The sequence below is a fragment of the Ambystoma mexicanum genome, chromosome 11 (assembly GCF_040938575.1).
Source record: "Ambystoma mexicanum isolate Mex_15411 chromosome 11, UKY_AmexF1_1, whole genome shotgun sequence".
In the NCBI taxonomy this organism is placed as follows: domain Eukaryota; kingdom Metazoa; phylum Chordata; class Amphibia; order Caudata; family Ambystomatidae; genus Ambystoma; species Ambystoma mexicanum.
In genome coordinates, this window is record NC_090934.1 from 688,094,797 (window position 1) to 688,166,885 (window position 72,089).

Consider the following 72,089-nt stretch of genomic DNA (forward strand, 5'->3'; position numbering starts at 1 on the left):
ACTGCTCTGATTCCCACCTTGGGTAAATGGCCATTGTTCGGCTCGGCCAGATCACACGAGTAAAGACCCGCAAATTTAGCTTATCTGTCTGCAATTAGTGAGGATTTGCTCTGTTATTTTGCAGAAGGCTCCTTGTCCCTGTGTCATGATTCCTGCCCCTCATGTCCCCAGCCCTCCAAGATGTCAGGCTGGAGCCAGGCCACGATCACCTATATGGTCCTCAAGGGCCTCTCCATCCCTCCAAAGACCCACTTGGAGTCAGACTTGGCGCTTGTGGCACCAGACTCACTCACTCCCATAGGATAACATTGGGGATTGGACTTGTAGTGCATTGATGGGGACAAGATGGATGCCCCCACATATTTCGGTTCCAAGAACTGCATGTGCGGTCTAGTCTTTTGGGTGTGGTTCATCCCAGAGGCACCTGGCATACCCAGAGACTATTTAAGCCACAACCAGGCTGAGAAACATGCTTTGTGTTTTCTGCACCTGCAGCGTGACACTCACCGTGTTCGGATCGGTCTCCAGTAGGCCTGCATCTTTCTTCTGCGCTCAGCTCCTGCAAGACCAAGAACACTGTTAGGAACAGCCTTACCTTGCGGTGCTTCTGCCCATCATTCATCGCTCCTTCTGTTTTGCGGGCATCTTCGGCGGTGTCATTCCCATCCGGGCACGCCGCTTCCGAAGGAAAATGGAAAAGAACAGAAAAAAAGGCATTAGTAAGCATTCTGCAAATCTTCGCTTACTTTTAAATACTGTACGAGCTTCAAGCGCTTACCTGAATCCCAGCCGCTCTGGGGGAACTCTGTCTCCGGAACTTCTCATCCGTCTGCAAGAGGGAAAAGACACTCCAGGTTAGCGTGGAAACATCTAGAGGCGTTGCATACCGCGCTTACCCACTGCATTTGTTCTTCATAACCGGCATCCACGCTGAAAACGTTGCGACACCTAAAAGACACAGAAAAAGAACTCAGTTCAATGCAAATGCAAAAGGGGTGCATTGCGCTTCACGCTCTCACTCACCTTCAGCGCTACTCATCTCAGCAGCACGCCGCCATCCCCGAACGCCGGCCATCATCTAAGGAAGGAAAGGAACGAAGTTAGAGAACTGTTCAAAAGACTCATTATACTTACCTGCCGGACTCTTTCCAGTGAAGTAACTAGGCAGCAACGAGCCCGCATCAATCAACAAGCCCCTGCGCTGAAAGCAGGACGGAGAGCACACTATCGAAGAAAACAAGGTGAGCTGTGGATCAAAGGGAAGGGTTGGACCCCGGGGAAGAAGGGGTTCAAGCACACAGAGACAATAGGGAGTTAAACTCTACCAATCCTGTGTTTCAGGCCCAGTCTCCAGTCGAATAGCCTCCAGGAAAGGGTTCGAGGTCATAAGAGGTCAGAACAGGCTGAGTGACGTCCCCGTGGATACCAGGTGAGTGTTACAGAATGCAAAGCCTCACATCAAAATCCACCTGGGCGCCATGGAAACATCAGAAACCGACCAGTTAGTCCACATGTTGGGACAGCTAAGTTCCGAAGTACATGCAGCCAAGCAGGAGACCAACACCCTGAGGAGAGAGCTGATAGTAGCCAAAGAACGCACTGATGATTTAAGCTGGCAACTTCTCCAGTCACAAGCAGGGCATGCACCATTGCCGGGAAGCGTGCCCTCGATGTCAGCGCCATTAGCCAATCCCGTTCAGATAATCATTCCTGGGGCAGTTCCCTTGTCCCCGCCCAAACGAGTTACGGGGGATCGCAAGAGGTTTGCAATGATCATGAATCAGTGCCTCCTGCACTTCCTTTGTAGGCCAGGGGCCTTTCCGAATGACCAATCACGGGTCGCTTTTGTGCTATCCTACCTGAGTGGTAGCGCCGCGGACTGGTCTGTACCTTTGTGGCCCAAGACGATCCTTTGCTGCATGACTTCAGGGGCTTTCAGAAGGAGATGGAAAAGCTGTTTGCCTGTCGTACTCATGGACAGGCATTAGAAAATGAACGTCTGTCCCTACGCCAATGGAATCAAGACCTATTAACATACATAGCCACGTTCAATAGCTCGTAGTTGAAGCAGAATGGCCAGTGGAGAAGAGAACCACGTTATTTCATCAGGGGTTGCGGGGGGATCTCAAGGATGTAATGGCACAAGTAGTGAACCCCCCCGAAAGACTGCTCAGAATGTATTGACCTTGTTGTTCAACTGGATCATAGGTTGCAGGACCGAAGAGCAGATTGAACCAGACCGGACCCTCGCCCTATGAATGTGCGTTCAAAGGACAATACTGCCCGAACAACGGAAGGTTCAGGAGAACCAATGCAAATCGGGGGGGTCAGATCTCCCTTGACTAAAGCGGAAATCGATAAAAGGAGACAGCAGCAGTTATGTCTGTACTGTGGAAGGTCAGGCCATTTCCTTAAAGAGTGCCCTGCGAAGCCACCGAGGAGGACGGTAGGGGCCACGAACAAGGACGATACCATTAAGGAACCGGAAAACTCCCCAGCCCGGCAAGTGTAGGAGTGTCACGATGCCTGCCCCCAGACATCCTGAACAGGCCCATCTGTCCAGGGAACAGGCACCCAAGAAGACACAGGAATTCCCAAAACCCCGCCTAGGGGCAATATGGGTTCAGTCCTGGCGCCGTAGGCGCCAGGCTCATATTGCCAACTTTAAACTATGCAGGTCATCCTGCAAAGAACTCATGTACAGGCCATCATGTGGCCATGAAGGAACTACTTTCCTTTAGGAACTATTTTGCTGCTTGGGTGTGGTACTGGAACTTCTTACCTGGGAACTACTTTTTTGATGCTATTTAAACCACGCCCGAAGAGCAGCACACGCTTCGTGTTATTCTGCATCTTAGCAGCGTAACGCTCACTGTGTCTGCAGTCCAGCATCCAGTCTACAGCCACACCCGTCTTGTGTCCGGAGCCAATCCTAGAGAAAAGGAAAGAAGATAAGGTTAGAACAAGGAGATTTCCATTTGGTCATCATCTTTTCCTGGAGCAGCCGCACCTGTGGATAAAGGAAAAAGACATTAAAATAAACCGCGTTGCATTGCCAGCTGCAGCGCCGCGCCATACTCACCTGTCTTCGGAGCATCTCCACGACCCGACGCAGCACCCGTTGAATCGCCGCCCGAAACATCAGCGTTTGAAAAGAGAAGAACAAACAAAGGGTTAGCGGGGATCTGCCGAAGACATTCTTTTACTTACCACAAGATACTTACTCAGAATTTTACCGCTCGAGGCAGCGCTGGTTACCATCCTATATTAGACATTTTCGGCAAGGCGCCGCACCTGCAAAGAAGATAGAGAACTATTGGTTAATTACATTTGGAACAATATTACTTGCTAGACAGTGCTTGGTACAAACTGACTCTTACCTAAGCGCTACCTTCATCCATCGAGGCGAACTCACTCCTTGGATCATGCTGCAAGTGAAAAGGTATGAAAGGAGCAAGAGTGAATTAATGGACATTTGAACTCTAAAAGAACTATACATTCGGTTTACACACTCCTTACCTCGGTGTCATTGTTGTCTGGAACTCTGCCAAATACCTTCGGATCAGTGAAGTAACTGAACTTCTACGCCCCCCTGCACTCCACGCGGGATGGAGAGTTCATCCTTCCAAACAATAAGGTGAGACTTTATGAAGGGGAATACTGGAAGTTTTCAGGGAAAATAGTGTTAGTGTAACCTCTCTACCACGGGTGGCTAATCCCCTTTACTGCTTTTAGGAAAATATTCTTGCGGGCCAGGCAGACGAAACTGAGTGGGCAAGTGCAGTCGATCATCACTTCGCTCCGAGTCACACTGGTGGAGACCGCAGCAGTCCAGCTTCGTTCGACTGTGGAATCCAGGTGAGTGTAATAGAGGGTCCACTTGTCGAGCGAAGAAAGTGAGCTACAGACCTCCCATTTTGCCCTATCTGTGGTCTTGACCAATCACCAACAACCATCTTGGATGCACGCAGTAAGAGCGTACATAGACAGTGGAGCTGTTGGGAATTTCATCGACCAGGATCTTGTGGCAAAGATGGGGCTTCTGTTACGCCCTAAATCAACCACCGACACTGTTACCACTGTCGACGGCACGGAAATAGCTTCTGGTCCAGTATCCCAATGCACTGCAGCTTTAACCCTTCTGTGCGAGGATGGACACCAAGAATCTATCGTTTTCGACCTCATTAAAGCACCACAGTTCCGGTTGATTTTGGGAATGCCATGGTTGGTAGCTCACAATCCTCGAATCGATTGACGAGCAAAAGAATTGGCCTTTTCCGAGACTTGCGCCCACACATGTTATCACCAAGAGAAACAACCAATAGACATCAGAACCTCCACGCTTGCGACTGTGGCAATCGGCACCCTACCAAGTGAATACCAGGACTTTCGAGATGTCTTTCAGAAAGAACAGGCTAATACCCTGCCACTGCATAGACCATACGATTGCCAAATCGACCTGATACCTGGCACACAATTCCCTTATGGGGGAATTTACGCACTCACAGAACCAGAAAACCAGCACCTGAAGGCCTATCTTGACCAATACCTGGCCAACGGGTTCATCCGTCCCTCAAAGTCTCCAGCAGCCAGTCCTCTATTCTTCGTGCCGAAAAAGGAGGGGGACTTGAGAACGTGCGACTATCGCGCACTGAACCAGTTTACTGTAAAAAATCGCTACCGCCTGCCACTGATCCCTGAATTGCTTGATCAAGTCAAAGATGCCCAAATCTACACAAAACTAGACCTGAGGGGGGCATATCACCTTGTTCGCGTAAAACAGGGGGACAAATGGAAAACCGCTTTTCGCACCAAATACGGCTTGTACGAATATCAAGTAATGCCCTTTGGCCTTTGCAATGCGCCTGCTGCATTTCAATACTTCATGAAGGATGTCCTACGGGAATTGATTGATATCTGTGCTCTAGTGTACATCAACGATATCATAGTATACTCCGCATCAAAGCAGGACCACGTTAAACACGTCCGATCTGTATTGGAGAAACTCCGTCAACACCAGCTCTACGCCAAGCTCGAAAAGTGCTCATTCCATGTCTCCGAGGTGGATTTCCTGGGCTTTATTCTCAGCCCGAATGGAATCCGAATCGATGTACACAAGGTAGATGCTATCCTGAACTGGCCATCCCCAAATTCATTCAAGGGGGTTCAAAGTATGCTGGGTTTTGCAAACTTCTACCACCGGTTCATCCCAGGATTTTCGCAAATCGTGCATCCCATCACGTCATTACTAAGGAAAAGCAACAGTGGACAACAGAAGCCGAGGAGGCTTACCAGAAACTCAAAGCAAGATTCACAACTGCCCCAATCTTACGCCACCCTCTCCCTGATCTCCCATACCTGGTGGAAACGGATGCCTCAAGCATGGCTATGGGAGCCGTCCTCTCACAAACGGACCCCGAACGGGCCATATACTCCCTGTTGCCCTCTGGTTGTGTAAATTCACACCCCCTGAACTCAAAGGACCCCGAACGGGCCATATACACCCTGTTGCCTTCTGGTCGTGTAAATTCACACCCCCTGAACTCAATTACGCTATCACAGACAAAGAACTCCTGGCCGTTAAGTCAGCCTTTAAGGCTTTGCAGCACTACCTCTTGGGCGCCAGACACACAATCACCGTGATAACTGACCACCGGAACCTCCAGTACCTAAAAACGGCAAAGGCCCAAGCCTCACGACAACTACGTTGTGCTCTTTGTTTTGTTGAATATGACTATGTGATTACATTTCGACCAGGTGTGAAAAATGGGAAGGTCGCTGCCCTTTCCCGTATGGAGGTGGAAGAGCAAGGGTATCAGACCCCTGACCCAATAGCAATCATCCTGAGTGACAAGCTCCTAGGAATCACAGCAACCCTAACTCAGAAAGAATTACATGAATAAATCCAAAACCTGATGAGTCCAGAGCAATTACAAGCGTGGAGTGCACAAGGAGAACATTACATGATAAAAGATCAGTTGCCCTACTTCAGGAATCGTTTATTCTTACCAAACCAAGAACTACGAGAACAAGTCATGTCCGGTTATCATGATTCCTTGATCGAGGGCCACCCCGGAATCGCTAAAACCCTAGCCAAGGTAAAACGAACTTATTGGTGGCCCACGTGGCGTAAAGACATTATCCAATTCATCCTATCTTGTGGAGTGTGTGCTCAAAACAAGTCATCCAAGCAGAAACCGGCTGGGCTATTACAACCATTGGAAATCCCACCCGCACCCTGGCACACGTTGTCCCTCGATTTTATTACTGACTTACCACCCAGTCAAGGGTTTAACACTATTCTTGTGGTCGTGGACCTATTTTCAAAAATGGCACATTTCATTCCTCTTAAGGGGCTCCCAAATGCTTCCACCCTGGCAAAGGTATTTCTTGAAGGCATCGTACGGCTCCATGGCTTTCTTTCAGTTTTGGTCTCAGACCGAGGTACTCAATTTGTATCTAACTTATGGAGAAAATGCTGATCTATGGCCCAGATCGACATCCGGCTATCCACCAGTCACCATCCCTAAACGGACGGTCAAACTGAGAGGACAAATCAGACGCTTGAGCAGTATCTGCGTTGCATGTTACACCAAGCTGAAGGAAGCTGGTTCGACCTATTATGGATAGCTGAATATGCTTATAATAATTCCCTACACACCAGCACTGGGCAGACACGATTTTATACCATGTATGGCAGGCACCAACGTACTTCTGAGTTGGACGTTCCTACAACCCTGGAAATGCCAGCAGTCAAAACCTTGCACACGACTATTTCTCAAACCTTTAAAAGGGCAGCTGAACACCTACAAAGTCTGGCTGGCGTCTAAGCACGTGTCCATTAAAGGAGCCCGAACTTTCCATCCAAGATACCTGGGTCCATTCACTGTCATCTCTGTGATAAATCCTGTGGCGGTCAGACTTGCTTTGCCGTCAAACATGCAGATTCATCCTGTGTTCCACGTGTTTCTCCTTAAACCTGTTCAACCTGGGACCCGGGTAGCAACGCCACCGCAGCCAGTAGTAGTCGCCGGGGAGCCAGAATTCGAAGTCAAGGACATCCTAGATTCAAAGTACGTCAGATCCAAATTATACTACTTAGTAGACTGGAAGGGGTATGGTCCACAAGACAGGGCATGGGAGCCTTGTGAGTACATCCATGCACCTCGTTTGCTTAGACGATTTCATCAAAACCATCCAACCAAACCAGGACCAGACAGAAGAGCCACCTTGAGAGGAGCCTTGGGGGGGAGTGCTGTCATGATTCCTGCCCCTCATGTCCCTCTCCATCCCTCCAAAGACCCACTTGGAGTCAGACTTGGGGCACCTTTGGCACCAGACTCACTCACTCCCATAGGATAACATTGGGTATTGGACTTGTAGTGCATTGATGGGGACAAGATGGATGCCCCTACATATTTCGGTTCCCATAACTGCATGTGCGGTCTAGACTTTTGGGTGTGGTTCAGCCCAGACATACCTGGCATACCCAGAGACTATTTAAGCCACACCCAGGCTGAGAAACATGCTTTGTGTTTTCTGCACTTGCAGCGTGGCACTCACCGTGTTCGGATCTGTCTCCAGTAGGCCTGCATCTTTCTTCTGTGCTCAGCTCCTGCAAGAACACTGTTAGAACAGCCTTACCTTGCGGTGCTTCTGCACATCATTCATCGCTCCTTCTGTTCTGTGGGCATCTACGGCGGTGTCATTCCCACCCTGGCACGCCGCTTCCTAAGGAAAAGGGAAAAGAACAGAAAAAGGCATTAGTAAACAGTCTGCAAATCTTTGCTTATTTTTAAATACTGTACGAGCTTCAAACGCTTATCTGAATCCCAGCCACTCTGGGGGAACTCTGTCTCCGGAACTTCTCATCCATCTGCAAGAGGGAAAAGACACTCCAGGTTATCGTGGAAACATCTAGAGGCGCCGCATACTGCGCTTACCCACCGCATTTGTTCTTCATAACCGGCATCCACGCTGAAAACATCGCGGCACCTAAAAGACACAGAAAAAGAACTCAGTTCAATGCAAATGTGAAAGGGGTGCATTGCGCATCGCGCTCCCACTCACCTTCAGCGCTACTCATCTCAGCAGCACGCCGCCATCCCCGAACGCCGGCCATCATCTAAGGAAGGAAAGGAACGAAGTTAGAGAACTGTTCAAAAGACTCATTATACTTACCTGTCGGATTCTTCACAGTGAAGTAACTAGGCAGCAACGTGCCCGCATCAATCAACGCGCCCCTGCGCTGAAAGCAGGACGTAGAGCACACTATCCAAAAAAACAAGGTGAGCTGTGGATCAAAGGGAAAGGTTGGACCCCGGGGAAGAAGGGGTTCAAGCACACAGAGACAATAGGGAGTTAAACTCTACCAATCCTGTGTTTCAGGCCCAGTCTCCAGTCGAATAGCCTCCAGGGAAGGGTTCGAGGTCATAAGAGGTCAGAACAGGCTGAGTGACGCCCCCGTGGATACCAGGTGAGCGTTACACCCTGGGGCTAGGAATGTTCTGCTCATCTCTGACCTTGGCTGCAAGCACGAGCCCTGGACAGTGCTCTCCAAACTCTCTTTACCATTGCCCCATGTTCTGATGCCTGTGGCTTCATGTAATTCTCCTATAGTTATGCTCTGAATTCTATATGTCTCTATTGTATTACTTTCCTTATGGGTTACTGGTACTTGGTCCTTCCAGATTCCTTATATGACTGTGTAGTTCCATATGGTTAGTTGCAATAAGCGACTGCAAGCTTGCTCTGCATCTCTTGCTTTTCTTGTGTTTCAGCGTTTCTACGTTTGGCTAATAGAAAGCAAAGATTTCTGACAGCATGTATATGTCTCTGTCTTTTATCTACAGAACTGTGTAAGCATGTTCTTCATGTGTACAAGTGTGTGTCTGTGTACCTTTGTTAAGGGATGTGAGTTTGCTTCATGGCTAATGTTACTATGCCGTGGTGTCTCTAATGACGTCAACACAGCTGGATATTTATCATTGGTCTATCAGGTCCATTGAGGCACCTGCATCCATAACCAGTGTTAAGGCACCTGTATCTGTTCGCATATGTAGGTGTCACTGGCTCTCCTGGGGGCTCGCGAAACAGTGAATGGCATCTTGCATTTCTGACTCTTCTGGCTGTCATGCTTAAGGGGGTCAAGAGGGGCATTCTAAGGACAGTCTCTTTAACTTCTTCGCAAAAAACTATTGGACCTTGGTGTATGTAAATGGATTATAGAAAAGACAATATAGGTTCAACATGTATGTAAGCTAGATTCCCTTCAGTGATGTTTCTATTTACTTACCATGTAAAAAGTACCTCTATCACTTTCAATGGATGCCTAAACAGTGAGAGAATGGGTAGCGAATAATCCCCCTCTTCCTTTCGTCTGGAACAACTTAGCTTTAACAACAACATTCTGCTTGATGGTATACCCAGGAATTACTTCAAATAAATTGTTTTTCTAGGTAGGCACACAGTGAGATGTTCATTTAACTCCCAGGTACTTCTTCTGTGCCAGACCCTATTACATAGGGAAAGAGTGAGGGGATCTCACTGTAGACATACCATGGACCTAGTCCATAAAATATATTTTTTCAGAAGCACATACACTTCTGAAATGTTCCCTAACATCTAATTTTATATGTTCCCAACTCTAAATACAGACAAATTACAGGGCCAGGATTTAATATAATTCCCTTTATAGTATCACTCCTCTCATAATGATTTCCTTTTTAGATCATACTCACATATCCATTTACTTTGGCTTTATCACAGACAGGTGGGCACACTTTAAGGACTGGTTCAATTCGCCACCTCTAAGGACAGGTGGACATCAGTTAGCAAGATGGGATGAGTTTTCTTTCACAGCCTGTCTGCTTTTTCCTCCACTGAAGAAGGCCTGAGACTTTAACTTCTACTAGACCTCACTTTCAGAGTGCTGGTAATAATCCAAAATTCATCCAAATGGATAGCAATCCATTCCTTCTCCTTCTTGTTATCAATTCTTCCTCTTCCTCTCCATCAGTCACTGAGTTTGCGAGTGAGTCTCTTAGTGTGTGTCCTGAGTGTGTGTTTAATCTTTTATACAACAGTTACCCCACCTTTTTTGAGGTATGCATATTTTCCCCAATTTGGTCAATGAATGTGATTGGACAGCAATACAAAAGTGACACCACAGTAGACATATACCCCTCCACAGTCATTGGGCATATTAATGAAGGGTCTGTCTGATGGGAGTAATGTCTGCACCCAGTTTCTGTTGCATAAATACTGTAATTTTCTGAAAAAGTAAATTCTACATATGTGACCACTTTACTAATCTGCTCACCAGACTTCTCTCTCTGGCACATAGCAACACAATTTTCATGAATAGATCATAAATGATTATTGAGTTACAGATTTGTCCATTTAACTCACTTCTCTCTCTCTCTCTCTCTCTCGCTCTCTCGATTATTATTATGTAGGTATGGTTAAGTTGCTGTTTCCATAGGAAGAGCACTTTTTGGGCGGCTTATAACTTCGCTCCCCCTGGACAAATCCTCACCAAACTTTGCAGAAAAAGTATATGGCCCACTCTGAATGTTTTTGCAAAGTTTGGTGAGGATTCGTCCGGGGGGGGGAGTTACAGGGGGGGGTCCCAAAACTTTTTTTTCCCATAGACTGAATGGGAAAACATTTTTGCTCGTGCCTACAGCCCAAACCGCTGGACGGATTTTCACCAAATTTGGACCGGGAGCAGGCGCTTGGTCCCGAAAACGTGCTTTTGCAAATTTGGTGAAAATCCGTCCAGTAGTTTTTTTTAAAAAATGACCAAAAAGTAGGTAAAAAAAATGAGTGATATCTGGGTTCGCTTCGCGGACACACTTCCCTGTTCGCTCCGCGGACAGTGTCCTGATTGGCCAATCGGCTTGCGTGATGTCCGCGGCCATGCAACGTGTTCACTGATTGGACGGTGTTAAGCGTGAAGCGCGTCAGATTTTCGGTAGCGCCCGCCATCTTGGATTCGGAGACGTCCGCGGACAGCGCAGTGAAAATTTGTTCTAAATGTGTATTTAGTAGAGTGTGTTGGTGTGTAGGAGTGTTTGGGGAGGATGGAAGGGTATGAGATAGGTTAAATGTTGTGCTTTTTTATGTAGTAGATGTTCTTTTTGTGTTCGATTTGTCTGCAGACATCACAGGTGTTCTGAAATGTTCTGAATAAACTGAATGGGGGGTGTTCTGAGGACTCAATATGTGTCCGTTTTGTTCGCAAGTAAGCTGAAACTGTTCTAAGAACACTTGCGGTGTCCTGAAATGTTCGCAAAGAAACAAAATGGGGGCGTTCTGGGGACGCTGTCCGTATTGTTCTGTGGCAAGTTGAATGTGTTCTAAAAACACTCGGGGTGTCCTGAAATGTTCGCAAATAAACAAAATGGGGGTGTTCTGGGGACGCTCTCCGTATTGTTCTGTGGCAAGTTGAATGTGTTCTAAGAACACTCGGGGAGTCCTGAAATGTTCGCAAATAAACAAAATGGTGGTGTCCTGAAGACGCTGTCCGTATTGTTCGATGGCAAGTTGAAAGTGTTCTAAGAACAGCCAGGGTGTCCTGAAATGTTTGCAAATAAACAAAATGGGGGTGTTCTGAGGACGCTGTACGTATTGTTCGTTGTTAAGTTGAAAGTGTTCTAGGAACTCTCGCGTTGTCCTGAAATGTTCGTACATTAACAAAATGGGGGTGTGTTCCAAGAACACACGCGTTTCCTGAAGTGTTCTAAGAACCCTCGCGGTGTCTTTAAATGTTCGTAGGGGTTGTCCTAAAGAGGCTCTAAGAACACTCAGGGTGTTCTGAAATGTTCGCAAATAAACAAAATGGGGGTGTTCTGGGGACGCTGTTCGTATTGTTCTGTGGCAAGTTGAATGTGTTCTAAGAACACTCGGGGTGTCCTGAAATGTTCGCAAATAAACAAAATGGGGGTGTTCTGATGACGCTGTCCGTATTGTTCGTTGTCAAGTTGAAAGTGTTCTAAGAACTCTTGCGTTGTCCTGATATGTTCGTAGGGGGTGTCCTGAAGACGCTGTCCGTATTGTTCGATGGCAAGTTGAAAGTGTTCTAAGAACTGTCTCGGTGTCCTGAAATGTTCGCAGGGGGTGTCCTGAAGACACTGTCCGTATTGTTCGATGGCAAGTTGAAAGGGTTCTAAGAACACTCGAGGTGTCCTGAAATGTTCGCAAATAAACAAAATGGGGGTGTTCTGAGAACGCTGTCCGTATTGTTCATTGTCAAGTTGAAAGTGTTCTAAGAACTCTTGCGTTGTCCTGAAATGTTCGTAGGGGGTGTCCTGAAGACGCTGTCCGTATTGTTCGATGGCAAAATGGTGGTGTGTTCTAAGAACACACGCGTTGTCCTGAATTGTTCTAAGAACTCTTGCAGTGTCCTGAAATGTTCGTAGGGGGTGTCCTGAAGACGCTCTAAGAACACTCGCAGTGTTCTGAAATGTTTGCAAATAAACAAAATGGAGGTGTTCTGAGGACGCTGTACGTATTGTTCGTTGTGAAGTTGAAAGTGTTCTAAGAACTCTTGCGTTGTCCTGAAATGTTCTCACATAAAGAAAATGGGGGTGTGTTCTAAGAACACACACGTTGTCCTGAAGTGTTCTACGAACTCTCGCAGTGTCCTGAAATGTTCGTAGGGGGTCTCCTGAGGACGCGGTCCGTATTGTTCAATGGCAAGTTGAAAGTGTTCTAAGAACTGTCTTGGTGTCCTGAAATGTTCGCAAATAAACAAAATGGGGGTGTGTTCTAAGAACACACGCGTTGTCCTGAAATGTTCGTAGGGGGTGTCCAGAGGACGCTGTCCGTATTGTTCGTTGTCGAGTTGAAAGTGTTCCAAGAACTCCCGTGGTGTCCTGAAATGTTTGCAGTGGGTGTACTGAAGATGCTGTCCGTATTTTTCGATGGCAAGTTGAAAGTGTTCTAAGAACACTCGGGGTGTCCTGAAATGTTTGCAAATAAACATAATGGAGGTGTTCTGAGGACGCTGTCCGTATTGTTCGTTGTCAACTTGAAAGTGTTCTAAGAACTTTCCCGTTGTCCTGAAATGTTTGGACATAAACAAAATGGGGGTGTGTTCTAAGAACACACGCGTTGTCCTGAAATGTTCGTAGGGGGTGTCCTGAGGACGCTGTCCGTATTGTTCGTTGTCGAGTTGAAAGTGTTCTAAGAACTTTCGTGCTGTCCTGAAATGTTTGTAGGGGGTGTTCTGAAGACGCTGTCCATATTGTTCGCTGGCAAATTGAAAGTGTTCTAAGAACACTGGTAATGTCCACGGACATTAAAAGTTTCCATAGCCCATAGTTGAAATGTTTTACTCTATGGGTGTGATATGCTGCGGTGGTTGTGGCCAGGGCATAGAGTGTTGGGTGAATGGCCATTTGGCCATGCACCCAACACTCTATGCCCTGGCCACAACCACCGCAGCATATCACATTTATAGTTGCTTATAACTTTGGGTCAAAAACAAATTTATAAGGAACAAAGTTATAAGATACTATGGGTGTGATATGTTGTGATGGTTGTGGCCAGGGCATAGAGTGTATGATATACTTACTGTTTGGTTTAGTAACTGGAGTACATGTATTTCTTGTTAATTTCTGTGATAAAAGAAAATAGCATGTTAGTATTAGTATTTTGTAATGACTTTATACATTGTATAATCAACATTTTTTTTTTGGACCCTCATATTTAGTAGATTACAAACCAGAGTACTGTGCAATTTGCTCAGTTTCTGTGTTCGTTGCTAAAATCATTGGGTCTGTGGGAGAAAAAAAATCCATGTTGGATTAAAAAAAAACTTTTTCTGTTATGCTACAGTTTATTTGTTTGTTTGGTTTCAGTGTTCATTTGTTGTTTTTGGTTAATGCTTAAACATTGGGTTGTTGCATTTTTTTTGGAGCAGTAACATATTATTTATTTGTTTGGATATTATGAAATTTTGGAGCAGTTAGATACCAGTAGGCGTATTCTAACTGTCTATTTTTTGATATATTTTAGTGGTATTGATTTATCTGTTTGGATATTGTTAAATTTTGTGACAGTTAGATACCAATTGGCGTATTCTAATTGTCTATTTTTTGCTCTAATTTAGTGGTATTCATTCATGTGATTAATTGTTGTAGAATCTTTGGGCAGTTAGTTAGCTTTTGGAATATTCTAACAGTTTATATTTTTCACTACAAGTTTACTTGAGGTTTAAGTACAGTTTAGTTACCAAATTTTGGTTTTAATAACATTAAATAAGCGTTTGTAAGATTTGCTGGTAATCTCTGCTTTAGAGTAATGGTACTATCATTACATTGAAACCATCCACATTTCTTTTTTATATATGCAGTGTAGTGCCCTGAATTGGTTGTGGGTCCTGCGTGGTAGATTATATCTATTGTTGTGAAGGTTTTCTTACCAAGTGATATTTGACCATGTGTGAATCCAGTCAGCTTGCAGTTGTTTTTGGTACCATCTGCATTGTAACGTAGACGCATTAGTATTACGTATTTACTATGTGTTTGTATTACTAACGTGGAGCGATTATCTGAATTGCAGGTAGAACATAATCTACCATGGTTTGCATTTTGTACAAGTTGCTGAAATGGAATGGATTCACAATTAGGTATTGATATATATACGAAGCGTTCATTGGGGATTTCTTCTTGTGTCACATTGTTGCAGAGAGTGCATGTATGTTTCCACATGCATTAAAACTGGAAGATTTCATTTATAGGTATGTTTTTGTTTTCCAGTACTTGTAGTAAGTACATTAGAAATTCTTGTGGATCTTTCTGTGAGTTTATAGTGAATTTCACCATTCCAGCACAGTAGTCCAATTGTTGTCTTATTCCATAAACACTATACTTTTTGTCAGGATTGTTTGCTGCATTTCCGTGAAGTACTAACATTTGCAAACACAATGGGTCTGTACTGTGTAAGTAAATGTTCTCAACAATTGGTGGTAATTGAAATAGAATATTCATTGCTACATTTGCATAGCAACTTACATCAACTATATTTGAGAGTTTAAATGGACCAGGTAGTTTTTTTTTTTATTTGTTTATTTATTTGTTTTGGTAGCAAAAATTAATTTACACCTTTACAAATAATACATATCACATAAAATTCATGTAAAATCATAAAAACTTGATCAAGGTTGATCAATACTTGAACAACTGAAGCATGATAAAACACTTGAGCATATTTCCACTACATTATCAAAAATCGCAAATGGGAATCTACAATATCAGGTAGCATACCTAACATAACATGACAGTAATAATAATATGGCATCACAGCCCTCCACCAATTTAAATACTCCCACAGACAATTGGCTAGTGCAATCAATCATAAGGAAGACAAAATCTCAGATACCCAAAATTACCCACTCCAGAAGGTCCTATTGAGTGACAACAATTGCTCCTCAATTTTTGCAACAAGTCTGACAGTTGCTAGTATGATGGAATTTGAGTTTCCTTGCATACATCTCAGCCATACTAGGTGACATTCAAACAGAGAATAGGAGGTAAGATATGCGTCTAAGCAACATTGCCTATGCTTGAAGAAGAAATTGCAGTACATGAAGAGATGTTCCAGAGTTTCGGGCTCAGATGTATTAAGGCAAAATCTGCATCCCTCCCATTTTGCCGAAGCCCTATAACAGGCCCAGTTCCTAATACGAGCACCCGTCTGGATGAGGTCTAGGCGGAAGCACATGTAAGACCTTCTTTCTGCTTTGTCTGGGAAACATAAGATATATGGGAGCCGAGGTGTAACTGCATGCCTAAAAGTGGCATAGTTGGAAAAGGAAGAGTAGCCTCCAATCTGATCGGAAATTTGAGCCCAGGAATTTTTGAAGAAGCGCCTTTTAACTTTAGCAGGGGTATTAATCAAATCCTCCTTCGTCATATTCAATGAAGTTAAGATCGCATGTGTCATCTCTTTTACTTTGGAGATCGAAATAGGACACTTTCCAGCAAGCATTGCCTGGAAGTCCTCGTAGAGTGAGTTTGGGGGTGGAGAAATCATTTTAGAGAATGCAATTACAGTCCGCCAAAGATATTTGTCTTCTAATGGATATAAGCCCAATTCATGTACAATGATAACGTTGGGTAGATATCCAGGAAGCCCCAAAATCTTCTTCCAAAGTTTACCTTGTAGGAGATTTAGGAGGGGCCCCAAATTCAGGAGGCACATGTCAACTGCATACAGGAGGATGGGCTCTATTTTCATGGTATAGTATTGTATAAGAGGCAGGAGGGAATAACGACAGTATTTGATGAAAATAATTCTCATTTGGGCCAATAGTGGGTTAAGCTTGGCATTCAACACTGTGTGCCACTTGCTAATAGACGTCCCATTCGATAGGTGATAGCCCAGATACGTAATCTCTTCTTTTCTCAAGATCGGCTGGGCATTTATTGTAAATTTAAATCTCGGAAGCTTTTTTTTGGCAGTGAAGACCAATATGTGTGATTTGGCTGAATTAATGGTCATATTATTCAGTGTACAATATTCACAAAACAGGTTTAATTTATTTTGGAGTCCAAACGGCACTCTATCGAATATTATGACGTCATCAGCAAATGCTAGCCAATTGAGCCGCATGGAACCCAGTATTGCCGGGAAAGAATTGGAACCGTGCCAAATTTTATCAATATCGGCAAGGTAAAGATTGAATAGGACCGCAGCCAAATTGCAGCCCTGTTTGACACCTATGTACGTAGGTATGTTGTCAGTTAATAGCCCTTCCGCGTTGATACGGACCCGGTAGGATGTATTCTGGTGTTATGCTGCAATTAGCGCTACTAGTGGAGATGGTATACCATATGCCAGCATCTTTTGCCAAAGCCGAGTGCGAAGTACATTGTCAAATGCAGCCGAAAGATCCAGTGCTGCCATGTATATGGTGCCATTTGACTTGGAGTGTGCATTCCGAAGGAGATGGGCTAAAATTAAAGCATTTAGTTGAGTGCCCATTGCTCTCCGAAAACCGACCTGGGCTTTTGAGAGAATTTTTAGGTCGTGTATATGGACTTCCAATTCTGACAGGATCAATCGTGCAAAGATTTTCCCAGCTGTGTCTATAAGGGCAATAGGCCTAAAATTTAAAGGATTGCTTAAAGCACCCTTTTTGTGTATTGGAATAATTATGGCCGTCAGCCATGATTTTGGAATATTGCCAGTTTTGTAGATCAGCTGATAGCAAGGAAGGAGGTACCTGGCCCAGAAATAAGGATCATCTTTTAGAACGCAAGGGGGCGCCCATCTGGACCGGCGGCTTTAGAAAACTTCAATTGGGAGATTGCCCATATAATATCTTTTATGTCCCAGGGACAGACCCGAGGAAAGGACAATTGCATATTACTACTTTCTATTTTGGAATGCATAGTTGGCAGAGCATATTTTTGAGAAAAAAACTTCTCCCATGCCGGTCCCGAGATGGTCGCCACAGAGCGGATATCTGCCTTACCTGACGGGTTTCTTAAACTGGCCCATATCTCTCGCTTTTTTTTTTACAAAGCAGGTTAATCATACGTTGGTTGTCGAAGGTGTAGGCAGCCTGGCGAAGAAGCTTTATTTGGTGCTTAAATCGCCTAGTGATGTAATTTTTTTCACGATGATAGATAAGAGGGCTGAATAACTTTTTTCTTAGGTTAACCAATTCGCGATTTTTTTGCTTTCTTAAGATTGAAATCTGATTAAAGGATAGATGGGCATCCAGGGGGATACCTTTACACAAGGCGTCCTTCACTAAGGATAAGAGGTGTGTCTGAAACATATTGGTATTTATTTCATTAATTTTTTCGATATTTCCCAGCGATATGGAGTCATCGTGACATAGTATGAGATCTCTATTCACCAGGAACACCAGTTTCCTACACACGGCAGGATTCCACTTGACAGAGATGGTATTTCTGTCGGGAGCCGCCAAACAGGCAGGAGCTGAAGGCATATAGGCATCACACCCCATATGGAGTCGCGAGCACAGCATGTGATGGTCGCTCAGACCCAGGTCTAATATTGAGACTGGTTCAAGCAACCCAGAACACACTTTGGATGCAAGGACATAGTCGATGAGGGATGAAGCATTGCCCCGAGACCATGAAGTATGTAGAGAATGAGGTGCCAAGTGAATTGGGTAAATGCCCCATTTTTCAAAGAACCTTATCAGTTGTTGCCCTCTTTGAGAAGCTTGTTGTGCATAAAACGAGGAAGAAGTAGAAGAGCATTGTGTATTAGAAAACTGGAGATATGAGTTTAGGTCACCTCCGATCACAATTTCATGATTGGGGCACGAGACAGAGGCATGGCCCAAAATCCTGTCCAGATCCTCCAGAAGAAGAGTAAGAGAAACTGACTTAGGATTCCAATACAGCGACATTAGAAGCAAGGGCCAGACCTTAGAGTGTTCAAACGACAACTCCACTAAGATGCATGATATCGAGGTATCCAGTATAGAGGTCACTGCTTTTAGACCATTTTTAATAAGAACAGCAATACCCCCGGAAGGTCGGCCTGCAAGTATACGGCTTGCTGGAACAGAAAAGCTAGAGTAACCATCGAGAATAATCTCCTTTAGGGTCATAGTTTCCTGAAGAAATAAGATGTCTGGTTTCTTATCAGGGACAACCCGCTTATGCCATCCTACCAGGTTACCCAGGCCACAACAATTCCAGGATGAAATAGTCAAACTGGCCGATTATGAGCCCGGAGTGGGCCCTTTGATGGCTGCAGCTGTTTTTATCAGGGGTTACAGCCAAGCTAGCCCACACAGTGCTTGGGTTAGCGATGCTAGTTGGAGTGAGAGTTGAGTAACCTGGGAGTCGGACGAATCTAAGCCTGGACCCACTGGACATACTGGCAAAGTGGGAGGCACCCAGTCAAGAAAAGCCCATGCACTATCCATATCTGGAAATAGGCATGGTGTGAGACCAATAGAGTGAAAGTCCTCAGCAAACTCCAATAGCATTTTAGTTATAATCTGCGATTGGACTCTGCAGAGGGCTCTATGGTTGTTATGCGTTGCCAATTTGACCCAGTCGAGGTCCTTAGAAGAAAGATTCCTAAGAGCTGGAATCTGGAAAAACAAATTCATCAGAAATGACCTATTTATGCGAGCAGGGCCATTTATCTCTGGATTACTAGTCCAACCAAGGATTAGTTTCATGTCCTTTGGTGTGTGCCTGAAGGACAAGGCGTCAGGAATGGGTTTTCCAACAAGTGTTTGCGGGAAGTGCACAACCTCCACATTAGGAGGCCGTACCGGAGACGCCAAAATCTCAAGCACTTCTGGTTGGAGAGTAGGACAAGCGCGATCTTCGACTACCGCAACGGGAGGAGCTGAAGGAATAACAGCTGTTACCGTACCATCCAAAAACCCTTCCAACTGTAAGGAGGCGCTACTTGGGCTCACAACAGGTGTCACTATAGCATCAGCTGGAATCGTAGTGCTCGCCTTTCTAGGTTGGATGTTGGGAAAGAAGGAATGAAGCTGAGATTGCAGCTTGACCGTGGGAATTCCTTGAGGGCCACGAGTGGCGATCTGAGTGTTGCCATTTTTCAAAGCTGCTATCTGTAGATGTTTCCTGCTTTCTTCATCAAGATCGCATAAAACCAAACCAAGGTCATCATGGCTAGTCCCAATACCCGAGTTTGCTTTAGCTTCAAGAAGGAACTGGGCACAAATGGGAGTTGGTGTTTTAAAGATAGATTTCTTCTGGATAGTCTTGGTAAGGTTTAAGCGTTTTTGAGCTCTTAGTAAGGACTTCCTTGCTTTACGCGAGACAAAGTGTCTTCCTTCGTGCACCACAGGTCCTTCCTCCAAGTCCGGGAATAAATCCGCCACCGTCGATGCAGGACTAGGCGGGGCCTCGATAATGTCAGTCAGGAGAGAGGGGCTGTCCGGAGGAGCAACAACACCTTGAGTAACTTCGGATCCTTCTCTTGGGGAATCTATGGGATCCAAGTGATTCTGGGTTACGGCCAGCTTGTAAAGAAGCTGCTCTACCTGTAATAGACGTTCGTGCTGGAGTTTGAGAACCTCCACCATGTCTATAGCCTCCGAGTTTGCATGCTCCAACATGACCGGCTTATCCCCTTTCACAACTTGGAAATGAAAACTCTGTGGAGAAACTATAGAACAAAGTCCCGGATCAGTTTGGGAGCCTTGAGTGGAAGTCAAAATAGTAATAGGGAGGTGGATTGCTCTAGCTAGGACATTCTCTAGCATTTTTTCAAAGTGGGCCAGATAAAAGGATCTGGAGTGTTCTTCTGCTAGGATAAAGCCTTCCAGTCTGGCCATCTTGTCTTTCATAAGAGATAATGAAGACTGCATCTCCCTTATGGAGCAATGTGTAAGCTCATGGCCCTTGTCCAGCAAGTTGAGAATGCGTGAAATTACGGGAAAGTTGAAAGGTTCATTGAGCTGAGTGTGTGAACAGAAATCCTCTGGGGTAGAAGCCGATCCAACTTCTCCCTTTAGAGCTGCAAGGTCTGCCTCTTCGTTCGCCAAAGAAAAAGGGTCCACACCTCTTGAAAGAAAGGGCCCTATCGGCAACTCTTCAACAGCCTGAATATTGTCATAGGGAGAGGGGGCTCCTCCTTCCAAACCCCTAGTATGGGAGGTCAACGGGACAATCCCGTGGCCGCCATCTTTTTCATTGTTGGATTCTGAGGGGAGGTGAAAGTGAACTTGTTCACGAAAGGGAAAAGCAGACGACGCAGGAGACGAGGGGCCCAAAGATAGCCGCACTCTTTTGCTTAATTCGCTGACAGTGGTAGGTGCCAAAATAGAAGTGTCGGCGATACACGGAAGGCCTCGAAGGCCTTGCATAGGAGAACAATCTGATTCATGACCATGACTAATCACATCACCCTCATCCCCGACATACTCATTGGCTTCTTGGACTGAGAAGGTTGACACTGCCAAAGATGGGGGCAGACCATGTAGAGATAAGGGGGTGACCAATGGTGGTATAGCCGTTATGACAGTCTCATTACACCCCTCTTGGTCCAGCCCAAACCCCCTCTCTATTAGTAAACTAGACATAGGTAATGAAGGTACATATGCTGCCGAAGACTGAGGGAGGGGAGTGTGTTGGGTGTTAGTGACAGACTCTTGGGCGGGTTTCTGTGGAGGAGAGCCGGTTTTACAGCCACTTCTTAGAATCGGGCTCATGCTCAGCAGCTGTACACACCCCAAAACCAAACAGTGAAAACCACCCCTTTTTATCCAAGGACCAGGGTGGTACCAAACAACAAAGGGCCAGGTAATGCAATAACACAGGCCCACACACCGAGAAATACCCTCCGTTAATTCACTAAGAGATTTATCAAAGGGTATGCATAAACTCTAGACACATAAGAAAAATATATTAGAATTATGCCAAAGAAGGTACACATATATCTAGCCTTGGACGCAATGAAGAAGGCGCCCCACTCAAGGAGACTCCCAAGGACCTGACCCCCCGGTTCACAGACTGGTGGGCCGCCGGCTCCCAATGCAGGAATTGGCAACAAAAATATCGGATGGATCGCACCTTAACTGTGGGAAAGGGAAATACCTGGGCACTCGCCACCCTAAACCATGCAAGACGCAACTGGAAGCCCAAAAGCCGCCTCCGCGCGCCACGCGAACCGCGACCAGCCAACAGTACTTAGATGGTACTTGGCAGGTGCGCGGCGCGGGTGCGCGAGGAGGCTGGATTTTAAGGAGGCTTCCTGGGCGTCACACGGCACAAGGGGGCGGGGCCTCCTCTGAAAGGGAAACCTCCTTTCCTCGTGCAAGGGCCAGGCAAACTGTGTGTCGCACAGTAAGACGTCCTCCCGGCTTTCAGGGAGTCCAAGCCGTACACACGGCAACAAGAAAAAGAAGCGCGGTGCAGCGCAGGACAAAGGCAGCGCTGCAGGAATAATCCAAAAGACAGGGCAGTCCAATCCACAGCCAACAGTACTTAGATGGTACTTGGCAGGTGGTTCTGTATCTGACTGATTTTTTTGGAGTTTGTCTTCCTTCTTTGACGAAGTACCTGGTTTACTTTCCCTAATTGATTCTTTTTTGCTTGTGGCACTTGATGAAGTATTGCTTTCTTATACTCTCTTTGGAGGATTTGCAGTGACATCCTGTTGCTTTTCTGTTTGATTTATTTTTCTTTTATAATGTTTTACTTTTTGTGGAACAGAATATGTGTTTAGATGGGGAGTGTATAGTGAGCGAAGTCTATTGTATTCTAAAATGCAAGGAATATCAGCGTCAAAGTTGATTAGAAATAGACCGTCAAGTGTACGTAAGCGTGATAGTGCTACGTAGCTCATGCCTTCTTTAAAGACTGTGTTACCAATATCTATCATTGCTTTGTCTAGGGTAAGACCTTGTGATTTATGAATCGTGACTGCGTATGCAAGAGTTAGAGAAAATTGTTCTCTGCGTACATACATGTCTTTGAAGAGAAGGAATCGAGCTGTTGAGCGTCCTATTCTTTTAACTGAAAGTTTGTCAAAGAGTATATTGACAAACTGAATTTTGTTGTCACGTGGGTATGTTTGAAAGCCAACAACTGTACCCAGCACTCCATTAACTAGTCCTTGGTCCACGTCAAGGCTACGTTTAAGCATTACTCTGCAATTTAAGGATAATTTTAATATCTTTTCTAAGCCTGCTGTGTTTGAGATTGATTTTTCTAAACTATTTAGTCTTGTTGTGGCTTGGTCACACATAGGTAGTGTCATACCATGTCAGACATCTAGTTTGTCTGTGGCGCTAATTTCCATTATTGGTTGCATTTCTTTACTTAACATTATTTCATTGAATTTGAAACAGCTTGCAAGAGTTGGCATTAAGGCCATACAATTGACATTTTTGTGGGCTAATTGTTCCATAACATCTGTAGCACATGTATTATCGCCATAAAGTGCATTAATTTGCCGGGTTTTCAATATTGTTTCTGCTTCTTTAGAGAGTATACCAACTCTGATACTTTTTAAGATGTTGGCATAAGTGAGATCTGCAGATTGCTGCATGTTTTCTGTTAATTCTCTGTATTGGAAATGTTGCCAAAGGTTGACATTTCCAATGCTGCCAACAGTTTTACGGCAGAGTTTGTGTCCTAATGTTTTAAAAATAGGCTCACCTTTTACTGGTGTCAATTGAAGAAGATCTCCGAAAACAATAATGTGTTTTCCTGCAAAGAGCTTTCATAGTTTGTTTTCAGTACTTCTTGTAATCGGAGGTGAATCAAAGCCAACATTAGGTTGGAGACCATGCTCCCTTCATCTATTAGTAGCATTTTCATTTGTTTCAATACTCTGCGTAGTTCCATTGCAGCTTCTGCAGAAAGTTTGTAATAGTCTAATTTGTTCTGGTGTTCTACTGGCAATAGTAGTAATCGGTGTAAAGTGACACCACCTATGTTGTAGGCAGCTAAACCTGTGGGGGCAGTGACAACAGCTGAAAGTTTGTTGTTTGTCAATTGTTGAAGGAAGTTACTGATGATTTTGATTAGGAATGTTTTGCCAGAACCAGCTTCACCACTGACGTACAGTAGTATAGGTTTATAATTATGGCAGGAACATTCTTTATTTTCATGTTGTACACCATGTGCAATTTGTTTTGTTACTTCTTCAAAAATGCTACATTGTTTGTTGTTTAGTTTTGATTGTAGTATAGTTAAGTCTTCTTTATCTTCATACTGACACATGGTGTTTTTTACTTCTATCATAGCTAATTCTGCCTCATTTGTTATTAGTAGTTCTCCAAGTGGTTCTTGGCTTCCTGTTACAGAAGGTTGACTACTGTCAGGAGTGTCTTTATCTAGTTGGGCCTGGAGTTCTTCTTCGTGTTGCTGTTCATTGTGCAACATTGTTTTGTATTGTGTAAAGTTTACATCAGTTATAGTGCTTTCATTTGCTTTGAAAGCATCTTCATATGAGTCATAATTTTCTAGTATTTCTTCTTCTTTTCTCCATGGTTTAAAGAGTTGTAGCAGGGACATGTAATGTATTTCTTTATGTTGAGGAGTCTTCAATGACAATTTTATATGATTAATTAAATTTGGTTTAGTGAGTTTAACTAAGCTGCCTTCACAGTTTGTCACTCTGTATTTACCTTTTTTTTCATCGGGTTTTATATTATTTTTGTATGTGTAGTTTTGGGCTGTGTGGTATAGACACATGGTTTCCAAAGTATTACTTCTGTTTGGGTAGTATGTGTCCAATAAATTGTTTTTTAAAATGTCTTGGCTGTTGGGATCATGTTTGGCCATTGCTTCTATATCTTCGTATGTTTTTAGAACTCTTTTTCTAGATTTAGCTGGACCAAGACTTAGCCATACTATATTTTCAGATTTACCATACAATGCAGCACCAGTTAAACGATCAGCTGCTTCATATGATCCACATTCTCTATGGGAGAACATTTTTATGCCCAAGCTGTATAATTTCTGAGACACTGTTTTATCTGATGACAGGTCATTCCAGAGGTCTTGGAGCTCTGTCTTTTCTGCTTTGGTTAAGTCTGCTGTGACATATCGTGCAACTGCAGTAGAATTGTCTGCAATGTACTGCACATCTATGTTTGCATTCCATAAGTGGGCAATGATTGCATTATAATCATTGATATATTTTTCTTCTTCTTTTCTTTTTATGTAGTATGTATTTTTAGGTGATTTACCTTTAACACTATGTCTAACTGAAGACATGAGGTTGTTCACTTGACCTGTAATTGTAACTGGTCTAGGGAAACCAAATCGGCATTTGGTGTAGTATTTCCCTTTGTTTTTGTATTTGCAACGACAATATTTGCCACATTTATGTCTTTGAAATTGTAAAATATCTGCATGAAGATCACTATTTGTGGATTCTGATGGAATTTCACAAGTGACATATTTTTCAATAAACTATAAAACAGTGGCATTACTGTCTTGACCAAATTTAGGAGCATCTTTAATCCATAAAAGCATGTGGCTATGTGGTGCTCCTCTGGCTTGGTATTCTTTTCTCCAAAAGAAGTGTTGCACTTCTCCAAGGGGAGGAACAGTTTTATTACAAATAAAATGTAGCATAGCAATGAAGTGATGGTGAAAATATCTTGAAACATTAACAGGATCCAAAGAACAAAGTTCTCCTGGTGTTAGTATATCTATGTTTGTTTTGTTTTTATTTGATATGCGTAGGAAATCATGTAAATCTTCCCATGCATATTCTGCACAACTTAATGTAACAAACCAAGTGGGTGGGCCAAGGTTTCTGATCATACAACGTACATCTCCGTGACGTCAAAACCAGTACTCTTTAGTACCACGCATATTTGCTAATAGATTTGTAATATTCGATTGTAAAACCTTATCCTTTTGTTGCACTTTTTGTAATAATTGTGTAGCTGTCATATTTTGAAAGTGGGATCCTGATTTTAATATGTGTGCAACTCCGTAACATAAAGTTGCTAGTTCACTTTCAAAGAGTAGGTGGAATATGTATTCCACATTTTGTCTAAATCTGGGATCTTCAGAATACATCCGTAATGAGCGGTATTCTGAAGCTGATATTTGAATAGGTCTATCATCATACCTTCCTCCTTTGCCAGTAGGAAAGAGTAGAGGAAAAGCACATGCTTCTATACTTTTTTCCCATATGCTGATTGGTGATCCTTTTGTTTGACGCATTTGGCATGTTTCCAGTGCATCTTCTATGGTGTCATTAGAGTGCAAAGGATGAATTGTACAATGGTCTAAAGTATTTGATATTGTAGCAGGATCTAGTAGCTCAAATTGACCAGCTTCTTGTGTTTCTTGAATTATTTCAGTTGTATCTTTCAAGTTTTCTTCAATATTAATTTCTTTGTAATATTCATTATTCTCTTTAAGATATTGTAAGGCTTGTCTAACTTTATGTAAATCTACCAGCTGTTGCCATATTTTTTTGTCTTTTGTAGGTACTCCATTTACTAAGATAATTAAAGATTGCTGCATTGGACGTTGCACTCCTAGAGTATGCACATTTTCCTTTAGATCTAATGGTAAATAAAGTACTTTTCCACAAATGCCTTTTACCAATTCAGAGGGAGGTAATTTTACTGTTTTTGGTTGAAGGCGTATTATTGCTTGAAATGGGTGTACTGTTTGAATTATGATGCTCTCATATAAATTAAGTTGTTGTAGGGGTTTTGGTAGTTGGTATAATTCCAAATTATTTGTGATAGCACGTGAAGGAGTTTGATTGTTGTCAAGTTTTGTAGTGCAGTAACTGCAAAGTATTAAGGGGTCACTTATTTCGTATTTGTTTTCTGCTACAAGGTAGAGAGCTAATTCAAACCATTTAGAATGTTCATTGTCTTCTATTTTATATGATAGGTCTACAGTTTTCGTGTTACGTTTATAAAAAGTTCTGCAGCAACATACACATACATTGTCTGGTACTTCAGCTGATGTACTTTTAAATTTTAGTATTTCTTTTTTGTATGTGTTTAGCAAAAGGTTGCCAGGTGTAGAATTGTTGCTAATTTGGTTTAAAGCTATTTCATTCTGTAAATGGCTTTCACTTCCAAAATATTTTTTCTGCATATAATCATTTTCCTGAAGTAGGTCTTTTGCTGTACCATGTAGAAGAATGTTATTTAAATTTGCTAGTGCTAAAGCAGGACTTTTAGCATAGTACAGTTTATAGACTAGATTTCTTATAGTTGAATGTGTTGACATTGTTTTGATATCATGGAAGGTGGTTTTACAAGTAGGTCCTGTAATGCAGGCCAATGAATGTCCTTGTAGTCCTGTGTATTTGCGCATTGGACAGGTATCCATATTTTGCAGTAGTTTAATTTTGATTTTGTCTTTGCTTTTTACATATTGATTGAGGAATTGGCATAAAGACTTGAAAAATTGTTTAGGAATGTTACATATTGACGTGCATGGCCATTTGTACACTAGACGTTCTGATTCAGTTGAATGGAGGGGTAATTCTAAGTTTTCAGGGCATATTTTTGTAAGGAGTACTTCTTGTTCCATTATGGTATTATTAACATTTTCATAACCTCGACCGGTGCTATGTATGGCAATTGTATTTGTTTGTTTTTGTTTGTACGCTTCTTCATTAAAGTATGGTTCTGTGCTCGTAGTGTGACTCCATTCACCTCCGCAGATACTTAAGAAGTTCTTTCTGTTGACATTTCGTTTACTGAGAAGTCTTTTTTGTAATTTAGTTATTAGTTTTGTTAGTGGTTTCATTTTGTTTAACACTAAAATAAATAACTTTCTTTTGAGAAGAATTGCACTATCTATCAACGTTTCTAAAATTAATTTCCTACGATAGGTTTTAAGCATTGAACCTGATTTATCTCCTGTTTTTGTAAGATTTTGATGGACTTTGTGACGGAACATTTTGGCTAAAATACTTTTCTTGGTATGCTTACTTTTGCACTATATTAAAATTTAAAGAAGTAGTTTTATCTGTAGTGATAGCTGATTATCTGTTAATTGCTTTTTGGTTTGTTTTACATTTTGATAGAGAAGGCAACGTTTTTGTACTTGAAACTTCTTGTGTTTCACTAAATGACTGTATTAGCTGTTTTGTTAGAACTTTATTTACAAATTCTGCTAGAGATGGATGCTTATGTTGGACACTTTTATTTTCATTTGCTCTACTTCTGCGTTGCTTTCTACGGACTTGACTTTTGGTAGGCATTCTTTAGGGTCTGTTGAAAAAATAAAGAAGGTATGGGCTGGGGTGTTCTGCAATGTATGTGTGCTGTGTGCATGAGTGTTTGAGTAAGATGATGTATCTAATGGTGTCTGATTGTGCATTGGGAACTACAACTAGTAGGGATGTGTATTCTTCAATTAATATGTTACTAAACTCAGGTTCAGATGACAGAAAAAAATAAGCTAGTGGTGTGGAGAAGTACAAATAGTAAATCTAATGTATACAATAAAAACAGTTGTTTGTTCTATAATATGAAAATTCAAGCGGTTGAGTTGGGTAATTTGTGTGTCCAAAAGTAGGAATTTGTGCGCCATTCTGGCTGCAAATCGATGTTTAAGACATGGGGACTTTTGGACAGAATGGTGCACAATCTCTATTTTTAGACGCAGAAATAGCATGAATTAACTTTACAGTATGTTTGAGTAATAGTACAAATATTATGGTGATAGTCTACTTACTTTTTTTCTAAAATGAGCAGTTTAATTCTTAGTTCTTCTTTGCTCTTGAAATTCGGCTGCTTCTTTTCAGGAGAATGGTCTTCATTGCAATTGTAAAAGAAACAAATGAGTAATTTTGTTTGTATATAGCATTGTTTTTAATTTAGATATTGATTTTTTTAATTGAAATCCTCAGCGCCTTCCTTAAAACCATTAAAACTATCTTAATCACATAAGATACGTCGCACCAGTTCAATACATATGATATGTTCTTAATGAACACATTGTATTGCAATGAATAACTGTAACAAACAACATATCTTTAGTATGTCTTGTGAAATTCATAATGTACCACTGAATACCACCATTTCTGTAACTAAGCTGTTTTAGGTAATAGTGCCTTAATGTCATGCTTAAATTAAAGTAATCAAATAAATAAATAAATGTATGTAATTGTATAAGTATTATTTTTTGAGATTGGAACATAGAGTGTGCATGCATGCAATTTTGTTTCAATATATGTAGTCTATAAATTTCATTTAAAAAATGTTAGTTTAACATGATTTAGTGTGTGTATTAAGAAAGTAAATAGTATAAAGGTTTATAAGTGATAGTTGATTTTAGGAAATTGGAAAAAAGACAGTAGATTCATTTTACAGATTACACAAGCTAAAAGTCAGTTTGAAAATGTGTTCATGTACTGTACAGAAAACATGCATACCTGTAGTTTGTGTTCTTGCATATGGATATGCATGGAGCTGCAAGTAGACATCTTGGAGACTTGTACAGTATTTCTTGTAGATGGTGCTTGCCAATGATATGACACTTGTACTCAGAGAGATTCCCAGTACATTTGCAGAGCTGATCTATGATGATGCAGTTAGATGTAGAGGTCTTGAATGTGATTGGTGCATGGTCATGTGATTTCTTAGCTACATCCAATGAGGGAATGGCACAGAGAGTGAAGTGGAAATGGTAGAAGGGCTGTTCATGTTACGATATGTTCGCGGACATGGCGGTAGTTCGCGGACATCGGGAGTTACTTCCGGGGATTTTTGGGTTCAGAAGTCATGCAAATGAGAATGAGCAGTGGAAGGAAATGGTCAGGAAAGTTTAGTGGGTGTGTTGTGCCAGGAGAGAGTTTCTCAGATACTCTTTTTGCTGAAAGAACAACAGATAGCTATGGCTGTGTGTTTCAGAAAACAGATTGTTTGGATTTTGGGAGAATCATGGATACATTGGTTGAAGGTGCATGCACAAAGCTGTGGAGTAGATGTAGATCTTGGATTTCCACATGTGGAAGTACACTGGCATGGAGTACGTGGAATGAAGTGGTTGGACTTGCTACCTCTCTGTGCTACTTTGGAAACAAAGCAACATCCAGAGATATTTGTAATTCATTGTGGAGGGAACAGTTTAGGACATGTGTCTGGAATTTCTTTGCAATTTGCTATGAAAGAAGGACTTGGGAAAGTCATGGACATGTTTCCTAATTCTGAAGTAATATTTTCACGGATTGCGCAGAGGCACATGTGGCTTTGTTCTTCTTCATTTGGTCCACAAATGGAAAAAGCAAGGCGTAATGTCAATAAGACTGTTTGTGCATTTCTAAGAGATTTTGGCATGTCCTCTTTTCACAATGAAAATATTATGCTTCGTAGTACATACATTTTTGGCAGAGATGGAGTCCATATTACTTATGCTGGCAATCAGATTTTTCTGAGAAATGTACAAAATGCACTGCGACCTTTTTTAGAAATACAGCATCCATTTTGAAGTAGGTGTCAAGTATTTATAATTTTTGACATACAAACACCTCCCAAAGGCTCTTTTCAGAGTCACCACCTCCTCCCAGAGAAAAATGCAATGGTAACAATAGGGTAGCACCCCAATTTTTTTAATGTTCGCGAACTGTCCGCGGACATTTAAGAAATACAAAGGGCCCTGATTCATTTATCTTCACTTCTATTTTTTAACTGTGAAAGGCGGCTCTGAAAAGAGCCTTATTTTTTTGATTTTTGTAATTTTATATTTTTTGTGGGGGCACACCAACCACAGGGATAGGAAAGGGCTAGCTGAGAGAGGAGGATGTAGAGTGGGTTTTATTTGGGTAGTGAGCAGGTCTTCTCGTGCTCTGGACGATAGTCTCAAAAGCACTCCGAAGTCACTCCCCCCTGCAGAGTGCAGTGTCACAGTACATACATACAACTGTCATCCTCGAAAGGTAAGGGTCATCAGAATTCTGCATGGCCTGTGAGGCAGCTTGAGGAAGACACTGTCCCACAGAGGTGGTCCTTAAACAGAGGATAAAGTAGAGGAAATCAACCTACTACGTTCTTCGGAAGGTACAACCTTGCGAATAGCCCCAGAGTGAAATGACCTCAGGTGTTGCTTCATGGTCGTGGTTCCAAAGCTGTACGAACCATGCTTCCCTATCATTTTGCACTCATTGCAGATAACACGGTTCGCACAAGCCTTAGGATCATTCCCATAAATGGAAAATAACTGCCACACCCAAGACTCACGTCTAGTGCGGGTAGTAGGGATTTCCTCTACCTCATTCTGATCATCCTCTTCTTCCTCCTCTGCATCCTCACTCCTGTTCCTCTCTTCAGGCCCTTGGGAAGGTGGTGGTGGTGGAGGGAGTGAGGGGGTGCTGAAGCAGGTGCAGCACCAGGTGGCAGTTCTGCAAGCAGGGATGCCATCTCGATGGGGGAATCAACAAGTTGCTGGAGAAATAGCTGTGCTCTGAAGAATAGCCAGAAACACAATGAGAATAAACTCTAGGGCGTGGTCTTTTATAGGGGTGTTTGTACGCAGTTCGCAGACATGCGTGCTGTCCGCGGACAGATCGAACACGAAAAAGGGTTAAAAAAGTTTCAAAGATATGTAGAAACTCAGGCTTACTATATGGGACTTGTGCCATGATGATTTTTTATGGAAAAATATTGTGTATTACTCGAAAATGTACTTTTAAATTGTTCGGGGACACGAACAATGTCTGCATTCAGAACACACGATCAGCATGGGCGCGGTCACATGATCCCTTCGCGAACAGGTCCGCGAAGGAAGCTCCTGCCCGCAGGACACCAAATGCACGGACATTGGTTTGCGCATGCGCGTTGATGTTCTACGGACAGTGTTCGGGTCCTGAATTAATTAAAAGTGTGTCACACATCAAACGAACATTTCTGGACATCACGTATGTTCTAGAACAGTTTAAACTTGCTAGCGAACACTACGGACAGATATAGTGTTCTTTAGGACACTTCCATTTTCGTTTGATTACAAACTTTTCAGGACATCAGTTGTGTTCTTAGAACGTTTAACTTGCTAGCGAACATTACGGGCAGGTATAGTGTTCTTTATGACACCTCAATTTTCGTTTAATCACGAACATTTCAGAACACCAATTGGGTTCTTAGAACAGTTTGAACTTGCTAGCAAACAGTACGGACAGGTATAGTGTTCTTTAGGACACCTCCATTTTCGTTTAATTACGAACATTTCAGGACACCGCTTGTGCTCTTAGAACAGTTTCAACTTGCTAGCGAACAGTACGGACAGGTATAGTGTTCTTTAGGACACCTCCATTTTCGTTTAATTACGAACATTTCAGGACACTGCTTGTGTTCTTTGAACAGTTTTAACTTGGTAGCGAACAGTACGGACAGTTATAGTGTTCTTTATTAGGACACCTCCATTTTCGTTTAATTACGAACATTTCAGGATACCAATTGGGTTCTTAGAACAGTTTCAACTTGGTAGCGAACAGTACGGACAGGTATAGTGTTCTTCATTAGGACACCTCCATTTTCATTTAATTACGAACATTTCAGGACACCAATTGGGTGCTTAGAACAGTTTCAACTTGCTAGCGAACAATACGGACAGGTATAGTGTTCTTCAGGACACCTCCATTTTCATTTATTTAGGAACATTTCAGAACACCCGCGCTGTCCGCTGACATCTACATTGTTTATAAAAAATAAAAAATGGGAAGTAATTACAACACAATATAAAAAATTAACTTTATTTCACATATATTAATAATTTATGACAGAGAAGGTGAGGCAGAAACGGAAACAAAACAGGAGAATTAGGGGTTTCAACATGATTGATATCAGGTGAAGAAGGGATGGAAGTCTCATCAAAACGTTTTGGATTATGGAGATGGTTTGGGGATAATTGACTGGGATATGATGAGGGGGACAAGTACATGTGGGACCATGGTATGAGGTTTTTGTTTTAAAATGATCCTCAACAAAAGTTTTCGAATTATTAAAATTGGTCAATAATAAATCCATTTTTTCTTTTAAGCTGTCAAGCGTGTTTTCCATAACAATTTCTTCAGACATATTTTCTATTTTGGTATGCTCTGTACAAAAAGAAATATATATGTTAAATATATATAAAATAATAACACTTAAATGGTTTATATTGTAAAGTGTGTACCATTAGCTTCACTATTTTCTGACATTTCATCATGTGGGAAGTGCTCCTCTAGCTATTCCAGATTATTAGACATTTCTTTGAAAAACAAAATATATATACAATATTTTTTTTTAACCTAATACAGAAAGTTTATAAAGATATGAGTAAAATGATGTACGCTTACTATTTCAGGTAAGATATGTTCTGAGTAGTCTGTAGGTCTGGTCTTGGTCTTAGTTGTGGAGTGTCTGTCAGGTAATTATGTTGGAAGCCTATTTATCTTCTCTTGGTATATTCCATTTTAGAATATATTGGGCCTCATTACGACCCTGACGTTAACCATGGCGCTATTAGCGGCATGGTTGACGCCGGTAAATTACCAACTCCCCCATGGTGAATGGCAGAATTACCGCCCCATTCCAAGGTTGGTGGGGCGGTAATTCCCCATTCACCATTGGCCCTTCCCCATTCCCATTTTTGCCCCCATAGGGCACAATGGGAATGGGGAAGGCGGTAATTACGGTACCTCAAAAATCCCTTTGCGGCTTCCTTTCTTAATGGCTGGTAAAACCAGCCGTTAAGGTTGGGACCCACAAAGGGACCTCGTAATTAGGCGGTAAGGGTTTAACGGCGCCGACACCTTTTACGGCGCCGTTAATCCCTTACCGCTTGGGTCGTAATGAGGCCCATTGTATTTAAATGAATGGTTAGTGTGGTACATATATGGGTTACATTTCTTATGTATTACTACATATAATATTTATGTGTACTACTTTGTGAATTTTTTAAATGTTATCATGTTGTAATATATCATGTTGTAATATAACAATGAAACATGCCCCCCCCGACTTTAGGTAGTGGTACTATTGTCCGAATAGCCGAATGTTTGCGGACATTACATTCAGTAGAAGTGGTTCAGTATGTTCCATATTACATGTACATAAAGTCAAAGTTACTATTGTTAAGCTTTGCTACTAAAAACCTATGAAATTCAGTTAAAAAACTTTGTTAAAGGGACATTATGGTTAAGTTGCGCCACTAAAAACCTATGAAATTCAGTGAAAAAACTTTGTTAAAGGTACGTTATGGTTAAGTTGCGCTACTAAAAACCTATGAAATTCAGTGAAAAAACTTTGTTAAAGGGACGTTATGGTTAAGTTGCGCTACTAAAAACCTATGAAATTCAGTGAAAAAACGTTGTTAAAGGGACGTTATGGTTCCAAGTAAAACCGAAAACCCCTTGAAATTCGCCAGTTATGGTAAGCTAAGCAACCATAACTCGCGCCACCACCGTGCACTGCTAACACTAACACCCAGGACATCAAAGATGACATCACAAATGTCATTGATGACATCACTGATGACATCACATGTCTGGCTCATTCTTTTTTCTTTTGCTGACATATCTAGGCCTCATGGTTTTCTTCAGTAACAGTCAGAAACTAAACATTTTATTTTATTTGTAGACGTATCCTTCAAGTAGGTTCTTACAGTAATTCCCTTAGAGTCCAGTCACATCATATGAAACATATACATACGGGAAGACACAAGCTTGAAAGACAGCAATCCTTTTTGTGCATAAAGATAACCAATAGACTTATGAGCACTTTCTGATAGTTCTGTTTTTTTTTATGGCTGTACTTTACATGTATATGGTCATATTTGTATACATTGAACTCACAGTACTTTCCTTAGGGTCCAATCACATCAAGTGATACATATACATAGGGTAAATAACAGCTTTGAAACAGAGCAATCATTTGTTTGCATGAAAATAATCAGTTAAGTTATGAATTGTTTCTGCTACTACTTGTGCTGCTTTTTTGCTAACTTCACTTTCCCTGTATATACCCATATTGGTATGTGTTCTTGTGTCTTTGTGTTTTGTCTATAGTAATGCAATTATGTAATACATGTGTTTTATTAGCTACTTATTACATATTTCAGAGTACACAAAAATATATTAAGAAAACAATTATCATTTCATTATTCAACATATTAACATTACGAATATTATACCTTCATCTTGTACGCTGCACACGTTATGTTTCTGTATGAGTAGCTTAGTATACTAGATAGAACCGCATAATAGAATGCTATTTATATCAATGCATCGTTCAATGCACTAATTAGGGTATGATATTTATTGCAATGATCCTTGACACTTGTTTCGCAACATTATAATAAGAATCCCTTGTACACATATTTCATGAAAAGTACATACACATGTGATGTCATCAGTGATATCATCAATGACATTTGTGATGTCATCTTTGATGTCCTGGGTGTTAGTCTTAGCAGTGCACGGTGGTGGCGCGAGTTATGGTTGCTTAGCTTACCATAACTGGCGAATTTCAAGGGTTTTTCGGTTTTACATATATATATATATATATATATAAATATATATATATATATATATATATATATATATATATATATATATATATATATATTTTCCCATCTCAAAGTGACGGCTGAACCCTACGGCCACTATGACATATAATTAACCTGCGTGCACCATTTCTGCACCTCAAAATACAAATGTGTCTAATTTGCATCATTAAAAGTCACATTAGAATAAAAATGTACATCACCAAAGAGAGCATCTCAAGCTGAACACTTTACAGAAAGAATTATTTTGCTTCAACATTTGACCTCGGAGATATCACCAGAAATATGAATCCGATGCAGCAATTTATTTTACACAAAAGATTACTTAGCATCTTTGGGTTTTCATCTGCCTGATATCTGGTGTCCCTACTGTTAATGCATAGCATCAAATTATTTGTGATGGGGCCTGGTTTCATAATTTCTTTGAAGTTTCATGTCCTCTGGGTTTATGACTTTTGCCCCCCTTTGACCAGTTCAGAGAATGGTCCTCATTACGAGTATGCCGGTCTGGTAACAATGGGGCCGGTAAGCTACCAGCACTGTCGTTACAGGATCGGTATACTCCGAGTTCTGCAGGCTTTTGCCGTCCCTCCCGCCAGGTGAGACCTGGCGGGTGGAACGGCACCTGCACGCAGACTTTGACAGAACCACCGGCACTGTTATCAACCGTGCCGGTGCTTCTGTCCTCCCCATTCCCATTCAGTCCTATTGGACTTGAATGGGAATGAGGAGTAATTTTTTCTGGCGCCTGGCTATGGGGAATTACCGGGACCGCCGGGGCTGTAATGCCCCGGTAATTCCCCATTGCCAGACGCCGGAAAAAAATGACTCCAGTGGCAGCCGTGACGTTTTTACCGGCACGACTACCTCCAGGGTCGTAATGAGGCCCAATGTTTTGTTTTTTCCAGGTATCAAGGGTCCTTTCCAGAGGAGAGCCGAGGGGGATGTAAATCCCAGGTTAAGTAACGCAGATCTGCTGGTCAAGCTGAACTCCCATTAGTTGTTCATTATCTTAAGTCCACATACACAGAAGCAGCCCATAAGAATGATGCCATAGGATTAATTGCAATTTCAGCCTCTTAGTGATGTAGTTGCAGGCCAGTCATTGGGCCTCATTACGACCCTGGCGCTAATGGGTTAACGGCGCCATAAAAGGCTGCGGCGCCGTTAACCCATTAGCGCCTGATTACGAGGTCCCTTTGCGGGACCTGACCTTAACGGCTGGTCTACACCAGCCGTTAAAGTAGGGACCCGCAAAGGGACCATGGTGCTAAGTACGGTACCGCAATTTGCGGTACCGTACTTAGCACCTTCCCCATTCTCATTGAGCCCTATGGGACAAAAATGGGAATGGGGAAGGGCCATGGAGGAAGGGGGAATTACCGCCCGCCAACCTTGTAATGGGGTGGTAATTCCCCCTTTCTCCATGGCGGAGTCGGTAAATTACCGGCATGGACCATGGTGCTATTAGCACCATGGTTTCCCGCCTGGGTCGTAATGGGGCCCATTATCTCCATTGCTGAACTTCAAGTGAATTCCAACTCCTTCATAGTGCAAGGCAGACCAGTTCTGTTGTTTATTTACTGAGGGTGGTGAATTGTACAGAATGTCAAATGTCAGAGTTCAAACCTATACCTGATGCTTGATTCAGGTTGTTTTCTCCCAATTGCCACTTTTAAAATGGCATTTGTCTGGGGCTCTAGCTTTTACATTTCAACAAAAACAAAAAATGTTTATCCATTGCAGTGACCTATCAAAACTCCCAATCAACGGTGCACATTTTCAACTTCTGTAGGTTTCATAACCATGACCCCTGATTTCTGTAAAGGAAATAAACACACACAGCAGCATGAAATGCAAGCACAAATCTGTTTTTTTTCCATCATAAGCAGTTCTCCATTTTGATAATAGTTGCAGGATATTTTCTTGTACTTGAGATGTTTATCTTGGGCCTTGTCACTATATTTTGATGTGAGGGGACTTGAAAATATTGGACATGTGTTTTTTTCACATGCTGTATGCAGACCGCAGCTTACATGTTTATTTTCAAAATAGCATGTTACTCTGCATCGTTCCTTTGAATTACATTTCCCTACAACTCTGATGGTCAAGTATGGCTCAGGGGCATTTATTTCAATTTGTGTCCCATGGGATTTCCCTAACAGAGCACTCAGTAACAATAAACAACCTGTGAGTATCATATAAACTCAAATTCATTCAAATAAGAGAGAATAAAAGGAGTTTGTGTTACTTTATGTAGTGGAAGTCAGCCCAATAAGATAAATAAACCTTGATCATTTGTTTACACAATTAGAATTGGCATGCCTGTGACAATCTCACTGTGAGGTGGGACACCTTTTCAGTTACACCATATACCAATGAAATTATATACATATATTTTCCTAAATAATAGAATGTCACTGCTAAGCACCAATCTCAATTCCATGACAACCTTGCTGCTTATTGGTCAGCATATTCAAACTCTCTTCAGTTAACATTAATTGCAGTGAATCCCTGAAGGTGCCAGTGGAATACATAACTGTGTGAAATAAGGTTGATAAGATTGGGAATTAGGTTTAACTGATAGTCAGAAACACCTTGATCATTAAGAAAAAGGAAAAAAGAACATCACTAAACAGTAAAAGGAATAAAACTGGTGAAATTAATGAGGATAATAAAAAAAGGTAGCGATGAACAGTACATTTGGGAACATGAATGAAACTTGTGGGCTGAAGCGCCTTGGATGGTGGAGGCAAGGGGCGCCACTTAAAAACATTGGCGGGGGGGCACTATGGTATGGTGTATGTGGAAATGGACTGGCGCTAGACTGGAAATGTGGTATAAATATTATACATCAATGAAGATGCACAACTGAGTTTGCTTGAGTGTACACATGTTGTTGGTACACTTCAGACGGTAAGTAATTGAGTGCATATGAGATCACAGGTGACAGCTGAGATCCCAGTCCACATACATCCCTCTAGGTGACTTGGAGTCCAACTGATCTATCCAAAAAAGTTCTTGCAGTGACAATTTGGTGAGATTGACGCTTCTTCTTGGAGGATGTACATGCTCAAGTATAATAAATTTAATTTGTGCTATTGAATGTAATTTTTTGGTGAAGTGTTGGACCACAGGAGATCTTTCAGAAGTCAGCCTGATGTTTGATTTATGTTCGGACCAACAGGTTTTGGCCTTTCCTGTTGTCATGCCAACATAATACAGCCCACAGAGGTATATAATTCCATAGATAATGTTTTTAGTGTCACAGGTGGAAGTGTGACGAGGGGCAGTTTTATAACCCATATGTAGATGGGCAATGGAATTTCCTTTAATTAGATTATTGCAGTTATTGCAGTTGTTAAAAGGTAATGTACCCTTGTGATTTTGATCTTTCACCCTCTTAGTTGAAAAGACTGCCTTAATCGGATGGTCTCTTATTGATCTGCTTTTGCTGTAAGCGAATAAGAGAGCATTTGGAAAGAGTTTTGCCAGTGTTGGGTGCAATAACAGCATATTCCAGTTTTTCTTAATAATTTTCTTAATCTTTGTGCTTTGTTGTGAATAGGTGGTTAAGTATACCAGATTCTTTGCAGTCTGATGTTGTTTTGGTGTGAGGCTATCAGTTTTAGTTACATTTTTTACTTTTTCGGCCCAATGTTTACAGAATCAGGGTCAAATCCTTTTTGGAGGAATTTTTCAGTCAAAAGTTCTGCCTTAAGTGTGAAATCTTGATTGTCAGAGATGATTCATCTGTATCTTAGAAATTGGCTGAGCAGAATGCTCTCAAAGGTCTTCTTAAGATGAAAGCGTGATGCATGTAACAAGTTATTTCTGTCTGTAGTTTTAGTGAAAATCGTGGTGTGTAAGTCTCCTGCTTTGAAGTAAATTTTTACATCAAGCAATTCAATTGAGGTCCTGCTGGTTTTGGAAGCAAATTTAATTCTGGGCGCCATTGAGTGCATGAATTTAAAGAAATCAACTAGATCTTCCTGGAAGGCTTTCCAAATGCCGAACTTGTCATCTATCTATCTGACTAGAAATTGTAAGTGACTTTTCCATTTCTGATTATGTAAGATATGATTTTCTTCTAGGTATGACATATATTAATTGGCATAGCTGGGCACCATGGCAGAACCCAAAGAGGTTGCAGAGATTTGAACAAAGTATCTGTTTTTGAACATGAAGAAATTATTGTTTAGAAAAATGTTAAGTAGTTTCAGAATTAGTTGCCGATCAGCCTTGCAGATTTCTTTGGTAGTCAGAAGCAGCCATTGAATGGCCTCAATGCCGCCGGGATGTGTGATGTTGGTGTAAAGACTTTAACAGGAAATCATTGGTGTCTTTGATATATTTTTTAAACCCACGTGTGAGGGGTTGGATAGCTCGGTCAACGTATCATGCCAGTGGTTCCAGAAGGCTATTGTTAGCCGTAATTATCGGTCTCCCGGGTGGGTTTTGTGGTTCTTGTGAGCCTTGGGGAGGGTATAAATTGCAGGCATAGAGGGGTGTACATTTGTAAGGAAATGTTTGGTCTGATGGGTGATAAACTCTTCGGCTACAGCTTCCTCTAGGACAGCTTTGATGATGTTGCGTTCTTGTTCAGTTGGATCATTGAAAAAGTAGGTGTCTTGGTCTGATAGTTGGTGTTCAATTTCAGTTTTGTACTTAATCATATTCATTAGTACAAGGGCTCTGGCTTTATCTGCTGGTTTAATGGTGAGTTCAGGATTTTTCCAAAGGTGATCAAGCCCCTGTTGTTCTCTGTGAGTGAAGTTAGATCATGACCGTTTTTTTAAAGTGATTTTCCGAAAGTCATTCAATACTTGTTTTTAAAAAGCGCCCAAAATTGAGTTGTGAACAGAAGGAATAAATGTACTTTTTGGTCTCATTTCGTGGAATTCTGGTTCTGCTCTGGTCGTATCCGAAAAACCGCTCGAGTCAAAAAGTAACTTGAGTTTAATTTTCCAAGTAAGTTTAACGAAACTGATTTTCTCTTAAAGTAAATAACTGCTATAGTGGGGTACAAATGAAATGCATTTCTGTAAAGTTGATCGTTCGATTTCCGTGCGTGTGTGACTGGAGATGTTAATAAATGTCACTTTGAAAGTGGGATTTTTTCTTTTTGCTTCTTCTTGTCTGATGTGGTCTAAAAAAGAAGCAGTGGAAGAAGAGTTAGTGTTTTTCAATGTGGTTACCACCTGAGTGTCCGATATGGTGGTGGATTCCTGTTCAGGAGCAGGTGCTTCTATTTCACCACTGGATGGTCTGAAGATGAAATCTCAGGATTAGGTATTCCCTTGTTTTTAGAAAACTGAATTCTTCCACTTCTAGTTTTATCTTTTTGGTGGTAATGTTCCTTCCAAGTGTAGACAATGGGCCTCATTACGAGGTGGGCGTAAGGGATTACCGGCACCAGTAAGGGCACCAGTGCCGGTAATCCCTTACCACCCTACTACGAGTTCCCTGGTTTCTCCAGGCGTTAAGGACGGGACCCGCAAAGGGACTCTGGAGCTAATAACGGTACTGCAATTTGCGGTACCGTTATTAGCACCTTCCCCATTCCCATTGAGCCCTATAGGGGCTCAATGGGAATGGGGAAGGGCCCTGGTGAATGGGGAATTACCGGTCCCGCAAACCTTGCAATGGACCGGTAAATGCTCCATTCACCAGGGCGGAGTCGGAAGGGTTTTGGAGGCAGCCATGGTGCTAATAGCGCCATGGCTACATCCAACCTCGTAATGAGGCCCAATGTCTAATTTTTAAAGTGTCTCGTCTGAACTTTCTAATCTTTTTAGATTCAATCTCCTTATATCCGTCAAGTTCGGAGTTAATGGGCCTCATTACAAGTATGCCGGAAAGAATTTGCAATTACGGCATGCCGCTGCTACCGTGTCCATGTGGCACTGCTGTCAGAATCAATGGTTGATTCTGTGTCAGCGTGAACGTGCATTCCGGCATGCCGGAAACGGTTGCACTGGCATGCTCTTAATACCACCAAACTCCCCCAAAAAAAACCACAGTGGCACACTCGGTGCCAGTGACTCCGATTCTGGCTGTAAGTTACTGGACTCACTGGCACGGTTGTTATCGGTGCCGTTATTACCGTGACCGGAAATAACGTGATTGCCAGAATAGGAAATGGACCGGCGGCCATTAACAAAACACAATCCATTGCAATCCTCTGTGCACAGGAGTGACAGGCACATGATGAGGATAAGGATTTCAGCAGTGACCTACGGCACCAGGCACAAATGCGCAAGAAGGCAATCTGGGATGAGGTGGCCCGGAAGGTCACAGCAGTCGGGACAACACCAAGACCAGTCCAGGACTGCCACAAAAGGTGGGACGATCTACGTCTCAGGGTGAGAAACCTGCTGTCAGCACGGCGCACCTAGGGCATGGGCACAGGCGGCCACCCTGCGTCTCCCATCCACCTGCAGCCATGGGAGGAGACATGCAGAAGCATCTTGTACCTCGAGGCCATTGAAGGAGTAGGTGCAGTGGAGGATGGAGGTATGACATCTGATGAGGCTGGTGAGTACCCGTAAGCCCAATGCCAGTTAATACATCTTGTACCTTGTATACAATAGAGTAGGCAAACATGTCAAGTATGTAGTGCCCATCGCCAGTACAGCCCTGCTGGCTGCCACCACCCCTTCAACCTGGTAGCGCACATCCAATAGACCTTGTTGCCAGACCACATTCACACACCAGTCACACATCACACAGGCCCCCTGTATCGCCCTCACAAGATGACCTACTGGCACTCAGACACACATACCCTTGACACAGCCCAACTTCTATTGTCACCACCATGCTAGCACATGGCCAAAGTTACGTCAGTGACAAGCACCTCCACCAACAGCAAATGGCCAGCCACACACATCAATGATGCATGTGGGCCACTTGTCCCATCGACCACGGCCCATCCCGCAAATCTCACACCAACGCAGTAAGTGCCATAGGCAGCAGTCCCATGTGTAACACAACCAGCCACAACACCATATCATATAGCTTGTGTGGCACACCCATAACACCCAAACCGGGAATCACCAGTACACCACACAACAGACACTGCACACACCATGTTGCCACACCACACATGAACCCGCAGCACATCCCTGACATAGGCATGTGTGCACCATGCTATGTCCACCATCATGTCCATGACACAACATGTCACCTGAAAGTACTTGCACTTATGTCTGTCTCATGAATCCACACTCATCACTGGTGCCCTGCCTTTCTGACCCAAACAGGCACATCACCTGCAAATGAGGCAGAACAGCCGAGCACATCCCAGGTCACCAGGCCATGTCGGCGATGGTCCACCAACACGTCCACACAGGACTCGACTGCATCCTCCGGCAGCCGTGAGAGGCAAACAAATCATGCATCCCACCAGCCACCCACCATCCCAGAGGCACCTGTACCCCAGCCACCACCCATCCAGGAGGCACCTGCACCCTAGTCACCACCCATCCAGGAGGCACCTGCTCCCCAGCCACATCCCAACCAGGAGGCACCTGCACCCCAGCAACCTCCCAGCCAGGAGGCACCTGCACCCCTTCCGAAAGGGGGTCCACAAAGGGATACAGATGACAACATTGGGCATGACGGTGGAGTAGGAAGCCTGGAAACAGGCCACAGCTATGAGGAGGCTGGGGGCTTCAGTCCTGTGGGCCTAATGAGTCCCCAACCCTCACAACCCCCACCCCTATGCAATGTCAAGGATGTTGCGGGGTGCCTGTCCAGAATGGAGGGACGTCAGGATTCCCTGGCTTCAATGGTCCAACAACACCTGCATGAAGCCGAGCTCAAGCGGCAGGGTCCTCAGCCCATCTCCAGGAGGTCCGTGCAGTCACAGTGCAGAGCCACAGGTGCCATTTTGCATTTGGCATGTGAGGGAGGGGAACAGTGTGATGTCCTCCCTGGTTGAGACAATTTCCATGTTAGTGCAGGCCCTCATGGACCAAAGGCACATGCCCATGCCACTGGTTCCCTCCACAAGCTGCACTATAGGGAGTTCCCTTCAGAGTAGCCCTAAGGTGTCGCTCTTAGCAGCTGTCTCGGCCAGCAGAAGGCCACACCCTTGAACCTAAAAGGAGACAGAAATAGGACACTGATTGGGTGGGTGTGGGGAGGGACAGATGGGGAGTGGGTGTGGGGATAGTTGGGGAGGGGATGTTGGGATAGTTGGGGAGGGGGTGTGGGGATAGTTGGCCTGGGGGTGTGGGGAGGGATAGTTGGGTGGGATGGTAGAGGAAGTTATGTCTTTTCACTCATGTAAATAATAGTTTCTGTCACAATATATTTGGTGTTGAAAAAGAAATCATGACTGGACATTGATCTTTCAGTGTGAGTGCATTTATTCATGTACAGTGCCCAATGCCCAGTGTGATGGATGGCCTGTGCCATGTGTGTTATAGGTGCTCAGAAGTAGTGGTGTATGAGGTCGTCATGTGTGACACGTCCATCCATGCCATCGTGGCAAGGTGCAATAGCCAGCTCATCATCACTGTCGTCCTCAGCCTCTGGTGGATGCATGTCCATATCAGGGGGCAGTGGGACGTTGTGCATGATGCACATGTTGTACAACATCCTTTCCCCAACCTTTTCAGGGTTGTACATGAGTGCTCCCCCCGATCTGCTGAAACAGCGGAACCGGGCCTTCAACAAGTCAAAAGTCTGTTCAATGGTGCAGCGAGTAGGTACATGGCCACGGTTGTATGCCTGCTCGTGGATGTTGTGGGTTGCCTGATGGGGGTCATCATCCATGGCATCAGGGGATACCCAGCATCACCTGCACAGGAGCAACAGTAAGTGTACGTGGCAATTTCTCCAGCATTGGATCTTTCATAGATTCAGATGCTTGAATATTCCCTGTCGTCAGACTGGGAATCCTCTGTGATAAAAATTATGATTACATTTTTTTTTAATATACATTCATTATTCCATAGAGAATGCATGTAAATACCCCATTCGAAGGGATTGTGTCCTCCGACGTATTCCTCATCTTAGATATCTCCTTCCAGCTCTGATGGCCTCGGAAAAAAAATTTTCTCTCTAGAGGGCGCTGCGCGTCGACGTCCTCCGAGTCGATGTCCCTCGACAGTCGCCGTATCGATGTCAACGTCATCCTGCCTATAAAGGTCGCGCGCAGCGTCCGTTGCTCAGTTCCGTTTTTTCCGCGCTTACTCAGTGCCTCGGAATACCGTTGCTCAGTTCTTGTCAGATTAAACCTATTTACCTCGAGTTATTCGATCCGTACTCGATGGCTTCCTCGTCGGAACCGACAACTCCTCGATCCGGCTTCAAAAAATGCCGAGATTGTGGAAAAAAGATGTCACTGACTGACCCTCACAGAGTTTGTCTGTGGTGTTTGGGAGCTGAACACCATTGTTCGGAGTGCGAGGACTGTATGTCCATGACAGCTAAGGCCCTGAAGGAGCGTAGGGGGAAGCTGGAGAAAGGTAAGACTTTTAAAGTTTCTTCTTCGTCGACGAAGTCGAGACACTCGTCTCCTCGTCACCATTCGCGCTCCAGGTCTCGGAGTGGGTCCCATCACTCCTCGAGATCGAAGCACTCGAAGAGGAGACGTCGAAGATCCCCTTCTCCGTCTTCCTCTTCCTCTGTTTCGCCAAAAAGAATCCCTTGCCCCACGAAACATAGTTCCCGGGCTGAATGGGAGGAATTCCGCAAAAATATGATGAGCTTCTTCGAGAAAGCGGCCTCGACCCCCTCGAAGACTGCCGAGAGCGATGCTCTGGTCGAAAGACCCGAAGGTCAAAAACGCCGCGAGTCGAAGTACCCGGCGAAGGAAACCTCTCAAGCGCGTCTCGAACCCTCGAGTAGGACTATGACCTCCAAACCTTCCTCGAAGGTTCTGTCGACGCCGTCGACGAGGGTTCCGTCGACGCCGAGGTCGGTGTCTTCGAAGCCGTTGTCGAAGGGACCTTCGACACACGGGTCTGTCGACTTGACGCCAGCTTCGACACCGGCGTCGACGCCAAGAGAAGTCACGGTCACAACACACCCAGTGACTATCCCCAGGTCCTCGATGACGATGGCTTCGAGATTGCCGAGTAGAATCCCAATTCTGTCGAGGTCATCGAGGCCTCCGCCTTTGTTTTCGACGCCACGCTCGAAGCCTTCGACGTCGGCGTCAACGACATCAACGTTTTCGAGGCCGATAATGACAAGTTCGGCACCCTCTGCCTTGGAAATGGGATTTACTCCCTTTATGAGTTCAGAACAATTGAGAACTATGTCCTCAATTTTGGAAGAGGGTGAATTGGCTGAACAGGAAGACACATTTGAGTTGCAGGGACCTGTAACCCCAATTAGAGAGGAATTTTCCTCTGAAGAACGCAGGTTAAAGGATCTTCATGATTCCTTACATGAGGCAAGTGGGTTAGACACTTCCCCTGAGGTGGAGTTTGCTAGGCCAGACCCGGGGGAGCATGCTGAAACCCCCTATAGAGCCTTAATGGCCAGGATCACAGAGTTTATGGGGTGGTCTGCAACTTCGCAATCTTTCCAACAAGATGACCTCACGGATATTCTTGATAAAGGCCCACAGGAGGATCCTGTGGTGCCTTTCCATAAAGCTCTTCAGAGGAAGATTATGACGAACTCGGAAACCCCAGATGTCGTCCCGGCAGTAAATAAAAAACTGTCTACAAAATACAGGGTATCCTCTACAGACCCGGAGTATTTGTCAAAACACCCATCCCCAGAAAGTCTGGTGGTACAGGCAGCATCTTCTACCGATGTCAAGACGGCTTATCCTACCGTCCCACAGGACAGGGACGATAAAAAATATGATGCTATGGCAAAGAAAGTTTTTTCGGCATGTAGCATGGCGTTAAAATCTGTGAATGCTACTTGCACCCTTGCTAGATTCAGCCATACACTTTGGGAGTGTGCTTCTACAGCGGCTGACTGCATCCCGGAGGGAGAAGAAAGGGAGGCGTTCCTGAATATCATACAGGACGGTAAAGACGCTATGTGCGAATCCCTCCAGATGGGCATTGATTCGGCTGACAGTATCAGCAGAGCAATGGCGGCAAGTACAACCAGGAGATTTGCTTGGTTGAGAAAGTCTGGTTTTGCCCCAGATGTGCAAGCCAGGCTCTTGAACATGCCATTCGATGGCTCTTCTTTGTCTGGGAAAAAGGCAGATGGCAGTTTAGAAAAACTGCAAACCTCAAAAGAAGCAGCAAAATCCCTAGGCGCTGCAATCCGTCAGACACCTTTTCGTCCCACAGGAACCTCTGCGAGAGGCAAGTCCTTTTGCTTCTACTCCGCATTCGGAAGAGGTAGAGGACGACCGGCTCAAAGGGGACAAAGAAGAACTACCCGAGGTGGACGGGGTAGATATTCAAAGGCCGCAGCAACAGCAGGTGCCTCTTTACCATCGGCATCTGCATCAGCCGCCCCAAAACCACTCTGAGGACTTCCCTCACAGGACACCTGTAGGAGGCAGGTTGACTCAACATCTGGCGGAATGGCAGGCTATCACGTCAGATGCTTGGGCATTGGAAACAGTTGCCCAAGGTTACTGCCTGCCTCTCCTACGCATACCTCAGAGTCATCCACCGGGGATCAGCTCTCAGAAAGCTCCAGATCCGCTCCTCTTGCAGGAAATTTTGGACCTGCTAGAGAAAGGTGCCATTGAACCGGTACCTGTAGCGGAGAGGAACAAGGGCTGGAACTCCCCTTACTTTCTCATTCCAAAGAAAGACGGAGGACTGAGACCCATCTTGGACTTGCGAGAATTGAACAAATTCCTCAGAAAAGACAAATTCAAGATGGTCACTCTTTCTCAGATCCTCCAGGCCCTTCAGTTCCAGGACTGGTTGGTATCTCTGGACCTTCAGGACGCTTATTTCCATGTGCCTATCCATCTCAAACACAGGAAATACCTGAGGTTCGCAATTGGCAACTCTCACTATCAATTTCGAGTGCTGCCATTTGGGCTGACCTCCGCCCCGAGGGTCTTCACCAAGTTAATGTCGGTAGTGGCGGCAAGTCTAAGGAGGGAAGGGATTCATGTCTACCCCTACCTGGACGATTGGTTGATCAGGGCTGTCTCTTCGGAACAAGCTCAGATCCAACTAAATCACGTGTGCCACTCCCTTCACAGACTGGGCTTCTCCCTCAATTTAAAGAAGTCACAAATGATACCATCGCAGAGACTCCAGTTCAAAGGAGCGATCCTGGACACTTCCCTGGGAAAAGCCTTGCCACCAGAGGTGAGGGCTCAAGATATTCTACAGATGGTTACCAAGTTTCAAAATGCCCAACGTCTCCCAGCCTTCGACTTTTTGAGGTTGCTAGGCCTCATGGCATCCTGCATTTTCCTATTGCCAGAGGCTCGCCTGAGAATGAGATCCCTCCAGTGGGCACTGAGGACTCAGTGGTCACAATTCTCAGGGAGAATGACAGATCTTCTTCAGGTTCCCGACAGGGTGGCTCGAGACCTTCAGTGGTGGGCCTGTCAGGAGAACATTCTGACAGGAGAACATTTTTGGCAACCCTGGCCAGAGATAACAGTAGTCACGGATGCCTCACTCACGGGGTGGGGAGCCCACGCCAACGACTTGACCATCAGCAGTCGTTGGTCTCCATCGGAGTGCAGACTACATATCAACCTGAGAGCCATCAGACTTGCGCTGAAGGCGTTCCTGCCAGCTGTACAAGGGAAAAATGTCCTGATAATGACAGACAACACAGTGGCCATGCATTACCTCAACAAAAGAGGAGGCATAGGATCACTACCCCTGTGCAGAGAGGCGATGCAGTTCTGGTTTTGGGCAATCCAAGAAGGAATCTCTCTATTGGCAGTTCATCTAGCCGGAGAGAAGAACTTGACAGCGGACGCTCTGAGCAGGCAGAGCACAGTCTCCCATGAGTGGGAGCTAGCTCAGGAAGTCCTTCAAGAGATCTTCGCCCTTTGGGGAACCCCTCAGGTAGATCTGTTCGCCACCAGCCTCAACAGGAAATGCGACCTGTTCTGCTCAAGGGAATTTCCCCCGAGAGGAGCTCTGGGAGACGCGTTCATAGTGGACTGGGAGTTTCCGCTTCTGTACGCGTTCCCAGCGGTCCCTGTCATTCCTCAAATGATCAGGAGGTTGAGAAGATTCCGGAGAACCATGATCCTAATTGCCCCGGATTGGGCCAGGAGAACGTGGTACCCGGACCTTCTAGACTTGTCCATCTGCCCTCCAATTCGACTTCCACTCAGAGAGAACCTACACTCACAGAAGGGAGGTCAGGTTCTCCATCCAGACATCAAAACCCTCAACCTTCAAGCTTGGCTTCTGAAAGGCTGAGGTACAAGGATTGGGACCTCCCTGATGATGATATGGAGGTGTTGCTTTCGGCAAGGAGGCCAGCAACAAAGTCTTTATACCGCTGCCGTTGGAACAGATTTTGCAGCTGATGTAGAGAACAGAATATCGATCCTTTTTCATGTGGTACACCAATGGTTTTGTCCTTCCTTCTATATTTGGCGAATTCAGGCCTTCAAGTTGGCACCATTAAGGGCTATCTCGCAGCGCTATCCATCTTTAAGCGCACTGCGGAAGAACCATCCTATTTCAAATTGCCCTTGGTAATACAGTTTCTAAAGGGGTTAACCAATGTTTATCCCCCAAGACCATTCCAAGTTCCCCTATGGGATTTAAACTTAGTACTAACTTTCCTGATGGGCTCACCTTTCGAACCACTCCATTCTTGTTCGTTAAGATTCCTTACCCTTAAAACTGTTTTATTAATAGCACTTACATCTGCTAGAAGGGTGAGCGAATTTCAAGCTCTTTCTTGTAAACCCCCTCACACAATATTTCACAAAGACAAAGTGGTCATGCAAGTGAAGCCTAATTTCCTCCCAAAGGTGGTTTCCGAATTCCATATCACTCAGAAGATTACCCTACCGGGGAAAGAGGAAGAGAGGTTACACAGGCTAGACCCTAGAAGGGCTTTAAGTTTTTACATCAGTAGACTAGCCAGGATAAGACAGGCAGATCAGCTGTTTGTAGGTTACGCAGTCACAAGCTTGGGTTACCAATAACTAAGCAGACCATTTCCAGATGGATCATTCTAGCCATTCTGGAATATTATAAACTGGCAGGGAAAGAGCCCCCTCAAAACCTTAGGGCTCATTCGACCAGAGGTATTGCAGCTTCATCAGCCCTCAAAAGAGGCGTGCCGGTTAAAGACATCTGTGCGGCCGCTACATGGTCGTCTGTCCATACCTTTACACGTTTTTACAATTTGGATTCCTCCTCCAGTCAAGAGACTAGGTTTGGAAGGGCTGTACTGCATTCTATTCATCAATAGAAGACAGCGTGAAGTCAGTACTCCCTCTTCCAATAATAGAATACTGCTGTGGGAGCCTATCTAAGATGAGGAATACGTTGGAGGACACAATCCCTTGGAAGAACAAGTTACTTCTTACCTTGTAACGTTCTTTCGACGGGATGTTCCTCCGACGTATTCCTCATCGGCCCTCCCATCCATCCCTGCAGTTCTACTTCCTGTGTTGTTGCAGCTTACGCTCCTTCAGGGTGATTAGTCTAGTCCAGAAAGTATTATTGTGGGCTACAAAACGGAACTGAGCAACGGACGCTGTGCGCGGCCTTTATAGGCAGGATGACGCCGACGTCGATACGGCGACTGTCGAGGGACATCGACTCGGAGGACGTCGACACGCAGCGTCCTCTAGAGAGAAAAAATGTTCCGAGGCCAGCATAGCTGGAAGGAGATATCTAAGATGAGGAATACGTCGGAGGAACATCCCGTCGAAAGAACGTTACAAGGTAAGAAGTAACTTGTTCTTGTGTCCTATAAGCCATTCTATTGTGTAGTCTCTCCACCTCACTTTGGTCCTTTATGGCCCCAATCAGTGAGGTGACAGTGCTTAAGCTCCGCCCCAGTCAGCCATCTTCAGATTTTTCACCGCATTCTAACAGACAGAGGGAATCCTCCAGCTCTCTGAGCTTTTGAATATTTTTCTCCTTTTCTGTGTAGTGTAGGGGCTATCTATTCTGAACTTTTGGGCTCCGAAAATCTTTTTTGAAATTTGAATTTCTCCTCAGCATGGCTGAGCTTCAGGCTGCCAAGAAGCCTTCCCTGTTCAGGGACTGCATGAGGTGCAGGAAAAAACAAGTCTATATGAAGAATCCACATAACTACTGCATCTACTGCCTATGTCCACATGACATCAATAAATGTGACATTTGCAGGTCTTTTTCCACCAAAACTGCAAGACAGACACAGGAGACTTCTGTTACACCTAGAAGCCAAAGGTCTGTTCTCTGACGAGGAGTCTGCCAAAACAGCTCCTGTACTGCCTACTAAGTCATCTGAGAGACAAACTTCTAAGGAAGGGCCTCTTCAGTGGAAAGGAGTTCCTCTCCGACTCTAAAGAGTAAGAGGAAGCTGCAAACCACTTCTTCCATGCCTCTCTTGGGTTCTGGATGCCACAAGATATGGCATCATGAAGAAAAAAACACCTCCAAAGCTAAGGAGGCATTTTAAAAAAACCGGGGCGGGGGGGTAGTTGTCCACAGAGAAGCCATCTACAAACGGCAGTAAGGATAGGGACCCACCGACGACCAGACCGTCGACGAAACCCCCATTGACGACGACGACACTCTAAGCGTCATCGTCCACAACCAAATCCTCGCCGTCGATGTCAACTTCTACAAAGCAGTTGTCGACGAAGGAAGCTCATCACTCGTCGACAAAGTTCTCGTCCACAAACCTCCCGTCGACAGACAAGGGTCACCATACACCTTCAAAGCCCTCGTCCACGGAACCACCATCGACGAAGCTGTCGTCCACAAAGCCACCGTCGGCGACACCACAAACTCCTTGTTAGGCAGAAACCTGTGCAGTTCCCTCTGGGACCACTGAAAAGATTTAGGACTATAGGTGTTTGGCAGTAAACCCACTTGGTAGCAGTCTGTACCACACAGATTCACTTGGTAGCTGTGGCTGAGCAGTCAGACTTCCCTCAAGAAGAGTTAGGCAGTATACAGAGTATTCACAATAGGTCAAGAGCACACAATAGAACAAGTAATCACTGACCAGGGCTTGGTGTAAAAGAGATATAATTATTTATTTAAATCCACATCTAGAAAAACACACAGGCACTAATAGTAAGCAATTAAAAAACATGATCACTAAAAGATATACACTCCCTTAAAAGAATATTAGACAAGTCTTAAGTAAAGCCCCACTTATTTTCAGACAGCGGTGAGCGCTTAACGTAGATGGCACTCTAATAGTTTGTTTTGAAAAGGGAGAGAAAAGCAGAGAACAAATTGGCACTAAAAGATATACACTCCCTTAAAAGAATTTTAGACAAGTCTTAAGTAAAGCCCCACTTATTTTCAGACAGCGGTGAGCGCTTAACGTAGATGGCACTCTAATAGTTCGTTTTAAAAAGGGAGAGAAAAGCAGAGAACAAATTGGAACAGATCCCAACACTTTTTCAAGAACACAACAAGGGAGGAAGGCAAAGTAAAACCGTGAAGTTAGAGTTCCAGAAGCCGGATCCACTTTCAGAGGATCCAAACGAAATGTGTCCAAGGTCACACGGTTGCAGTGCACAAAAGTCTTGTAAAGGTTCAAAAAGGAGTTGGACCACAGAAAGGGAACAGTTAGGGGGTCAAGGCGGCCAGCCCAGTCCAGAAGGTTAAGGAGTTATTATTACCTTGTAGCAATCTTTAGAAAGGGAGGCCTGGCGGACACGGTACCTTAAAGTGGTGAGAACGCTCCAGCGGGGGCAGTTGTTCCTGGCAGCGGGTACAAGTCGGTGCTTCGTCCGGGGGAAGAGAGGATCTCGTTGTGGCGGAAGACAGGAGTCCGTTGCACTGCCAGGGAAGAAACCAGCCGCGGAGTTTCTCAGGTACAAGGAGCTGTCCGGTGATTCGCGGTTCAGTGGTGAGTGGCTATCCGGCCGCCGGGGTGCTTGGCACGGGCAGTTCGACCACAAACCAGGCTGGGGTGCGAAGAAAGAAAGGAAAACTAGTTGTGCCCACCAGTCAGGGGAAGAAGCCTCTCCAGCCGGGAGATCTTCTCTGTCGTCGGGAAGTGATGAGTTGGTTCTGCAGGGCTCCACCGGTGGTGTCGCCATGGTAGGTCGGATCAGCTTCTCCCTCGTCGGATTCTCAGGTCCTGTGGCGACTTCTGAAGTTCCAGTCCCCAAAGCCCTGCTTTTATGCAGAAAACCCCCATTCACTCTGCCTAGCTGTCACTCAAATATGCTAAGTGGTGAGCCGGCCTGCTCACCACTTGGGCCAATCACACAAGAGTGCGACCTGAGTTACCAAGGTAACTCGGTCCAGGGTGCCTAAACCCCCTCCCACACCCCATGTGGTACCCAGACAGAGTGGCACCACTTTTGGAGGCTTCTGTGGAGAAGCCCGCCAAAAAAGTGGAACAAAGGGCTCGACTTGGGTTGGAGTCACAGAAGAGAACACAAACGCCATTTTAGAATCGAGTCTTGACAAGAAATACCAACCGGAGAATGAATATTAATTAAATAAACCGGCGGTATGTTTGAGGCTATGAGAATTAAATAATTAAAGTTGGTAGCCTCGAACAATGGGAAATCCACTGCCACCAGCCAAAACTCGATCAGGGGGACGGAGACGTGCCCCCTCGACTAACAGACTCCAGGGCAATCGAATTGCCCCGACCAGTATGTCCACAATATGATGGTTTGTACCGGTTTCTGTTAATAATTTGGGACTAGTAAAGCCAATGGTGACTTTACATGCCCTGGGAGACAGTAGTCAGTCCCAGGGTATGGAGTCTATGGTGGGGGGTCACTATGACACCCCTGTGTTACTGCATGGAGGGTGCTGTGTAACACACATAGTAAAGACACATGAGACCCTATGGAATAAAGGACCCCATAGCTCATAAAACACATAAGCAGTCAAAGGAACACCATAAATCATGTCCAAGAGTGGAAGAAAAAGAGTCTCACTCTTGGCAGGAGAAAAAAAACAAACTCCAGAAATCCAGCAAAGCTGCTGGGGGACTCACTAGGTTAGGAAATTCAGCCTAAAGAGAGAATTCTCCCTAACACTCCTTTGTCTATGGAAGAAGTAAGGCCCAAAATGCCACTCGTGGACATCACGGATAAACCATCCAATGTGAGCAGTCTCCCTAAACCTAGGGGAGCAATGCCTCCGGTTTCAGCGTCTCCTGAACCACTTGGAGCACAATTATCTCCTTTAAAAGAAATGACAGAACTCCTTGAAATCATTCTTCAAGAGGAGTTGTCAGACACAGAATTTCTTGGTAAGCAACCTTTTCTCACCCCCAAGGAGAACAGTCCTCCCTGGCAGCCGTCTACTGAGGCCGTTGCAGATCCTTATGACCCTGTGCTCATGGAACCGATGAGAAGGATCATCGAGGAATTCAACAGACGACAAGAGGAAAAGAATAGGTCATCTATGCCGAAAGAGTTGAGAACCCACCAGAGGGACATCTCACCTTGACATAGTACACCAAGTTACTCTCCTTCCAGTGGCAGACCACAGAAAAGAGCAAGATCACCTGACCCTCCACATAGATCCGGGGGCAGAACACTCAGTGCTTCACCGACAAGGGTCCTGTCTCTAGCATTGTCACATAGACCTCGATCTCCGGTTCGAGATCCAAATATGGTACCATCGTCTGTCTCAGTCTCTGATTGGCAAGAGGACCCATTCAGGGATTTCTCAGACCCTGAAGAAGGGGAGATCATACAGGAGCCTGATGCTCCCAGCGAATGGGAGGATTATATCGTTGAGAAGCCCAGAATGAAATACTCTCCAGGTGATTCTTTGGCACCGGACGATTTAGTATCGTTTATCGGAAAAGCTGCGGACTTGTTCAAATTACAAGTTGCATCAGAAGAGAATAAATCAGTGCTTTATGAGCCCAAGGACAAGCGCAGAAGAACGGTTACCATCATCCCTCCTCTCGACACCATATGGGAGTCTGGGTCAAATATACTGGCCACGCCACTATCCACACCTGCTCTGGTTTCAAGACCTGAAAAGAAATACAAGGCGTCAGACTCAGCACCGCTTTGTCTAAGAGGTCATACTAAGCCAGACTCTGTTATCACTGTAGCAACCAGAAAAAAGTTAGCCAACCCTTCATCACCACTGTCAGCACCTCCAGACAAGGAAGGTCATAAATTGGAAGCCATTGGTAGAAAAGTGTCTTCCTCAGCATCCCTCACTATTCGAGCGGGCAACGCGCTGGCCATGACCGCTAGGTTTGATCGCAAGCTTTGACTTCGCATGTCCAAGCTGACCAAGCATCTACCTGTGGAGCTCCAGGAAGAAGCCAAGTCGATCATTGCAGACGTAGAAGCTACTTCAGATCACATGATCGATGCTGAAGTCGATGTGGCTGAGTCAGGATTCAGGCAGATGGCTCACGGTACTGTACTAAGGAGACAAGCCTGGATGAAAGCCACAAATTTCAGACCTGAGGTGCAAGCACAAATACTGCACATGCCCTTTGATGGGCAAGAGTTATTTGGTAAGAAGCTCGATGACCACCTAAAAAGAATAAAAATGGACATGGACACAGCTCGAGCCATCAGTTCCTTAAACGATAAATATAAAGACTGTAGGTCTTTTCCCCATTTTCGAGGCTCTTCGTCAAAAGACAGAGAATATAATCGATCTTCCTATGTTCAAAAGACGCAAGGAAACACTTTTCAGGGCAACAGATACCAATCCTCCAACAAGTACTCCCAAAGAGGAAGGCACGGCTCTACCCAAGGTAAAGCCAAGAACAAACAAAATTGACAGGTCGGTTCTTCCCACTGTAAGTCACACTCCTGTTGGGGGAAGAGTAAGCCAATTTTTCCAACGCTGGCAGTCGCTAACATCGGACAAGTGGGTGTTACAGGTGGTCTGCGAGGGTCCCACCATAGAATTCTTAAACTAACCTCCATCCCTTGCTCCCACACCTTGCAAAGTGAATATGCTAAAGCAAGTCATGTCCGAAGTTCAAAAATTACTGCACAAAGCAGCAATATAACCAGTTCCTTACCCTCAGAAGGGAAAAGGTTTCTACTCCCGTTTCTTTCTAATCAAGAAGAAAAACAGCCAGTAGAGACAGTAGAGACCCATATTAGATTTGAGAGTGCTCAACAAATGCATCAAATGCATCAAATTCAAGATGATTTCCCTGCAGGGCGTCCTACTGTGACTAAACAGAAATGACTTCATAGCCACCCTAGACTTGGAGGACGCATACTTCCACATTCCAATTCATCCTGCCCACAGACAGTTCCTCAGGCTTGCAGTAGGAGATCTGCATTTCCAATTACGTGTGCTGCCATTCGGCCTAAAGTCAGCACCAAGAGTATTTACCAAATGCCTGGCGCAAGTTGCAGCAAAACTCAGAAGGATGGGAACAGAAGTTTTTCCATATTTGGACAACCGGTTGATAAGGGCGAACTCCCCCAGTCAGGCTCGATTGGCAGTTTCGAAAACTATAAAACTTCTAAAAGGGTTAGGTTTTTCGATAAACAACATAGAATCCTGCCCAGTACCCAGCAAGACAATCCTCTTCCTGGGGGCCGAGTTTGACACCAGCATTCCCAGGGTAAGACCATAGGCGGACAGAGTAACAGCTATCCTCCGCTTCACCTCATGGTTACTAGAAAAAATGGCAACCACGGTACACTTTTTCGAATCCCTCCTGGGCATGATGTCCTCATGTATATTTCTCATACCAAATTGCAGATTTCGCATGAGACCAGTCCAGGAGGCCCTTGACCACCAATGGAAACAAGCTACAGGCTCATAGGAGGATGTAGTCCAGATACCGACGACAGTACACAAAGCACCTCGGTGGTGGAACACTCCGCAGAACCTGCTACAAGGAATGCCATTCCAGGCACCAACATCTACTCTTCTCTGAAGGACAGATGCGTCCCTTTCGGGCTGGGGAGCTCAACTAGAGGACCTCCAAGCAAAAGGGACTTGGTCAGATCAGGAGTCACAGCTCCACATCAATGTCCTAGAGCTCAGGGCGATACGGTGGGCCCTGAAAGCCTTCCTTCTAGTCGTAGCTGGACAGGTACTGACAGTCCAGACAGACAATACAACATCCATGCACTACACAAACAAGCAAGGGGGCACGAAATCAGAGGTCTTGTCACAAGAAGCTCAACTGCTATGGACATGGGCCTTACACCACAGAGTTCAAATCAGGGCAGAACATCGCCCGGGAGTGGACAATGTCCTAGCGGACAAACTGAGCCGGGAGTACATGTCATCCCACGAATGGGAGCTAGATGAGAAGGCAGTCCAGTGAATTTTCTCCATATGGGGACATCCACAGATAGACCTCTTTGCCACCAGAGCCAACAGAAAATACCAAGAATTCGCCTCAAGGTACCAGGAACAGCAATCAGCAGGAGATGCTTTCTCAGTGGACTGGACAGGGAAATTCTTGTATGCCTTTCCCCCCATTCTGCTCATAGCGAGAATTCCTTGCAGAATGAAGGAGCAGAATTGCTCCATGATCCTAATAGCGCCGGATTGGGCGCGACAGATTTGGTACCCGACTCTACAGCATTGATCCCAATTGGCTTCAATTGGCCTCAAAGCGCATCAATACTTATTGATGCAACAGAACCACAAAGTCCTGCACCACGACCCAGCAAGCCTCTCCCTCAAGGCTTGGTTCCTGAGCAGCGTAGACTTATGAATCTGAATCTCCCGGCAGACTGCTGGGACATAATCAGGGCATCCAGAGCCCCCTCAACGAGAATCACCTACATCTGGAAATGTACTTGTTTCTCTAAGTGGTGTGAGACGTCTACAATTAACCCACTTACAGCTTCGGTAGAACAGATACTACCTTACTTACTACATTTGGCTAAGGCAGGGCTCTCACTGTCCTCCATCAAAGTTCACCTATCGGCCATATCAGCATACACGTCGACTCCAGAAACATAGTAATTTCTCTCTCTTCCGGATGTCAAGGTCTTCCTGAAAGGGATGATGCGTACTTACCTTCCTACGCCCTCACCAGTCCCTACCTGGAGTCTAAACACAGTGTTAACGGCTCTCATGGAACCCCCTTTCAAGCCCATTCATAGATGTGACATGAAATTCCTTTCTTGAAAAAAAGCCTTTTTGATAGCCATTACATCGGCCAGGAGGATCAGTGAATTGCAAGCTTTGTCTTCAGAACCTCCTTTTACCTTGTTTCAGAAGGACCGAGTCATTTTGAGAACACACCCTAAATTCCTTCCCAAGGTCTTATCGGAAATGTCACTCACAGAGCGCATTGTCTTGCCATCCTTTTTCCAGAATCATACCTCTGAAGCAGAAAGAGCATTGCATTTTCTTGATGTGGCTAGAGTTTTTAAATTTTACTTACAAAGAACTAAGGAGTTCCGTTCCTCAAACAGACTGTTCATTGCCTTTTCTGGTCACACAAAAGGACAGCATATCTCCAAACAAAGTTTGGCATGATGGATCTCTTTATGTATCACCCACTGTCATTAAGTGAAGGGCGACCCCCTCACCAAGCCGCCTTCGGCACAGTCCACCAGAGGAAGAGAGCGGCATCAGTAGTGTTCCACACAGGGGTGGCTTGAAAGACATATGCAGATCCGCTACCTGGAGCACTCTGCACACGTTCTTTAAACATTACTGCCTGGCAGAAGATACCAACAAAGAATCTGCAGTTGGACAGAGAGTGATCTGCCACCTATTTGCATAAGGTGGGACCAGCTTCCTTTCCCGCCTTTCCCTGAGTATGTAACCGTTGGGTTGCTGTATGGCAAAGGTTTGTCAGAAATACTTTTCTGCATTTATGCTTATATATGTACACATGATGGTGGCACGTTTTAACTGCTTGGTATTCTATTCAAGCATCTGAATCTATGAAAGATCCAATGCTGGAGAAGTCTTAGTTACTTACCTGTAACTGTATTTCTCCAGCATTGATATCTTTCATAGATTCACATGCACCCACCCGCCTCCCCTGAAAGGCTGCTCCTACGTTCAGCACCCATCATACTGTAGTTCCTATGGTTCAAAATCTGTACATGGCTGACTGGGGCGGAGCTTAAGCCCTGTCACCTCATTAGTTAGGGCCATAAAGGACCAAGGTGAGGTGGAGGAACTACACAATAGAATGGCTCATAGGCCACAATGGGGTATTTACATGCATTCTCTATGGAAAAATGAATGTATATTAAAACATTTTTAATCATTATTTTTATCAACGAGGATTCCCAGTCTGACGACGGGGAATATTCGAGCATGTGAATCTATGAAAGATACCAATGCTGGAGAAATACAGTAACAGGTAAGTAACTAAAAGTTACTGGTCATTTCATGTTGGCACAGGCTGTATAGTGTTCATTTGCGAAGTCAAACAAACACAAGCATAAATGAGATTACCTAGCATATGTCAATTTTCTGGTACTAGAACTGCACTTTGTCATAATGCGTGGCAGTGGGTGGGTGTTGTGCAGTGGCATTCACATGGGTCATTCACAGACAACATGACCTCTGACCCTTTTTGTACAACTGACACATGAAATGGATGGAAATGTCATCAATGTGTGACAAATTAATTCCAGCTATATGGCCTTGTACGACGGTACATTTGGCATTTCCAGGATATGCATGTGTGATTGTGTGGTTGTGACAGGCAGTGTACCTGTCCAATTTGTGTGCAGCAACATGTTTTTTTGTGGGTGGGTGCTTCAGTATTCTCTGGCTGTGCATCATGAGTTGTGGCTTTGCTTCACTGTGTTTGTGCCTGTCATTGTCACTAAGGTGTGGTGCATTCTGGTGCATGTAGTTCTTTTGTTTTTCGCTGTACAGGATAGATGTGGTTATGTATGCACTGGGTATTTTTCATACATGGATACACACCTGCCAAGGACTTGTACTCTGCGATGCTACTACTGTGTTGCACCTTGAGAAACTCCTACACACTTGCACATTTCATGCACACCCAACACTGAGTGGGATCCTCTCCAATTCAATGAGGTGTACTTGTTTTACAGTTATCGGTAATAATGTTTCTTGCTGTTGTTCTTGATCTGCCTTACCTTTTTGCCGCCCTATCCGGCCTCTGTGTACTTACATGGAGGTTTTGTAATAGTTTTGGGTAATTGCTGTGGGATTAATGATGGATTCATGCATGCAGTGTGCACATCCATTGGTAATGGCTGGCATACTGTGCCATGATACGACACTGCACATGGCCTAGTAGTTAGACTCCCCCAGCAGCCAGATATGCTATTCTGTTTACTGACCCCCCATCCAATTCAACACTGCACATGGCCTAGTAGTTCGAATCACCCAGCAGCCAGGTATGCTATACTGTTTACTGCCCCCCCCCCAAGTCAACACTGCACATGGCTTAGTAGATTGACTCACCCAGCAGGCAGGTATGCTATGCTGTTTACTGCCCCCCCCCCCAATTCAACACTGCACATGGCCTAGAAGTTACACTCACTCAGCAGCCAGGTATGCTGTCCAGTGTGTCGTGCCATGCACCGAGGCATCGTGGAGTTATGCAGCACCATGGAGTCGTGTGTTGACCCGGGATATCTTGCACAGCAATGGGTGATGAGGTGGCGGGCATCACACACCATCTGCACGTTCAGTGAATGAAAGAGATTACTGTTTGGATACACTGCCTCCACAGCATGCCTGGCCACCAGCTCCACATGTGTGCAGTCCACGGCACCAATGACGTTAGGCATGTCTGCAAGGCCATGGAAGGCAATTTGTATGGTATTTACCTGGTCAGCAGTCCTGGGCATGCTGATGTGATCTCGTACGTGACATAGGAGTGCATCAATCACCTGGAATAGTACACGGGAGAAACATGGTTGTGAAATGCCATGCATCTCACCAACAGTGTGTTGGTATGTGCCTGTGGCCAGAAAGTGTAGCACAGACACTACCTTCATCAAGGGGGGATCGCTGTGCAGATATTGATGATGCTGGCCAGGTCGTCATGGATCAGGTCCACTATTGAGCTGATGGTGTCCCTGTCTAACCGGTACAGGGTGTGGATCTGACCTGGGCTGAGGTTGAATGGTGTGGCCCTTAAGCGAGGGATTGGTGCCTGCCTGCAGGCTGCAACCTGCTGGACATTGGGGATATGATGGGCCATGATGGCCCTCCTTCTCCTCAAGTGCCTCCGCTGCATCCTCCGCCTCACTGCCTTTTCAATGAGTAGCTCTGCAGGCATGGCCTCCAGCTCCAGTGCTGCTACAGCTACTGCTAGCATTGTGGTGGCGGAAGGGGTGTGGGAGTGGTCCTTTTGCGCTGTGGCACAGCCCATTGGGTCCACCTGTGCTGATTTTGAGCATCTGTGGCATGTTTCTACACACCAGAATCCACTTAGCGCCTGGTCTGTGATGCTGAAGTTTCCGGCATCGTTTTCATGTTGTTACCGGCATGTCCATGCCGGTTATTGCGTGTCCATGCATCTCGGAATGTTCACTTACGCCATGTCGATATCTCAGGCACGGCTGTCGCTTGTCTCCGCAGATACCCGCATGCGGTGGGTCTCTTGCAATGCTGGTGTTACCGGCATCGCAACTCGTACCGGCATACCTGTAATGAGACCCAATGTCTTCTAATAGTAATGTGAGTTCTTCTTTAGAAATTAGCGATGCAAGATGTGTCTTGGTGGTTTTAAGCTCGATTTCAGTGCAGTCTAATGATTTCAAATGTTCTTCAATTGCAAGAATAATTAGATCCAGTGAGCATTTATTTAAGATGAGTCTCCACCTCTTCACAAACTCAAGGTTATCTTTACACAGTGTTGGTTCTAGATCAATTCTGGGAAGTCTGGGAATACGGTGGGCTGTATAATATTGTGACAGTGTTGTGGCATGACGTTTGTGACTGATTTCCCTGCGGATAAGTCTCTCTAGTTGGTTCACTAGCTCCTCGAGTTTACTGGTGGAACAAAGGTCGTGATCAGTGTCTTTAATTAGATTAAGGATTCTTGCGGCTTCTTCCTGGGAGAAGCCAAGAGTTTCTGCTCGATTGGACGTAAGAGCTTCTATTTTTGAAAATGTCATTACTACAAATAAGTTGATGGTGCAACCTTAAGAAGAAGAGTAGCCTCTAAGAGTAAATACAGGAAACACATGGTGTTGAGGTGCACTCTCAAATTGCCAAAATTCACAAGATAAGTAATAACAATTGGTAAGGTAAATTAAAAAAATGTTTCAGGTGCTCCTGAGTTAATCTTGGCTACAAGATAAAAGATATATAATAGAAAGAAGGGGTCCACCGGAGTCTGGGGTCAACTACAAGGCACACTGTAAGCTGACAATGTTAGTTTGTGTAAATAAAGTAAATAGAGTTTTTCACTAAGTAAAATCGATTTAATAAAACAAAATTATTGAGTATCAATCATGAATTCAACATGAATTAATTGAAATAAAATACATTAGATAATCACCATCAAAGTTAAACAATGAAAGTGGTTTGTACATGTTTATACAGTAGTCATCAAACATAAGTAAATATACAAAGTCACTTAGACATATGAATAGTACAGAAGTAAATAACACTACTGTCTCCTACAAGGGGCATTTGGCACTGACAAAGATCAGTAAAGTACAGTGGTGCTCCTTGTGTACATATTACGCATTTCGGGCATAGGGGCCTTCATCAGGTATGGGGCGTACGATGATCTCTGCAAGAAATAGATACCATATTGTGTAAGGTATAAATTCAATTTGTGTGTTGAATTGAAGTTTCCTAATGAAAAGTCCATCTTGAATTTTTTACATTTTAATTAAGACTCAAAGATCTTCCTTTCCCTGACACTCTTGTTCAGAAGGGAAACTTTTCTGGATATTCTAGGTATTAATAGAATTTTACAATAATATGGTCTTCCTTTTGGCAGTTAATTAGGTCTTTATCTGCAGTCTCCCTACTCCACTGAAGAGAACAAAGCTCACTTTCAGCTTGAAATTGTAATCAAGTTACTGCTGTTATTGTATTGCTCCAACGAGATGTACCATATCAAAGTATTCCCAGTGGATTGCTCCAGTTTTGGCTAGTTGATTGGCCAAATAATTTCAAATCTTATCAGGGTCTTCAACTTTTGAGTACCCTTTTATCTTCATCCAAAATAGGGTCATGTTGTTTGATGTCACTAAATCACCTATCATTTGGCTTAACTTCCTGTGATTCAGAGGTTTCTTGTTCGTACAAAGCATGTCTCTGGATTTCGAGTTTATTAAGTGCCCAAAAAATCAATTTCAAACATTGTCTGAATCGGTTTTCATTACTACTTCTTGGATTTGATGGTTTACAGCCTTAAGGACAGCTTTATATATGGGACCCAATTCTGCCACCTGACTACTCTGGGCTACCGTTTTACAGCTGACTGATGGTTAAGGGATGTAGTTCACCCAAGCATCCTTGATTCCTTCTCATCATTTTCTTCAATATGATAAGAACAATCATCCAAATACATTATTATTATTTTTTCTTTTTTTTTTTTAGTTTATTCAAACTTTTATCACAATATTACTTCCATTATGACTCCTAAAAAAGAACAAAACGTAATGTCGTTTACTTTGTAAAACATTCTAGTTGGCTAAGTACTGCCTTTCCTAAGTTTCGTTCAAAAATTGCACATGTTATCTTCATGTTGTTACCTGATGTCACGCGCATCCACCATTCATCAATATTTTTCTTTAGTGGGAATGAGAATCCTAAGTGACAAGTCTTTTGGTCCGTTATTGCGCTACATATAACGGTCAGATGATGGAGCGATTCTATATCCTTTTTGCAATTTCTACAAAGATTGTCTGTGAGGTCGGCTTCTTTTCTTAGCCAGCGCATATCTTTGGTCTTTAATGCATTTAACCGTAATCGCAAGAACTGATCACGATGATGGCGAGATGCGCATTTTACTAGGTATTTAGGTTGTATCTCTAGTTTATTTCTTGCATTCCCAAACGGGAGAGCAGAACGCAGAGTCGCTCTTCTTTCTAAGTTTGAAATCCAACTCCACTTTTGGAAACGTTTCTTTGCCAATTGAGGATGTTTTTGCAGTGACGCTTTGTCAATGTTGGCGGCCAGAAGGATTTGGTCGATTTTGTTAATCCAAACTTTTAACATGTTTGAAGAACTCCCATCTTTAGATGGCTTAAAGATTTTGTATGCAGGTTCTCCAGGGTTTTCTCTCATTTTACGTAGGGTTGAACAAGCTTTCCAGACTGTTGCACAGTGGAGGGAGTTTATAGCCAATTCATATCGCAGTGTCGTCATTGATACATGACGTGGAAGTCTCAACACCTTGTGCCAAAACATGCCTTTGAGAATTTCCTAGAATTTGAAGCTAAGATTCCATGCTGCTTCAGCCCCGAATGTTATTTCTGGCAATACTTTGTTCTGGTAGAACATTAGTATCGGCTGGAGTGAAAATTTGCCATATTCATTATGCGTATGTGGTAATTCGATTTCTCAGATCTTGATACCATGGCCATTCTCGAATTGATGTACTGAAAATGATTCCAAGGTACCGTATCGATGAGATTATCTCAATTTGGTCTTCTGCAACATACCACTTAAAGTTTTTGTTTTTTGCTCCTTTTAAAGAACCCATCTGTATTATTTTTGTTTTGGAGGTGTTTATTTCAAGGTTGTTCTTTGTCAAATAGCTGTTTAATTTCTCCAGCAATCGCTGTCAGCCTATTTGGGTCCGATTGGCTAACACTAAATCGTCAGCATATATGATGCAGTTAATTGGTTGATCATGTATTTTCGGTGGGAAGCACTTGACATCTTTTAAGTCGGCTGGCAGGTCGGATATGAACAGTTTGAATAGCAGGGCAGCCAACGGGCAACCCTGTTTTACTCCCTTTGCGGTCGATATTGGGTTTGTCAGATCGCCCTCGTGGTTCAACCGAATTCGGATGGTTGTTCTTTTATGCAATGCTTTTATAGGGTTCAAAATGTCTGCCGGACATTTCCAGGATAAAAGTTTCTGCCACAGCAGGTGTCAATTTATTTTGTCAAATGCTTGCCGCATATCCACAAACACGAGGAAAAGATTTTTGCTTCCTCTTAGGTTCTCCAATTTTAGAAGGTTTAGTAGCAACAAGTTGACTTCTGTCCCTACACCTTTTGTAAACCCCGTTTGTCGACAATTGCCTACCCCAGTTTGTGTGGCCCTTGCGGCTAGTTTTTTTTGTAGGAATGAAGCGAACATTTTACCAATCAGATCTAACAAATCGATCGGCCGGTAGTTTGCCGGATCATCCCGTGGCCCTTTTTTGTGGATTGGGACGACTAACGCAGTTAGCCAGGATGGAGGGACCACTTGCCTGATTGATATTTTTCTAAATAGAATTTCGATAAACCGCGCCCATCTTTCGGGCTCTTGTTTTAACATCACGTTGCTGATGTTATCTGGGCCGGTTGCACTTGAGTTTTTTAAAATCTTTATTGCTTTTTCGATGTCTGAACAAGATTCGACAATATTCCATTGTACGCTGTTACACACTTGAGTTTCCTTTTGCTCATCGTGAGAGTCATTAAATAATTTGAAAAAGTGGCTCTCCCAAATATTGGGAGCCATTTCATTTATTATTGGTGGATTACTTTTTGAGTTGCCAGCATTTAAAATTGACCATATTTCTCATGTACTATGTTTTTGGAACAATTTTAATATTACTTCTGCACGTACTTGATGTTTTAGCGTAGCAAATGATTTAACCCAATTTCTGAAACGTTGGCGTTGGTGACGAATTTGTTCGGTGACAGTGAGTTTCTTAATTTTTCGAAGCCTTCTTATATCTTGCAAAAGAGATTTCTTTTCTAAGGCTAGAAGTCTGCTGAATTTATGTTGATGTTGGTAACCAACAATTCCTTTTGTATTGGATTTCACTATAAATTTCTTTAACAGTGGGACATAATTGATGTCATGTTGTGGCATGTGTATTCCAAATGTAGAGTCAGAGTTCCGATCTGAGTCCCGTTTATCTGGAGCCGATTTCCACTTGCATTTGGAGTTACGACGGCAGTGTATTTTAACGGCATCTGTTGGCGTACCTCATTCCATGTCAATTTTAGTGGATTATGGTCACTGCTACTTACTGTTATGATGTTTCATTTTGTCACCTTTTCAATTAAATTTTGGGACGCCCAAATATAGTCAAGCGTTTTGTGGCACTGCTGTTGGTGCCATGTTGGGTTGGCAGGAGTGTCACCCTGTGTGTGCCCGTTGAGCATAGCACAGTTTCTACTCCGCATTGCGGAGTGCCACAATCTGGCTTCTGGCGACAGATCTTCAAACGATATTGGCTTTTGATTTTGGCCAAACTTGTTTGATGTAAACCATGTGTTGTTTAAATCGCCACAGATTATAATTTCAAGGTTCTGGTCAGACGTCAAGTGTGGGTCGATCATAGAAGTCACTGCATCTATATATTTCAAGGCACTGATCATGGCAGAGTTCCAGTAGGTGTTTATCAGCAATAGATTGGATATTCCCATGTTCTCTTTGCTTGAGTAGTTAATTAAAGCTCTTTGAACAAATAGATTTGGATTAGGTAATTCTTTAATAGTTCGATCCGGTGCGTTTTTTATCAACATAAGAAGGCCAGAGAAAGGGCGACCTTTGTGATTTTTTCCAGCCGAGTTTAGCAGGATTGTATAGCCATCTCTTGTGGGTGGATCTCGGAGCCATGTTTCTTGTAAACATAGTGCAAAGTTATCTTTTAACTTCACTGGAAAGTCATTCAACAGATGTACGAAGCCCCTTGTGTACCATGAAATCAAGTTCCGCGCCTTTACTCGTGGTTCATTGCATATCTATTTATTCAGATTCTTACAAGGAACTCTCTGCTTTGGATTTAGTTCTTCTGGTCTTTTCACAGCAAATTATTTCCTGAACATGTCTCTTCGTTGTTCATTACATGTCGATGATGTTAGGGAGTCTTTCGGAAATGCTGTCTACACTCATCTCGCCATGTGGTTCTAAGGAGAGCTCGAATCCATAGAATAGTAGATCATCCTTTGCATCCAAGAGTGTTCTTCTGACCGCTTTAGAATTTATATGCAGCAACACTTGGTCGGACGTTCTTTCGGTCGCATATTGCACAATTTTTATATCATCGGACATAACTGTTCGTAGTGCTGGTATGCATTTGAACAGCTTCATTATGTTTCCGTGGTTTAAGCTAACCTCAAGATCGTCGGAATGGATATTTTGTAGTCGTAGTTTGCACTTGTATCAGAGAGTTTGTGCTTCTGCAGCAGCGTTAATTTCGGATTTATTTTGCAATGTTCTGTAGGTTTTGTGTCTTTATTTTGTAATGAGTACCTTGACATATTTTTAAGACGCAACAAAGTTTGTTTTGAGGGTTTGTCTTTTGCAATATGTTTTCCTTTTGATTTGTCGAGTTTCGTTGATTCCTTTTTCAATGTTGAGGCAATTGATTCATTAGTCTGTTCATCTGAGTATGTGGATAGGTCGCATAAAACAGATAGAGTGGCAGATCGGATAGACTCCTGTTCCTCAGACTCTACTCTTCGATGTTTCATTGGGTTTATGTTCTTTTTTGGAAAAGAGGCCAGACGAGAATTTATCTGGAATGCTGTTTCCTTCTTGTGTTGCAATAGTTCTTTTATGGAGCTTTGCGCGTTCAAACACTAGGGTCTTAGACGGCGTGGTCAAATGTCTTATAAATGCCTTTGCAGTCTGTCGAGTCAATTTCTTTTTCTCTTTATTAAGCTCTGCCAGATGTGTCTCTCTTTTTGAGTGTTCAGTGGTAATTTTTTTTTTTTGCTGGCATTCAAGTTGCCAATTTTCACTGGCCCAGTAGAGATTCCAAATGAGGAGAAAGGGTTTGTTAACACTCCTTTACTTACCCCGTCAGATTCTTCGGTTTTACTTCTGGAGGGGAGCACTGATCCATCATCCGTGGCGCCTTTATTTTTGTCCAATGACGATTTATTATTATTGCTTTGTTGTCAGTAAAGTTTGCTTTTTGTGTCCCTTCTTTGAGACGATTTTCGATGTTTCCATTTTTATTAATGTTTTTTTTTTGTCGGGCTGTCTTTAAGCTCGCATAGATTCACATTATTTGTGGTTGCCATTGTAATTGTAACGGGTGGGTATAATCCGGCGGGCGATGTGGTTTGTATATGCCCAGTTTCTGGTGGTCGCGCATCACTCTTTGAAGAATTTGACAATATCTTGAGACCTGCAGTTTTGCATGAACATTGATGTTGTATTGTTTGATTAATATCATTATGTTGCACCTATTTTACAGATTCAAGTAGTGCAGCCATCAGATCGTCTTTGGATGATTGATCTTTTTCAATTTGGGCCTGTTGAAGCGACTGCTAGCGCACCGCTTGCTCTGCTTCCTTCTCGATCCTTGACTGGAGGGACTCCATGAATTCTTCGATGTTTGCTAGTTTAGAAAAAGCATTAGTCATCAGGGAAGCTTGGTTAACTATGGTATCCTGTAAGGATTGATACAGTTTTATGAACGGGGTTAAAGCCGTGGATGAAGCTGCCAAGGCATTATTGTAAATTTGAATTGCGGCTGCAGTTGATAAGTTAGATTTGGCTCTGCTTTCTCTGCTGGAGTCGCCATCTGATTCACACGACAATCGGCTGTCTTCTTGGTCGCATTGTGTCTCTTTATTTTTAGGCTGGTGTGAAGACGGTACTTTTTTGGGCAGGTTACATGCCGACAAATTTTGTTTCCAGATTTTTCTTCTCCATAAATTTTATAATTGGGGTGCTGGTGATTGTTTGTCGTCCAACTACAGGGCTGCTCTTTTTTCCTCCAGTTTGCGTCTGGTTTTTCGCCTCTTGTCTTTTTTTCTGCTCAAGTTGAAAACTTGCACTTAGTTTTGCTTCAACTACGAGATAGTCAGCTTTTAGTCTTTCTGTCAGGCGGGAGTCACAACCCGCCTGTTCTATTTGTGACTTTCCCCTTTGGCTTAGTGCAGGGTCAAAGTTGAACTTTGTCAGAGAATCTGTAAGGTTTTCTGTCGGGATCCATTGTAAGACGCTACTTTGAGCCAATGCTTTGCGACTAGACTCCAAGTTATTTATATTGTTAGTGGACAACGCCATTTTTAGTTCTTTAATTTCTGTGACCCTACTGTGATGCAGATGTTCCTCTGCTTGAAAGCCTGCCTTTTTATGGTATTTGGATAAACCAATGCTAGTTATGTTGCAGTCTACCACATAAGGGTTTGTTGCGTCCATATTTACTTTTTTTTGGTTCCGCGATGATGCAGGATACATTTGGAACAAAGGTCGAGCTTTCATTATTTATGTTATCAATCTTTGTGTTGTTTGACTGATTTGTAGCATTCAACAGTTCAAAGTCTGTCACCTCAAAAGGTGATATAAATAATGCTGGATTTATTTCGACTGTGTTCACATTCAGTGGCGAAAATTCAGTCTGCGTTAAATCTAAGAGCAGATGGGTTTCAGCATGGTTTGGTAAAGTCAGTAGTTTACGTATTGGTAATTCCTCATTTTGACCAGCGTGTTGCACTACTTTTTCCAAAAGCCCAGCTGCCTTAGCTGCTATAGTGTATAAAGATGGAATTTGTGCCTGTTGTTTTGGGGGGGGTAGGTATGGCATTTGGGAACCCGTCTACGGACGGATTTTGAACTGAATCTTTAAGCGGCTTCATGTTGTTTTCACATACATTCAGTTGGCTTACCTTGATTGTCGGATCTACTGGTGATGCTCTGGTCCACGGGTTTAGTAACCGGCGTTGCTGCAGGGTTTTACCCCTTGTTTGTGGTCCAACGTCTGGCCGCATTCTCTAATCGCAGTTGGTGAGCGTTTGAGTGTATCTAAGCGGTGGTCCTCGCCACAAGTGGTGGCTGCCGTCTGCTCTCAGCTCGCAGCAAACAGCCAACAGTCCAAGTCGTGCGCCCTTTACTGACGCGGGCTTCACCAAATACATTATGGTCATTCCCTGACAGTTGCTTTTATCATACGCCTTATGAGGGGATGCTAGATATGCCTTTATATTATTTTTGTTTTAAATTCTTCTTCATCTAGACAGTTGCCTTGGATACAATCATGTAGATCGGCTAATCTTTGTGCCACCAGAGTCTTTTTGTTTTGACCACATCTGTTTTCTACACTGTGACCCTGAATTGATGAAATCCAGAAAGTAATCCTCAAGTTTAAGACATTGCCAGTTTGTATTAAATCACTCTGGAAATATTGCAGGGGCTGGTGGAAGTTATCTACTATTATATGCTCATAGATTAATGGGCAATCGTTTTCTAAATGGCCATACCATTTCCAGGAGTGATTTCTCACATTCATTACATTTGATCTCAACAAGTGATAAAGGTTTGCTCATGTACATGATTACTTTATTAACCTGGTCTTGTTTATGACATAAGATTGCAGTAAAACTGGTGTCAGAAAATTCTCTTTTCCTGGAAAATATCTTTATTTTCACTAGGATAAGCCAAACACTGAACTTCGGGAAGAAAACTCTTTTCAGTTGTTTCACAGCCTTGTTTTGAGAGCCCTCCCACTGGCACGTGACCCCCTACTTATAAGAGATGGACCCACGGAATAGAATACACCCGTTGTGTCAAAAGCAAGACCTGAGTGGACATTCATCCTTGCGCATGTGTCATTTATTCATATACAGTGCATAGTCCGCATGTACCCACACACCCAGTGGCCTCTGCAAAATATCATGTCACCCTCTCAAGCCATGTGTTTCAGTAATATTGTGCAATCACTGACAGATGCACAGCACGTCCCTCCTGCGCATCGGCACCGCAATGATGTGCAGCCACTTTTTCTTCATCCCCTTCATCATCACCAGGTGGTTGCAGTTCAATGTCAGGGGGCAGGGGAACGTTGCGTCGGATACACATGTTGTGCAGCATGACACATGCCATGATGATCTTGGCCACCTTCTCATGCCTCTAGAGGAGTGCCCCATGAAAACAAATGAATGTACCCTTACTAGAGAACAATGCTCAAGGCAATTGTTTAGTTGGACCGATACAGGAGTTTAGGTCGGTCCACAAGTTTAATAAGAGGGTTGGTCTGCTAAGTGGCAGATCCAATGACGGGATCAAAATGTACAAACCGCTCACTGGGCCTCATTAGGACCCTGGCGGAGAGGGTGTTACGCCAGCGTAGTGCATGGCGTACCTCTCCGCCATACTACGAGTTCCCGTAGCGCCATGGCGGCCTTTTCCGCCTGGTTTTACCAGGCGGAGAAAACCATGGCGCTACGGGACCTCGTTGTTAATTACGCCACCGTATTTTACGGTGGCGTAATTAACTCCTTCCCCACTCCCATTATACCCTATGGGGCAAAAATGGGAATGGGGAAGGGCAGAATGGGGATTGGGGATTTACCGCTCCGCCGAGGTCGGAATGGGGCGGTAAATCCGCCAACCCCCATGGCGCTATCGGCGGCTTTCCGCCATGCTTCGCGGTGCATTTAGCACCGCGAAGTCCGCCTGGGTCGTAATGAGGCCCACTGTGTTAATGAATACAAAGATTAGAAAGCAATGATTTATTTGCTAATACAAACAAACATATAGTGCATCAAATTTAAGAAAATGCTGGAAAATGCAACATACATCTGCAAAAACAATAACAATTCACAATGACATCAAATAACAAGAGAGGTGTAATATATACAACAGAGTGAACATAGAATACTGTATGATTAGTATACAGATAGATCTCAATAGTTGTTTCCTTATTATATGACAATGTACATGCTAATATGAATGCATGAGTATTTTGTAATAAATCCAAAGTAAAAATAGAAGCAAGGGGGGCTGTAAAGTCGCCCACATTTCAAAAAGGGTCCTAATTTGTGGATAATTGCTTATTTATGTTTCATATTCCTTCTTATTATAACAATAAATGTTCCAGGATAATAGGGAAAACAAGATATCTTTTAAGCCAACATGGCAGAAACTGAATGTACAGAGTCTGGTACAACAGGGAACCATTAAAAACAGGTGTTCCCAATTCGTATCACGTTTCGGCGGATTTGCATGAAATTGCGTCCGCCTTCATCAGGGCTCCGTGGGGGCGACCCTGCAATGTATATAGAAAACTCCAGTGAGTATATTTATGGAATGCCGATACTCATAGGGCATAAATTAATAATACACAAGTTCTCGAAACCCTGTGCTGGCAGCTTACCTGCCGGTGCTGTATATCCCAAGTTCTCGGTTTTCATTCACTAAGAGGCCAGTGGCTGAGCATGGGGGTTCTTCAACCTTGCTCCTGCTGAAAAATTGCGGACCCGGACAGTGGTGGGTGTAATCTACGCGATGATTCTGTGTAGAGAACAGAAAGGAAGTGTAGTGATATAAGAGGAGCTGCTGAAAGAGCCCGCACTGCTTGCAGTGGCATCCTGTGGGGTCAGTGCATAGTCATAATAAAACTTCTGATAGTTGGTAAAAGAAAAAATGAGAGGGGGGTACCTGCTTGTCGGGTGATAATGATTCACTGGGAGGTGGGTGGGTTGAGAATGCAGTGTTATTTCTTCTAGTTAGCTGACTATTTGCTTTAAACGATTCCTGGATAGGTCAGGATCACTAAAAGGGAAAAACCCAGGATGAGATGGACGGTCAATGGTAGCCGTAGATGTTATAACTAAAAGACTTTGTTGCAAACATTTTCCAAGCTGTGCAAAATGAAAAACGAGTGCGAGAAGAAAAATCAAAATCTCGCCGGGGGTACTGTTATCATCTGATGCAGGCTGGTGAGATGCAAGAGTGGCGTTAGTATTGTGCAGGTGACAAGGAATCGCTGAGCGTTCTTGCATACTTGCTGTGCGTGGGCAGGCATTTTACCCGTTGCCCCTTTGCAGAGATTCAAAAAGTGGGTTCTGAAAGGTACGATCCGAAAAAATGCATATCCACTTATGTAACAACGTCACCCGATGTGTGTTAGTATACTGCTGGGAATACAGAAAAAGGGTGGGTTTCAGTACCTGGTCAGGAGGCTCAATTGGTCCGTCTCAAGCACATGGAGCGCGCTGGCCGACTGGCGTGGAACGCATCTGCGCGTTGTCAGTA